Source organism: Neomonachus schauinslandi, chromosome 3 (assembly GCF_002201575.2).
Source record: "Neomonachus schauinslandi chromosome 3, ASM220157v2, whole genome shotgun sequence".
Classification (NCBI taxonomy): Eukaryota; Metazoa; Chordata; class Mammalia; order Carnivora; family Phocidae; genus Neomonachus; species Neomonachus schauinslandi.
The window spans coordinates 84,713,430-84,785,518 of record NC_058405.1 but is presented as its reverse complement, the minus strand read 5'-3'; the positions used below and the strand labels follow the sequence as shown (position 1 = coordinate 84,785,518).

Here is a 72,089-nt window from a genome sequence, read left to right as displayed (position 1 = left end):
CCTCCATACTCCACTCTCAGCAATGGACAGATCATCTAAGTAGAAAATCAACAAGGAAACAAGAGCTTTGAATGATACATTGGACCAGATGGACCTCATAGATATTTACAGAACATTCCACCCTAAAACAACAGAATACTCATTCTTCTCAAGCGCACATGGAATTTTCTCCAGAATAGACCACATACTGGGTCACAAATCAGGTCTCAACCGATACCAAAAGATTGAGATTATTCCCTGCATATTCTCAGACCAAAATGCTCTAAAACTGGAACTCAATCACAAGAAAAAATTTGGCAGAAATTCAAACACTTGGAAGCTAAAGACCACTCTGCTCAAGAATGTTTGGGTCAACCAAGAAATCAAAGAAGAACTTAAACAATTCATGGAAATCAATGAGAGTGAAAACACATCAGTCCAAAACCTATGGGATACTGCAAAGGCGGTCCTAAGGGGGAAATACATAGCCATCCAAGCCTCACTCAAAAAAATAGAAAAATCCCAAATTCACCAACTAACTCTACACCTTAAAGAACTAGAGAAAAAGCAACAAACGACGCCTAAGCCACGCACTAGAAGAGAAATAATTAAAATTAGAGCAGAAATCAATGAATTAGAAACCAGAAATACAGTAGATCAGATCAACGAAACTAGAAGTTGGTTCTTTGAAAGAATTAATAAGATTGATAAACCACTGGCCAGACTTATCCAAAAGAAGAGAGAAAGGACCCAAATTAATAAAATTATGAATGAAAGGGGAGAGATCACGACTAACACCAAGGAAATAGAAACAATTATTAGAAATTATTATCAACGGGCGCCTGGGTGGCTCAGTTGGTTAAGCGATTGCCTTCGGCTCAGGTCATGATCCTGGAGTCCCGGGATCGAGTCCCACATCGGGCTCCCTGCTCAGCAGGGGGTCTGCTTCTCCCTCTGCCCTCTTCCCTCTCGTGCTCTCTGTCTCTCATTCTCTCTCTCTCAAATAAATAAATAAAATCTTAAAAAAAAAAAAAATCTTATAAAAAAAAAAAAAGAAATTATTATCAACAACTATATGCCAATAAACCGAGCAATCTGGATGAAATGGAGGCCTTCCTGAAAACCTACAAGCTGCCAAGACTGAAACAGGAAGAAATTGACAACCTGAGTAGGCCAATAACCAGTAACGAGATTGAAGCAGTGATCAAAAACCTCCCCAAAAACAAGAGTCCAGGGCCTGATGGATTCCCTGGGGAATTCTACCAAACATTCAAAGAAGAAATAATACCTATTCTACTGAAGCTGTTTCAAAAAATAGAAACAGAAGGAAAACTGCCAAACTCATTCTATGAGGCCAGCATTACCTTAATCCCCAAACCAGGCAAGGACCCCATCAAAAAGGAGAATTTCAGACCGATATCCCTGATGAATATGGATTCCAAAATCCTCAACAAAATCCTAGCTAATAGGATCCAACAATACATTAAAAGGATCATCCACCACGACCAAGTGGGATTTAGCCCCGGGATGCAAGAGTGGTTCAACATTCGCAAATCAATCAATGTGATAGAACACATTAATAAGAGGAGGGAGAAGAACCATATGGTCCTCTCAATTGATGCAGAAAAAGCATTTGACAAAATACAACATCCTTTCCTGATTAAAACTCTTCAGAGTACAGGGATAGAGGGAACATTCCTCAAGGTCATAAAATCCATCTATGAAAAACCCACAGCGAATATCATCCTCAATGGGGAAAAGCTGAGAGCCTTTCCCTTAAGATCAGGAACACGTCAAGGGTGCCCACTCTCACCACTGTTGTTCAACATAGTACTAGAAGTCCTAGCAACAGCAATCAGACAACAAAAAGAAATAAAAGGTATTCAAATTGGCAAAGAAGAAGTCAAACTCTCTCTTTTCACAGACGACATGATACTTTATGTGGAAAACCCAAAAGACTCCACCCCCAAATTACTAGAACTCATCCAGCAACTCAGTAATGTGGCAGGATACAAAATCAATGCACAGAAATCAGTTGCTTTCTTATACACTAACAACGCAACTGTAGAAAGAGAAATTAGAGAAATGATTCGATTTACAATAGCACCAAAAACCATAAGATAACTCAGAATAAAGCTGACCAAAGAGGTAAAGGATCTATACTCTAGGAACTACAGAACACTCATGAAAGAAATTAAAGAAGACACAAAAAGATGGAAAAATATTCCATGCTCATGGATCGGAAGAATAAACATTGTTAAAATGTCTATGCTACCCAGAGCAATCTATACCTTCAATGCCATCCTGATCAAAATTCCAATGACATTTTTCAAAGTGCTGGAACAAACAATCTTAAAATTTGTATGGAATCAGAAAAGACCCCGAATCACCAAGGAGATGTTGAAAAAGAAAAACAAAGCTGGGGGCATCACGTTGCCCGATTTCAAGCTATATTACAAAGCTGTGATCACCAAGACAGCATGGTACTGGCACAAAAACAGACATACAGACCAATGGAACAGAATAGAGAACCCAGATATGGACCCTCAACTCTGTGGTCAAATAATCTTTGACAAAGCAGGAAAAAACATGCAATGGAAAAAAGACAGTCTCTTCAATAAATGGTGCTGGGAAAATTGGACAGCCACATGCAGAAGAATGAAACTCGACCGTTCTCTAACACCATTCACAAAGATAAACTCAAAGTGGATGAAAGACCTCAATGTGAGACAGGAATCCATCCAAATCCTAGAGGAGAACATAGGCAGTAACCTCTTTGACATCGGCCACAGCAACTTCTTTCAAGATACATCTCCAAAAGCTAGTGAAACAAAAGCAAAAATGAACTTTTGGGACTGCATCAAGATAAAAAGCTTCTGCACAGCAAAGGAAACAGTCAACAAAACAAAGAGGCAACCCACAGAATGGGAGAAGATATTTGCAAATGACACTACAGATAAAGGGCTGGTATCCAAAATCTATAAAGAACTTCTCAAACTCAACACCCAAAAAACAAATAATCAAGTCAAAAAGTGGGCAGAAGAGATGAACAGACACTTCTCTGAAGAAGACATACAAATGGCTAACAGACACATGAAAAAATGTTCATCATCATTAGCCATCAGGGAAATCCAAATCAAAACCACACTGAGATACCACCTTACACCAGTTAGAATGGCCAAAATGGACAGGGAAAGAAACAACAAATGTTGGAGAGGTTGTGGAGAAAGGGGAACCCTCTTACACTGTTGGTGGGAATGCAAGTTGGTACAGCCACTTTGGAAAACAGTGTGGAGGTGCCTCAAAAATTTAAAAATAGAGCTACCCTATGACCCAGCAATTGCACTCCTGGGTATTTACCCCAAAGACACAGATGTAGTGAAAAGAAAGGCCATTTGCACCCCAATGTTCATAGCAGCAATGTCCGCAATAGCCAAACTGTGGAAAGAGCCAAGATGCCCTTCAACAGATGAATGGATAAAGAAGATGTGATCCTATATACAATGGAATATTACTCAGCCATCAGAAAAGATGAATACCCAACTTTTACATCAACATGGATGGGACTGGAGGAGATTATGCTAAGTGAAATAAGTCAAGCAGAGAAAGTCAATTATGTGCTTTCACTTATTTGTGGAACATAAGGAATAGCATGGAGGACATTAGGAGAAGGAAGGGAAAAAAAGGGGGGGGGAATTGGAGGGAGAGATGAACCATGAGAGACTATGGACCTGAGAAACAAACAGGGTTCTAGAGGGGAGGAGGGAGGGGGAATTGGTTAGCCCGGTGATGGGTATTAAGGAGGGCACGTACTGCATGGAGCACTGGGTGTTTTACGAAAACAATGGATCGTGGATCACTACATCAAAAACTAATGATGTATTGTATGGTGACTAACATAATATAATAAAATTTAAAACTACAAAAAAAAGAGAAAAAATTAATTTTATCATTGGTTCAGTAATATGGAAGTATTTGATACTAAGTAAATAAAGATAAAATACACAAGTTTGTAATTACAAATGTACCTAGTAAAGCAAAAACACAGCATTCTTAAGTAGTAAAAGAAAAATCAATAGAACAATAAAAACAGAACTATTACTAAAAAAAAAAAACGGTGTAACATACACATAATGGAAATACAAGAAAAATAATAAAGGAAAGAAGAAATATTTGAAGTAATAATGACTGAGAATTTTCCAAAATAAATAACAACTAATTAATTTTCCAAATTAATGACCAAACTACTGATCTGGAGGCTCAGAGAACATCAAACAAGATAAATACCAAAAAAAATCTTTACCTAGACATGTCTTACTCAAATTGCTAAAAAGTAAAGACAAAGAGAAAATCTTGAAAGAGACAGGGAAAAAATACCTTACCTGTTGAGGAGAAAGGATACAAATTTTACCAGACCTCTCTTCAGAAACCATGGAAGCAAAAGGAGAGCGGTGTGAAAAATTTAAGGCATTAAAAAAAGAAAAGAAAACCCACCAACCTAGAATTCTGTACTAGAAAAATTATTTTTTTTAAAGATTTTATTTATTTATTTGAGAGAGAGAGAATGAGAGACAGAGAGCACAAGAGGGAAGAGGGCAGAGGGAGAAGCAGACCCCCTGCTGAGCAGGGAGCCCGATGCGGGACTCGATCCCGGGACTCCAGGATCATGACCTGAGCCGAAGGCAGTCGCTTAACCAACTGAGCCACCCAGGCGCCCCTAGAAAAATTATTTTTAAAAAGTGAAAGAAACGGGCTCCCTGCTCAGCAGGGGGTCTGCTTCTCCCTCTGCCCTCTTCCCTCTCGTGCTCTCTGTCTCTCATTCTCTCTCTCTCAAATAAATAAATAAAATCTTTAAAAAAAAAAGTGAAAGAAGGGTGCCTGGCTGGCTCAGTCAAAGAAGCATGGGTCCTGAGTTATCAGGGGTCATGAGTTTGAGCCCCACATTGGGTGGGGCTCAAATAAATAAAACTTTTAAAAAGAGTGAGAGGGATGCCTGCGTGGTTGAGTTGGTGAAGCGTCTGCCTTCAGCTCAGGTCATGATCCCAGGGTCCTGGGATCGAGTCCCACGTCGGGTTCCTTGCTCAGCGAGGAGCCTGCTTCTCCCTCTGCCTGCCACTCTCTCTGCTTGTGTTCTGTCTCTCTCTCTCTGTCTCAAATAAAGATAAACTCTTAACAAAAAAGGAATAAGTGAAGATAAAATAAAATATTTTATTTGTAGTATTCCTAATTGATATAATAGATAAGTTTGTTCAAAAAAATAGCAACAAAATATCCAGTGATGACAGTTTATAGAGAAGTGAAATAAATGACAGCAATGTTGTAAGGGGCAAGAGGAAGGATTTAGGAATCCTCAATTATAAAGTACTTGCACTACCTGTGAATTGGTATAGTGTTAATTGAAAAAAGACTTGAATCTGTTGTAAATGTATATTGCAAATTCAAATGCAACCATTACAAAAAGTAAACAAAGAAATATAATTGATATGCTAAGAAAGGGGAGAAAGTGGAATTCTATAAAATGCTCAATTAAAACCAAGGAAGGTAGAAAGAGTGGAACAACAACAAAAAAGAAACGAAGAACAGGGCAAGGAATAGAAAATGGTAACAAATATGGTAAGACAGTAATGCAACCATATCTATAATCACTTAAACATCAATGGTCTAACACATCAGTTAAAAGACAGAAACATCAGAGTGGATAAAAAGCCAGGCCCAACTGTATGCTGTCCACAAAAAGAAAACTCACTTTAAATATAGATAGATTTGAAAGAAAGGGGATGGAGACATTTGAGTGTTGAGAGAGAGAAGGAGGGAAAGCTGGAGTAATTATACTCATTTCACACAAAACAGTTCAGGAGTGCCTGGGTGGTGCAGTTCGTTAAGCATCCGACTCCTGGTTTTGGCTCAGGTCGTGATCTAATGTGGTGGGAATGAACCCCATGTCAGGCTCCACACTCAGCACAGAGTCTGCTGGAGATTCTCTCTCCCTCTCCCTTTGCCCCTCACACTCATGTGCTCGCTCTCTCTCTCTCAAATAAAAAAATAAATCTTTTTTAAAAAAACAGTTCAGAGCAAGGAAATAGTATCAGGAATAAAGAAGGGCATTACATAACAATAAAGGGACCAATTTTCCAAGAAGACAATGATCCTTACTGTGTATGTACCTAACAATAGAGCATCAAAATACATGAAGCAAAAACTGATACAACTGCAAAGAGCAACAGATGAGTTGACTACTATAGTTGGAAAGTTCAATACCCCTCTATTAGCAATTGATGGATCCAGCAGGCAGAAAATCAGTAGGGATGTAGTTGAACTGAACAGCACCACCAATCAAACTGCATCTAATTGACATCTATAGACGACTACATCCAACAAGAGCAGAATATATATTTTTCTCAAGCTTATACAGAATATCTACCAATATAGACATATTCTGGGCTGTAAAACACACCTTAACAAATTCAAAAGAATGGAAATCATACAAAGTATGCCATCAGACCACAACAGAATTAAATTAGAAATCAGTACCAGAAAAATAGCTATAAAACCCCAAAATACTTGGAAATTAAACAACATGCCTCTAAATAATTCATGAACCAAAGTAGTCTCAAGATAAATTTCAAACTAAATGAAAATAAACATGCAGCTCATCAAAAGTTGTGGGAGGAATGCAATGAAAGTAGTGGTTAGAAGGAAATGTATAGCATTGAATTCACATATTAGAAAAGAAAGAAGATTTAAAATCAATACTCTAAGTTTCCACCTCAGGAAACTAGAAAGGAAGAACACATTAAATCCAAAACAAGCAAAAGAAAATAAATAATAAAAATTAGAGCAGAGGGGTACCTGGCTGGCTCAGTTGGTAGAGCATCTGACTCTTCATCTCAGGGTTGTAAGTTTGAGTCCTGCGTTGGATGTAGAGATTACTTAAAAAAAAATTAGAGCAAATATTAAAGCAATTGAAATCGGGAAATCAATAGAGAAAATAAAACCAAGAACTTTGGAAAGATCAATAAAAATGATAAACCTCTAGTCATGTTGACCAATAAGCAGAAAAAAGAGATAAATTACTAATATCAGAAATAAAAGAGGAGCCATGAACATCAAAAGGATAATAAAGGAGTATCATGAACAATTCTATGCCTATAAACTTGATACCCTGGATGAAATGGACCAATTCCTTGAAACACACAGTCTACCAAACTCAAACAAGGAGAAATAGATAATCTAAAGAGGACTATATCTATGAAACAAATTGAATCAATAATAACCTTCAAAAACAGAAAGCACCAGGCCCAGATGGATTCACTGCTGAATTCTACCAAACATTAAGGAAGAAATTATACCAATTTCTTATAATCTCTTCTAAAAAATAGAAACAGAGGGAATGCTTTCTAACTCATTCTATGAGACCAGTATTACCCTAATATAAAAAAACAGAAAAAGTCATTATGAGAAAGGAAAATTATAAAACCAATATCTTTCATGCACATAGATGCAAAAATTCTTGACAAAATATTAATAAATTGATTCCAACCATGTATAAAAAGAACTATATTCCACAATCAAGTGGGAATGATTGCAGGTATATAAGGCTGGTTCAAGATTTGAAAATTAATTAATGTAATCCATCACATCAACATGCTAAATAAGAAAAATCATGATTATATCAATAGGAACATAAAAAGCATTTGACAAAATCCAGCACCCATTCATGATAAAAACTCTCAACACTGGAATAGAGGGAAAACTCCTCAGTTTGATAAAGGACATCCACAGCTAACATCATACTTATGGTAAGAAACTGAATGTCTTCCTGCTAAGATCAGGAATAAGGGAAAGATGTCTGTTCTCACCACTTCTGTCCAACATCATACTTGAAGTCCATGCTAATGCAATATGGTAAGAAAAGGAAATAAAGGGCATACAGGTTAGGAGGGAAGGAATAAAACCATCTTTGTTTGCAAATGACATGATTATCCATGTAGAAAATCCCAAACGACCAACCAAAAAACTCCTGGAATGAATAAGCAATTACAGTAAGGTTGCAAGATACAAGATTAATATGTAAGTCAGTTCTTTTCTTATATACTAGCAACGAGGGCGCCTGGGTGGCTCAGTTGGTTAAGCGACTGCCTTCAGCTCAGGTCATGATCCTGGAGTCCCAGGATCGAGTCCCACATCGGGCTCCCTGCTCAGCGGGGGTCTGCTTCTCCCTCTGACACTCTTCCCTCTCGTGCTCTCTGTCTCTCATTCTCTCTCTCTCAAATAAATAAATAAAATCTTTATACTAGCAACGAACAGTTGGAAATTGAAATTAAATACTCAATACCATTTACATTACCAAATGAAATATTAAGTATACATCTAATAAAATATGTACAAGATCTATATGAAGAATACTACAAAACTCTGATGAAAGAAATCAAAGTTCTAAATAAATGGAGAGAGAGACCATTACACGGATAGGAAGACCCAATATTTTCGATATGCCAGTTCTTCCCAATTTGATCTATAGATTCAGTTCCAATCAAAATCCTAGCAAGTTATTTTGTGGCTATCGACAAACTGATCCTAAAGTTTATTTGGAGATGCAAAAGACCTAGAATAGCCAACAAAATACTAAAGAACAAAGTTGGAGGACTGACACTACCCAACTTCAAGACCTACATAAAGCTACAATAATCAAGACTGTGTGGTATTGGTGAAAAAATAAACAAGTATTTTGATGAAAGAGAATAGAGAGCCCAGAAATAGATCCTCACAATATCCACTGACCTTTGACAAAGGAGCAAAAGGCAATATGATGGAGAAAGTCTTTCAACAAATGGTGCTGGAACATAAGAACAAAAAATTATTAATAAAATTTTTAAAAAGACCCCTCCACCTGGAAATTAAATAATCTTCTATTAAACTCCTTGAGCGGGGCAGCTGGGTGGCTCAGTCTGTTAAGCATCTGCCTTCAGCTCAGGTCATGATCCCAGGGTCCTGAGATCGAAACCCACGTCAGGCTCAATTTAAAAAATGTTCAAGGGAGGATCCTGGGTGGCTCAGTCGTTAAGCGTCTGCCTTCGGCTCAGGTCATGATCCCAGGGTCCTGGGATCGAGTCCCACATCGGGCTCCCTGCTTGGCAGGAGGTCTGCTTCTCCCTCTCCCACTCTCCCTGCTTGTGTTCCTGCTCTCCCTATCTCTCTCTCTGTCAAATAAATAAAATCTTAAAAAAAAATGTTCAAGGGTACAAATTTTCTTCTGATCACTACTTTAAATGAATTTAATGGATTATACTATTAGTTTTCATGATCAATTTTTTTTAGAAATTTCATAATTTTGGTTTGTATTTTCCCCTTTGCTCAAGGAGGGTTTTTTAATTTTTTATTGTTATGTTAATCACCATACATTACATCATTAGTTTTTGATGTAGTGTTCCATGATTCATTGTTTGTGCATAACACCCAGTGCTCCATGCAGAATGTGCCCTCTTTAATACCCATCACCAGGCTAACCCATCCTCCCACCCCCCCTCCCCTCTAGAACTCTCAGTTTGTTTTTCAGAGTCCATCTCTCTCATGGTTCGTCTCTCCCTCCGATTCCACCCCCCTTCATTCTTCCCCTCCTATCTTCTTCTTCTTTTTTTTTAACATATATTATATTATTTGTTTCAGAGGTACAGATCTGTGATTCAACAGTCTTGCACAATTCACAGCGCTCACCATAGCACATACCCTCCCCAATGCCTATCACCCAGGCACCCCAACCCTCCCACCCCCCACCACTCCAGCAACCCTCAGTTTGTTTCCTGAGATTAAGAATTTCTCATATCAGTGCAGTCATATGATGCATGTCTTTCTCTGATTTACTTATTTCACTCAGCATAACACCTTCCAGTTCCATCCACGTCATTGCAAATGGCAAGATTTCATTCCTTTTGATGGCTGCATAATATTCCATTGTATATATATACCACCTCTTCTTTATCCATTCATCTGTCGATGGACCTCTTGGCTCTTTCCACAGTTTAGCTATTGTGGACATTTCTGCTATAAACATCGGGGTGCACGTACCCCTTCAGATCCCTACATTTGTATCTTTGGAGTAAATACCCAGTAGTGCAATTGCTGGGTCATATGGTAGCTGTATTTTCAACTTTTTGAGGAACCTCCATACTGTTTTCCAGAGTGACTGCACCAGCTTGCATTCCCACCAACAGTGTAGGAGGGTTCCCCTTTCTCTGCATCCCCGCCAACATCTGTCATTTCCTGACTTGTTGATTTTAGCCAGTCTGATTGGTGTGAGGTGATATCTCATTGAGGTTTTGATTTGGATTTCCCTGATGCCGAGCGATGTTGAGCACTTTTTCATGTGTCTGTTGGCCATTTGGATATCTTCTTTGGAAAAATGTCTGTTCATGTCTTCTGCCCATTTCTTGATTGGATCATTTGTTCTTTGGGTGTTGAGTTTGATAAGTTCTTTATAGATTTTGTATACCAGTCCTTTATCTGATATGTCATTTGCAAATATCTTCTCCCATTCTCTCCATTGTCTTTTGGTTTTGTTGACTGTTTCTTTTGCTGTGCAAAAGCTTTTTATCCTGATGAAGTCCCAGTAGTTCACTTTTGCCCTTCCTTCCCTTGCCTTTGGCGATGTTTCTAGGAAGAAGTTGCTGTGGCTGAGGTCGAAGAGGTTGCTGCCTGTGTTCTCCTTTAGGATTTTGATGGATTCCTGTCTCACATTTAGGTCTTTCAACCGTTTTGAGTCTATTTTTGTGTGTGGTGTAAGGAAATGGTCCAGTTTCATTCTTCTGCATGTGGCTATCCAATTTTCCCAACACCATTTGTTGAAGAGACTGTCTTTTTTCCATTGGACATTCTTTCCTGCTTTGTCAAAGATTAGTTGACCACAGAGTTGAGGGTCCATTTCTGGGCTCTCTATTCTGTTCCATTGATCTATGTGTCTGTTTTCGTGCCAGTACCATGCTGTCTTGATGATGACAGCTTTGTAATAGAGCTGGAAGTCCGGAATTGTGATGCCGCCGGCTTTGCTTTTCTTTTTCAACATTCCTCTGGCTATCGGGGTCTTTTCTGGTTCCATACACATTTTAGGATTATTTGTTCCATTTCTTTGAAAAAAGTGGATGGTATTTTGATGGGGATTGTATTGAATGTGTAGATTGCTCTAGGTAGCATTAACATCTTCACAATATTTGTTCTTCCAATCCATGAGCATAGAACATTTTTCCATTTCTTTCTGTCTTTCTCAATTTCTTCCATGAGTATTTTATTGTTTTCTGAGTACAGACTCTTTGCCTCTTCGGTTAGATTTATTCCTAGGTATCTTATGGTTTTGGGTGCAATTGTAAATGGGATTGACTCCTTAATTTCTCTTTCTTCTGTCTTGTTGTGGGTGTATAGGAATGCCACTGATTTCTGAGCATTGATTTTATATCCTGCCATATCATCTGCAAAGAGTGAGAGGTTGACTTCTTCTTTGCTGATTTGGATGCCTTTTATTTCTTTTTGTTGTCTGATTGCTGTGGCTAGTGGCACAAGCCAAGCTACTCATGCTGTTTGACAAGGTCCAAGTATGGGGGACGATCCTGAAAACAGGAGACTCCACAGCTGGCTCCTGCTATTCTCCTTCATTTTGTTTATGGCAATCTTTATAATTGTGGGAATATTTCTGGGGTTTCATGATAAAGTGACTACTCATCTTAGTTATGCCTATCTAAGCAATCATAATGAAACTAATTCCACGAAGAATTAGTTTCTATAGAACAAAATAACAAGACGGTCACGCTCTGTCTAGCACCTGTCTCTTTGCGTACTGTTTTTTAGTTTTAGTGAAAGTCGATAAGCGGAAATCAATAAAGGTCATGTTAATCATTACAAAGGAAAAATGAAAGAAGGCTATGTCTGTAATCCAGAGAATGATCTAAGATTATCTCGATAAATTGTAAAAAAAAACATAATCACATGTTATGAAAGTATGGAAAAACAAAAATATCCTAGCATATAAAGTTCCTCCGAGGCTGTCAGGAGGAGATGCTTGCAACCTGATCCTGTGTCTGTGTCTCCTCATTCACCAACACCGTCCTTTCCTACAAGAGACCCACCCCGGCTGGAGCTGGACTCTGGCAGGCTAGGACTTCTAATACTATGTTGAATACAATGGTGACAGTGGACATCCCTGCCACGTTCCTGACCTTAGGGGGAAAGTTCTCAGTTTTTCCCCATTGAGAATAATATTCACTGTGTGTTTTTCTTAGATGGCTTTTATGATATTGAGGTGTGTACCCTCTATCCCTACACTCTGAAGAGTTTTGATCAAGAAAGGATGCTGTACTTTGTCAAAAGCTTTTTCTGCATCTATGGAGAAGATCATATGGTTCTTGTTCTTTCTTTTATTAATGTATTGTATCACATTCATTGATTTGCAGATGTTGAACCAACCTTGCAGCCCAGGGACAAATCCCACTTGGTCGTGGTGAATAATCCTTTGAATGTACTGTTGGATCCTATTGGCTAGTATTTTGGTGAGAATTTTTGCATCCATATTCATCAAGGATATTGGTTTTAAATTCTCCTTTTTGATGGGTCTGGTTTTGGGATCAAGGTAATGGTGGCCTCATAAAACGAGTTTGGAAGTTTTCCTTCCATTTCTATTTTTTGGAACAGTTTCAGAAGAATAGGTATTAATTCTTCTTCAAATGTTTGGTACAATTCCCCTGGGAAGCCATCTGGCCCTGGGCTTTTGTTTTTTGGGAGATTTTTGATGACTGCTTCAATTTCCTTAGTGGTTATAGGTCTGTTCAGGTTTTGTATTTCTTCCTGGTTCAGTTTTGGTAGTTGATACATCTCTAGGAATGCATCCATTTCTTCCAGGTTATCTAATTTGCTGGCATAGAGTTGCTCATAATATGTTCTTATAATTGTTTGTATTTCTTTGGTGTTGGTGGTGATCTCTCCTCTTTCATTCATGATTTTATTTATTTGGGTCCTTTCTGTTTTCTTTTTGATAAGTCTGGCCAGGGGTTTATCAATCTTCTTAATTCTTTCAAAGAACCAGCTCCTAGTTTCGTTGATCTGTTCTACTGTTCTTTTGGTTTCTGTTTCATTGATTTTTGCTCTGATCTTTATTATTTCTCTTCTCCTGCTGGGTTTAGGCTTTATTTGCTGTTCTTTCTCCAGCTCCTTTAGGTGTAGGGTTAGGTTGTGTATTTGAGACCTTTCTTGTTTCTTGAGAAAGGCTTGTATTGCTATATACTTTCCTCTTAAGACTGCCTTTGCTGTATCCCAAAGATTTTGAACAGTTGTGCTTTCATTTTCATTTGTTTCCATGAATTTTTTAAATTCTTCTTTAATTTCCTGGTTGACCCATTCATTCTTTAGTAGGATGCTCTTTAGCCTCCATGTATTTGAGTTCTTTCTGACTTTCCTCTTGTGATTGAGTTCTAGTTTCAAAGCATTGTGGTCTGAAAATAGGCAGGGAATGATCCAATCTTTTGGTACCGGTTGAGACCTGATTTGTGACCTAGGATGTGATCTATTCTGGAGAATGTTCCATGGGCACTAGAGAAGAATATTTATTCTGTTGCTTTGGGATGGAATGTTCTGAATATGTCTGTGAAATCTATTTGGTCCAGTGTGTCATTTAAAGTCTTTATTTCCTTGTTGATCTTTGCTTAGATGATCTGTCCATTCCAGTGAGGGGGCTGTTAAAGTCCCCCACTATTATTGTATTGTTGTCAATGTGTTTCTTTGCTTTTGTTATTAATTGCCTTATATAATTGGCTGCTCCCATGTTAGGGGCATAGATATTTACAATTGTTAGATCTTCTTGTTGGATAGACCCTTTAAGTAGGATATAGTGTCCTTCCTCATCTCTTATTACAGTCTTCGGTTTTAAATCTAATTTGTCTGATATAAAGTTTGCCACCCCAGCTTTCTTTTGGTGTCCATTAGCATGGTAAATCATTTTCCACCCCTTCACTTTCAATCTGGGGGTGTCTTTGGGTCTAAAATGAGTTTCTTGCAGACAACATATCGATGGGTCTTGTTTTTTTATCCAATCTGATAGCCTGTGTCTTTTGATTGGGGCATTGAGCCCATTTACATTCAGGGCAACTATTGAAAGATATGAATTTAGTGCCATTGTATTGCCTCTAAGGTGACTGTTACTCTATATTGTCTGTATTCCTTTCTGGTCTATGTTACTTTTAGGCTCTCTCTTTGCTTAGAGGACCCCTTTCAATATTTCTTGTAGGGCTGGTTTTGTGTTTTCAAATTCCTTTAGTTTTTGTTTGTCCTGGAAGCTTTTTATCTGTCCTTCTATTTTCAGTAACAGCCTAGCTGGATATAGGTTTCTTGGCTGCATATTTTTCTCATTTAGTGCTCTGAATATATCATGCCAGTCCTTTCTGGCCTGCCAGGTCTCTCTGGATAGGTTTGCTGCCAATCTAATGTTTCTACCATTGTAGGTTACATATCTCTTCTCCCAAGCTGCTTTCAGGATTTTCTCTTTGTCTATGAGACTCGTAAGTTTTACTATTAGATGTCGGGGTGTTGACCTATTTTTATTGATTTTGAGAGGGGTTCTCTGTGCCTCCTGCTTTTGATGCCTGTTTCCTTCCCCAAATTAGGGAAGTTCTCTGCTATAATTTGCTCCAATATACCTTCTGCCCCTCTCTCTTTCTTCTTCTTCTGGGATCCCAATTATTCTAATGTTGTTTCGTCTTATGGTATCGCTTATCTCTCGAATTCTGCCCTCATGATCCAGTAGTTGTTTATCTCTCTTTTTCTCAGCTTCTTTATTTTCCATCATTTGGTCTTCTATATCACTGATTCTCTCTTCTGCCTTATTTATCCTAGCAGTTAGAGCCTCCATTTTTGATTGCACATCATTAATAGCCTTTTGATTTTGACTTGGTTAGATTTTAGTTGTTTTATTTCTCCAGAAAGGGTTTCTCTAATAACTTCCATGCTTTTTTCAAGCCCAGCTAGTATCTTTAAAATCATCATTCTAAACTCTAGTTCTGACATCGTACTAATGTCTGTATTGAGTAGGTCCCTGGCAATTGGTACTGCCTCTTGTTCTTTTTGTTGAGGTGGTTTTTTCCATCCTGTCATTTTGTCCAGAGTAGAATAGATGAATGAGGGAACAAAATGCTAACAGGGTAACAATGTTCCCAGAAAATATACTCTAAACAAATCAGAAAAGATCTGAAACCAGAGGAAAAGAAAGGGAAAGAAAGAAAAAAGAAAAAGATAAAGATAAAAACGAACAAAAACAGAACAAAACAAAACAAAAAAAAACAGAATATGATCAAATATGATCAGGCTGGTGCATAGATCAGTGCCACACACTATATTTTGGGTGTATTTTGGTCTGTTAGAAGAAAGTGCCTCCCAAAATTTTAAAGAAAGAAAAAATTATATATGTAAAAAATAAGGGTTAATACGATGAAGGGATAGAATATGACTGTAAAGATGAAAATTATAAAAGATTTTATAAAAGGAATTGATAAAATAAAAAGTTGATTGAAAAAAGAAAGAAGAGGATTTAAAAAAAAGAAAAAAAAAGGAAGAGAATGTGATCAGGCAGGAGACTAGAACAAAACCATACACTAGAGATTTAGGGTATATATTGATCTGTTAGAAGAAACTGTATTTCAAAATTTTAAAGAGAGAACAACTTATATATATATGCCAAAAATAAGGGTAACTACTATGAAGGGATAGAGTGTCTCTAAAAATGAAAAATAAAAAATGTTTTTTAAAAAAAGGGATTGATAAGATGTTGGTTGAAAAAGGGAAAAGGAATAATTAAAAAAAAAAGTTAAAAAAAATTAACTTTGAAAGGCTAAAGAATCATGGTAAAAAAGCCATGGATTCTATGTGCAGTATTCCCCTAGCACTGGAGTTCTGCCGTTCTCATTGATTGGTAAACTTGGTCTTGGCTGGCTGCTCTTGCTGATCTTCTGGGGGGGGGAGCCTGTTGCTGTGGTTCCCAAATGTCTTTGCCGGAGCCGGAATTGACCCGCCCTTGCTGGTCGGGGCTAAGTAATCTGCTCGGGTTTGCTCTCGGGAGCTTTTGTTCCCTGCAAGTTTTCCGTACAGCTTTGGAGGACGAGAGTGAAAACGGTGGCCTCCCAATCTCCACCCCGGAGGAGCCGAGAACTCGGGGCCCCATTCCTCAGTGCACCCCCAGAGAAAAGCAGTCAGTCACTCCCATCTCCCCGGGCTCCAGCCGCACTCCGTGCTCACCCGGCCTGTGACCGAGCATTTCTAACTCTGGCACACGACCCCGTGTGGAGTCTCCAAATGCAGCAGATTCCTGCAGTGCGCTCCTCCTGGGGGAGGAAGGGGAGTCTCCCCAGATCTGCCGCTTGTTGGGTCCCCGCTGGAGGAGCCTAACCGTGCCGCGGATCATGGTTTATGGCAACCCCGAGCTGAGAGCCCGCGCCTGGGCTCCATCTCTGCAGCTGGCTTCCCCGATCTGATACCTGGGAGCTCTGCCACACTCAGGCACCCCCGGTCTTTCTGTGACCCTGAGGGTCCTGAGACCACACTGTCCCACGAGGGTTCCACCCCCCACTTAGCCACTGGAGCAACGTCCCTCAGCGGAGCCGATTTCTAAAAGTTCCGATTTTGTGCTCCGCGGCTCTATCACTTGCCAAAAGCGGCCAACAGAGGCCCCCTCCCCCGCCGTCTATCCTCCCAAATACCACCTCGGATTCACTTCTCCGCATGTCCTACCTTCCAGAAAGCGGTCGCTTTTCTGTTCAGAGAGTTGTTGCTATTCTTTTCTTCAATCTCCTGTTGAGTTCGTAGGTGTTCAGAATGGTTTGATCCCTATCCAGCTGAATTCCTGAGACCAGAAGAAATCCAGGTCTCCTACTCCTCCGCCATCTTCAGCCTTGAACATTTTTATCAATAAAATGAAAGAACTTAAATTCTCAGCTCAAAGAGAAATTAATGAGGCAAAGAATCAAGAAACAATAGATCCAGTTAGTAAATCAAAATCCTGGTTTCTTGGGGAAAAAATTAACAAAACAAACTGCTACTTACATTTACTCAAGGAAAAAAAAGGAGAAAGTATAAATATACAAAATAAGAAATACTAAATGGGGAAATAACCATTGAAACAGAAGATATTTTTAAAATCCTAAAGGACCATTATTGAAAACCTATATGAAGTGGATAACTTCCTATGAAAATACAGTTCATCAAAGCTGACCCCATTAGATGTAGACAGTTTAAACAGACTAATTTCCCTAGAAGTAGTAAAAATTATCAAGGAACTTTCACATTAAAAAAGAACCAAGTCCTCTGGGGCGCCTGGGTGGCTCAGTTGGTTAAGCGACTGCCTTCAGCTCAGGTCATGATCCTGGAGTCCCGGGATCGAGTCCCACATCAGGCTCCCTGCTCAGCGGGGAGTCTGCTTCTCCCTCTGACCCTCCTCCCTCTCATGCTGTCTCTCATTCTCTCTCCCACAAAAAAAAAAAAAAAAATTTAAAAAAAAAAAAGAACCAAGTCCTCAAGGTTTCACAGGGTTATTCTACCAAATCTTCAAGACTAGAAAGTCACAGCGCTTTACAAATTTTTCCAGAGGACTCAAAATGAAGGAACATTTCTTAACTCTTTTTTTTTCTTTTTTTTTTTTTTTTTTTTTAATTTTTTTTTAGATTTTTTTTATTTATTTGAGAGAGAACGAGAGAGAGAGCACATGAGAGGAGGGAGGGTCAGAGGGAGGAGCAGACTCCCTGCAGAGCAGGGAGCCCGATGCGGGACTCGATCCCGGGACTCCAGGACCATGACCTGAGCCGAAGGCAGTCGTCCAACCAACTGAGCCACCCAGGCGCCCTCTTAACTCTTTTTATAAAAGAGGAACACTACCAAAACCTGATTAAGACAGTAAAAAAGGATTATAAATATCATTCATGAATATCCATGAAAACATTCTAAATAAAATACTAGTGAATAGAAATCCAACATGACATTAAGAAAGTGATACAATGTAACCAAGTGGGATTTATTCCAGGAATACAAGGTTGATTACATATTAATAAATAAACACACCATATTTATAGACATAAGGAGAAAAATCACATTTATTTCCAAAGATACTGAAAAAGTCTTCGACAAAATTCATCACCCAAAATTCATTAAAGACACTCAAGAAAATAGAAACTGGTGGATACTTTCTTAATATGTAAATAGACACGTGTGCGTGTCTAAACACACACACACACACACACACACAAAACTTCTGTGCTACAACCAGCATTTCATTTAATGGGGAAGCACTAGGAACTTTCCACTAAGATCAGGAACAAAGCAAGTTTTCCCACCATCTCCACTGCTATTCAACATTATACTGGCGATACTAGCCAATAAGACAAGAGACTCAATTACAGACAAGAGATTTGTTAAAGAAAAGTAGAACTATCTCTATTTTGTAGAAGATATGAATGTACATAGAAACCCCTAGGGAATCAGTGATAAAACTACTTCAATAAATTAGCAGGCTATCAAATTAGCACATAGAAATCAATAGTCTTCCAGGTGCCTGGGTGGCTCAGTCGTTAAGCGTCTGCCTTCAGCTCAGGTCATGATCTCAGGGTCCTGGGATTGAGCCCCACTTTGGGCTCCTTGCTCAGCGGGGAGTCCACATCCCCCTCTCCATCTGCCTCTCCCCCCAGCTCATGTGCTCTCTCACTCTCTCTCTCTGGCAAATAAATAAATAAAATCTTTAAAAAATCAATAGCCTGCAACTTAAACAAACAATAAGCAGTATGAATATATAATACAGAAAATCCCACTTATATGATAAGAAAATAAATTACTTAGGAGTAAATATAGTAAAAAATATTTTAAAACTACATGAGGAAAATTTTAAAAATATAAAAATAGACTTGAACAAATGGGAAAACATTTCTTGTTCTTGAATATAATGACTCAGTATTGTAAAAATGTCAGGTTTCCCTAAATTACTTTATAAATTTAATGCAATCCCAAGAAAGACACTAACAAGTTTTTTTAAATGGAACTATACAAGTTGATGCTAAATTTCATATGGAAAAATAAACATTCAAGAACATTCAAGAATAGCAAGGAAAACACTAAAAGGAAATGATATAGGGTGACTAGCCCTATAAATCATTAAAGCATGCTATAAAATTTCTATAATTAGAAAAGTGTGGGGCCAACACATGAATAGACAGGCAAGTCTATCATAGTTCATCACGTCTAGCATGGAAAAACCAGAAATAATTTCAAATATGTATGAAGCTTTAGTGTATGATAAAGGTAGCAACACAAATCACTAGGGCAAAATGGACTTTTTAATAAATGATGTTGGAACAAATGGTTAGCCATTTGGGAAAAAGATAAGACGAGCTTTACCCCAAACCATATTCAAGAATAAACTCCAAATGATCAGGATCTAAATGTAAACTGAATCCTAAATAAGTATTAGGAGAATACTAGATGAATTTCTCTTTAGCCTGCATATGGGGAAAGGCTTTCTAACTATGATTCGAAATCCAGATTCACTAAATGCACTAAAAGATTGATAAATTTGATTAAAACAAAAAACTGTGGTTTTGCATGGCAAATATCACCATAAACAAAGTCATAAGACCATCAACACCCTGGGAGAAAATATTTGCAACATATATTACAGAGCTAGGACCAGTATGCCAATATATAAGTAACTTAAAAATTGAAGGGAAAGAAGAAGGAGGGGAAGAAAGAAGAAAAACTGGCAGAAGATGGGAAAGGGCAATTTAAAATTTATGTGAAAATGAAAAGATTTTTAACCTCACTCATAAGAGAAAAGCAAATTAAAGCTACACTAAAATACCATTTCTCACCTATCACATTGGCAAAATTTTAAAATTATAATACATTCTGATGGCGAGGCAGTGGATAAACAAGCATCTCATACATTGCTGGAGGGAATGTGAATCTGTACAACCATCATAAAGAGTGATTTGGGAGTAACCAACAAAACTACACTTGCCTTTACCTTTTGAATTAGCGATCCCAATTCTAGGAATTTTTCCTGAAGATATACTTCCAACAATGAGAAAATATATTGCCCAGTGTTTATTATTGAAGCATTGTTTGCAGTTGCAGAATATTTTCAGTAATCTAAATGCCAAATACAAGACTGTTATTCTGAAAGATGGGAGGGCCAGCAGATTTGATGTCTGGTGTGGACCCACTTGCTGGCTTGCAGGTGTCCCCTTCTCTGTATGCTCACATCGCCTTTCCCCTGTGCAAGCTCATGGAGAGAGGGAGAGAACACTTGTGTTTCTTGCTCTTCTTACAAGGGCACTGATCCCATTATGGGGACTCTACCCACATCTAAATCTAATCACCTTCAAAAAGCCCCACCTTCTAACACCATCACAGTGGGGGTTAGGACTTCAACATGTGCATTTTGAGAGGACACAAACATTCAGTCCATAGTAACAGTGGTTAAATGAACATGGTCCCTTCCCAAAATAGACTACCGTCAGTTGTTTAAAAAAAAAAAAAAAACACACACACACACACAGAGGAACATCTCCATGAATTGATAGGATTTTCCAAAATTTATTAAGTTAAAAAAAAAAAAAAGCAAGGGTGCCTGCCTGGCTAGGTCAATAGAGCATGTGACTCTTGATCTCAGGGTTGTGACTTCAAGCCTCACATTGGGTGTAGAGATTACTTAAATAAAAATTTTAAAAAGCAAAATGCAAAGGATGATCTACAATATACTACCTATTGTGTAAGAAAGAAGAAATAATAATAAAGAAGGAAAAATAATATACATGTATTTACTCATTTGAGGAGAAGGAAACACATGCAAGATAAACTATAAGCTTAGATGGATGGCTATTGGGCATGTCAGGGAATGGATGGAAAAGACAAAGGAAATTAGGGGGCCTGGGGAGTGAAAAAGACACTTCTCTGATGTTATTTTTGGTAAAGTCCAGACTTTTGGAGTCATGTTAGTGTTTCACATATCAAAAAAGGAAAATAAGTAAAATCTGCAAGGAGGGAGAAAATTTAATACAAATTGAAATTTAACACCACTAATAAAAAAACTCCAAATGAGCCAAACTGCGCATCCAATGAATAACATAACCATGCTGAAGGGGGATTACGGAACAATCCAAATTATGTTTGAACACAGTATTAGGATGTACACCCTCAGGCTAAAACCCCCAAATATCCCTGAACAAACACTTAACTCTAATTAATAGGCTTCTCTTCTACAGAGGCAAAAATTAACATCTCTGAAACTATGTACTTTCTAGGACTGAGAAGATAGGAAAATAAATTGTATAAGATGGGAATCAGTTTTCTCACTGTCCAAGAAGGGAGTTGTATATATGAAAGATAAACCCTGTGTGTTGAGCTGGAATTATAGGTATCAATGTGAATTCATGGGGAGATACATAGGTAGGAGGAAGGAAAGAAGAAGGAAGGAAGGAAGGAAGGAAGGAAGGAAGGAAGGAAAGAAGGGAGGGAGGGAGGGAGGGAGGGAAGGGAGGAAGGGGGGAGGGAGGGAGGGAGGAAGGGAGGGAGGAAGGAAAGGGGAGAGATAGATAATTAGATAATACTGAAATGGATATAGGTGTATAAGGGTGTGTATATGTATGTGTATATACACTCTATATATAATGCTATTTTTTTGTCAACATGTTGACATAGAAGATATAAAAACCCATGTCATACTTCTAGAGATTAAAACTACAATGTCTAAAATGAAAAATCTACTTTAGGGGCACCTGGGTGGCTCAGTCGTTAAGCGTCTGCCTTCGGCTCAGGTCATGATTCCAGGGTCCTGGGATCGAGCCCTGCGTCGGTCTCCCTGCTCCGCGGGAAGCCTGCTTCTCCCCCTCCCCCTCCCCCTGTTTGTGTTCCCTCTCTCGCTGTGTCTCCCTGTCAAATAAATAAAATCTTAAAAAAAAAAAATCTTTCTTTTGCTGGCTTTGTGTTTTATTTGCTCTTTCTTTTCTAGTTTCTTAAAGTGGAAGCTGAGTTCATTGACTTAAGATCTTTCTTCATTTCTATTATAGTTTAATGCTATACATTTCCCCCTAAGAACTGGATTGGCTACATGTCCCAATTATTGATATGCTGGGTTCTGTTCTATGTACTTTTATGTCATGGTCAGCCAGGTGTAGCTACAAAAGAAGACACAGGAGAGGTTCAGGAAAACGAGTTTATTTTACTCACAGGTCCTAGAAACATGAGGCATGGCACACCATGCCACACAGGGCCACCTGGGGAAGCCTCAGCATGGTCAGCGGGCAGATAGCAGGAGTTGAGTGGGGGGAGGCTGGGGCTAGAACCTTTACTGGAGTGTCTGTGGGACAGGTGAGGCAAGGCAGGATAAATACTTTAGGGTTGGCTAATTTGAATTTCAGCAGGCTCTGAACTAGAGGGATGGTCCCTAGTTGCCCGTACCTGGCTTTGGAATGATTAATATTACCTCTTAGGGTATCTGGGCCAGATAGAGGAGGGATGGCTCTGGATTGGTTAGTTTGCTGATCAAAGGACATGCTCCTGGCTGGACCCTTTGCCGTCTCAAGAACTGGCTAGCCCTAGGAGAGCCAGTCTCTTCCCAGCCAGAAAGGTTAAGATACCAAACATTGTAATATGCAGAAATAAAAAAATATAAACAACATGGTTTTCATTTTCACTCAATTCAAAAATACTAAATTCCCTTTTGAGGTTTTTAATTTAGAATTGCACTACTTGGTCTTCAAATATTTGGGGGTTTCCCAGAGATCTTTCTTTTATTGATTTTTTAATTTAATTCCATTGTGATCACAAAACATAGTATGACTTGAATCCTTTTGAATTTATTGGGACCTGCTATATGGCCCAGAATGGAATCTGTCTTAGCAAATGATCTGTCTGAACTTGGAAAGAATGTGTATTCTGCTGTTAGTGGATGGTATTCTAGAACGTCAATTAGGTCAAGTTGGTGGATAGTGTTGTCTTCTGTATCTTGACTGATTTTTGGTCTTTTTACTCTATCGATTATTGAGAGAAAGATACTAAAACCTCTGAATATAATTGTAAATTTGTCTTATTCCTTCTTGCAGGTCTACCAACTTTTGCTTCATGTATTTTTAAACTGTTATTTGGTACACAAATATTTAGAGTTATTCCCTCTTTATGAATTGACCTCTTTATAAAATAACATCATTATAAAATGATGCTCTTTATCTGGGGTAATAGTCTATGATCTGAAATCTACTTCACCCAATATTAGTATAGCTACTCCAGCTTTCTTTTAACCTATTCGCATCCTAATATTTCATCTTGTAGGCAGCATAATTTGGTTCTTGTTCTCAGAATTTGACAATCTCTGCCTTTTAATTGAGGATGTTCAGACAATTTCCTATTTATTATCTATTTTTTCCATCTACCTCTTATTTCCTTTTTCACCTTTTTTAGGGTTCAGTATTTTTCATGATTCCATCTCCTATGTTGGCTTATTAGCCATAATTCTTTGCTGTGCTATTTTAGTGGTTGCTTCAGAAGTTGCTTTAACTTACCACAGACTACTTCCAAGTAATATTGTTCCACTTTATATATAATACAAGAACTTTACAAAAGTATATTTCCACCCTCTTGGCTTTTGTGCTATTGTTATACATTTTTTTTAAAGATTTTATTTATTTATTTGAGAGAGAGAGAATGAGAGACAGAGAGCATGAGAGGGAGGAGGGTCAGAGGGAGAAGCAGACTCCCTGCTGAGCAGGGAGCCCGATGCGGGACTCGATCCCGGGACTCCAGGATCATGACCTGAGCCGAAGGCAGTCGCTTAACCAACTGAGCCACCCAGGCGCCCTACAATTTATTTTTATAAACTCCACAATACAACATTGTTGCTTTAAAGTTATTTTTTATTGTGCTGAAATATATATAACATAAAAGTTACCATTCTACCCACTTTTTTTTTTTTTTTTTAAGATTTTACTTATTTATTTGAGAGAGAGAGAATGAGTGGTGAGGAGGGGCAGAGGAGAGGGAGAAGTAGACTCCCCGCTGAGCAGGGAGCCCGAGGCAGGGCTTGATCCCAGGACCCTGAGATCATGACATGAGCCGAAGGCAAATGCTTAACCGACTGAGCCACTCAGTCCTGAACCACTTTTAAGTGCACAGTTCAGTGGCATTAATTATAGTCACCTTGTTGCACAATAATGACCACTATCTCTCCAGAACTCTGCAATAAATTCTTTACAAAAAGAGATGTAAAGAATAAGAAAATCGGGGCGCCTGGGTGGCTCAGTCGTTTAGCGTCTGCCTTCAGCTCAGGTCGTGATCCCAGGGTCCTGGGATCGAGCCCCGCGTTGGGCTCCTTGCTCTGCGGAAAGCCTGCTTCTCCCTCTCCCACTCCCCCTGCTTGTGTTCCCTCTCTCGCTGTGTCTCTGTGTGTCAAATAAATAAAATCTTTAAAAAATAAAAGAATAAGAAAATCTTTTCTATTCACCAATGCCATTTGCAGTGCTCTTCCTTCTTTTGCATAGATACAGATTTCAAACTAGGATTATTTTCCTTTCTTTGGAAGAACTTCCTTAAACACGACCTGTAGTGGTTTGCTAGTGATGAATTCTTTCTGCTGCCATCTTTATCTGTGTTCCCTGTACATAACGTTGTCCTCTCTGGCTCCTTTTTAAGATTTTCTTTTTATCACTGGTTTTAAGCAATTTGATTTTGACGTACCCTGGGTGTTATTTCCTTTGTATTTCCTGTGCTTGGAGTTTATTTTCTTTCTTGTTACTGAGGGCTTACAGTTTGCATCAAGTTTAGAAAAATCTCAGCCATTATATCTTCAACCCTTTTTTTCTGTCTTCCCTTCTTCCCTTTTCTGCTTCCAGGATTCCAAATTGATGCACCTGAAGTCGCCCCCACAGCTCATGGATGCCCTGCTCATTTTATTTCAGTCTTTTTTCTGTTTCATTTTGGACATTTAAGTTGATGTGTTTTCAAGTTCACTAATCTTTCCTCCCACAGTATCTGATCTCCAATAACCAGACTGTTTTAGCTGTCAGTTGCTGTTGGGAGAGGCTGAGAATTTTTTAAACCATCTAGAAATGGCTCCTTTTTAAAACAGTTCTGTCCTCCGTTTGCATTTTACTACTTAAGCAGCAAGAAGAAATCAGGTGGCACCTTGAACACTGCTTGCAAATCTTGCAAACCTAGATCACAAAGCTCATTAGAACGTTCTGCTCTCCACAGAACCACAGACAATAGCGCCACTAAGTTTTCTGCCACTGTGTGAGAGATCCCCCTTCCACTAGTTTCCGACACTGTGTCCCTCACTTCCTTTTGAGCACTCACTGGCATAGTCCAGATAGCTACTAATAGTCTGTTGAAGGCAGTTCAGGTGCCTCTCCTCCAAATCTCAGCAGCCACCGCCCACTTCTAGGTTCAAAGCCACACCCACTACTCCCAGGTATTGGTTAGAGCAGCATCCCGCCCTAAGTACCACCCTTGGTATTTGTTCTGTTGCTGTGTTACCAATATGCAGCCAGGACCACTGTTTGTCTCCAGAACCTAGCAATCAATTCTACTTTTTAAAAAAAGGACATGTAAATAATAGGAAAGTTTTTTAATTTAAAATTCAGTGACCTAAAATGACATTTACTCTCATTGTTTCTGTGCCTCTGGAATCCAGGAGTCCAGGGCCTCAGCTGGGTCCTCTGGCTCAAGGTTTCTCACAGGTTGTAATCAGGGCTAGGTCAGGGCGGCAGCCAGCGCAAGGCTCAACTGGGGGATGACCCGTTTCCAAGCTCACTCATGGGGCCGTTGGCAGGATTCAGTCCCTCCCAGGCTGTTGGGCGAGCCACCTGCCAAGTGAGATTCTCCACAGGGCAGCTTCCTTCGTCAAAGCAAGCAAATGAGTGTGAGAGAAGAGTACGGAAACAAGATAGAAGTCAAATTGTAACCTGATCTTAGAAGGGATAGCCATCTCTTTTGATAGATTTTATCCATTAGAAGCAAGTCTGTATTTCTAGCTCACCTTTAAGGGAGGAGATTATACCAGGGCCTGAATGCCGAAGATGGGATAGTGGGGAGCCATTTCAGACGCTGCCCAAGACACCCATAAAATAGATTTTTCATTTTAGACATTGTAGTTTTAATCTCTAGAAGTCTGACGTGGGTTTTTATTATCTTCTATGTCAAACATGTTGAATTTTTCTGGCTTTGTGAGCATCTGAAACACAGCTACAACTTTCAATGGCCTGTGTACTAATTGTATCATCTGGGCTATTTCTGGGTCCATTTTATTTCCCTTTTCATTATGGGTTGTATTTTACTGGCTCTTTGCTTGCCTGGTAATTTTTTTTCTTTTCCTTTTTAAGAGAGAGAGCATGCATGAGCGGGCGGAGGGGGGAGGAGGGGCAGAGGGAGAGGGAAAGATTCTTAAGTAGACTCCACACCCAGCATGGAGCCCGATACAGGTCTCGATCTCACGACCCTGAGATCATGACCTGAGCCGAAATCAAGAGTTGGATGCTTCATCGACTGAGCCACCAGGCTCCCCAGCTGCCTGGTAATCTCTGATTGGAAGTCAGACATCAGGAATTTTACCTTATTGGTTGCTGGATATTTCTGTATTGCAGCAATTAGCTTTGTTCTGGGACACAGTAAGTTACGGGCAGTTTGATCCTTTTGGGTGGTGCTTTTAAACTTTGACAGGACTGAGGCAGCATTACTTTAGTTCTCACTTCACACACTGCTGAGGCAGAACCTTGCTGCATGTTCTACTAGATGCCCTGTGAATTAGGGGGTTTCTCGCTCTGGCTGACAGGAACAGAAACAACCAGGCCCTGGGTGGGCTCCCCTAATCCTCTCATGTGGCTCCTTCTATGCCCGTGCTGACCAGTGCTCGGTGTGAGACTCAGGCAACCCTAAGCAAATCTCTGCAGTTCTTTGTGCAGCTCTCCTCTTTGGTACTTTATCCTGCCAATCCCATTTGCCATGGCTGTGAGGGCTCGCTCAGAACAAAGGCAGGAGGAAGGGATAGTGGGGTGGATGTTTACCACTAGGTGATTCACTCAATAAGCAGGCAGGGGTCATAGGTCTCCTTTGAAGTCCACAAATTTTAAAGAAGTGTTTAAAGATTTTTTTTAACTTCTCTTACGTCTATAAATTCTTTTCAGAACCCAATTTGGGGGTGCCTGGGTGGCTCAGTCAGTTAAGCGTCTGCCTTCGGCTCAGGTCATGATCCCAGGGTCCTGGGATCAAGTCTCGTATCAGGCTCCCTGCTCAGCGGGGAGTCTGCTTCTCCCTCTCTCTCTCCCCCCGCTGTGTGCACGTTCTCGTGCTCTCTAATAAATAAAACCTTTAAAAGAAAAATAAGAACCCAATTCATAGTCACTGGGCACCTACTATACACCAGCTCCTAAGGTACAAACCAGAACTCAGACTAATAGGGTACAAATACAAAAAATGAAGAAAACCAGCAACATACAGGATATAGCACAGCAGAGGCAAAAAATGGGAATATGGAAGATCTGTGTCTGGCCTTGTCACGGGTAAACAAAGGTGGCATCTGCGAGTCTTGTCCAAGTCATATGTGGAAGGGTGGTTCTCTGCAGTTAGCAGTTTTCCAGAACACAAAAGATGGAGGATTTAACAGTCCCCGTTTTTCAGAATCACAGGGCTTGGGTGAAAGTCCACATTATCAGTAGACAGGTTATAGAACAAGAAAATGGTGAGCACCAAGGCAGGAATTTGAAAATACAAGTTATCTGATACTGTTTGAGTATCTCAAGCATAAAGGTGTGACAGGAGATAAGAATCTGCAAATAACACCGGTTGTGATCGAGTCTGAGACATTTCTGTGCCAGCCCATCAGGGTGAGTAATGAGCAGGTCTACGGGCCTCAGCACGTACATGCCTGAGCACAGGCCTCAGCTCTGGCTGCTCGGGGCCATTTCTGGGGTTTGCATGGACAGAGCGGCTAGCCGCTGGTGAAACTATGAGTGTTTATCTCCAGAAGTCAGCTCAGGGAAGTGGAATTCGGGCAAGGTGGCTCTTACTTCAAAGCACTCCTGACCAAATAGGCACTGTCTTCCCAGGCCTGGTCTGCAGGTGCTTCAAAGAACAGACGTACAGGTGTGTCTGCTGACACAGGAAACAGAATGCTGAGCCACGGGGGGCAGGGACTCCAAATTTAAAGGCCTTATTTATTTAGCACAGACTTTCAACACTCCCCAGGTGTGAGCGCTGTGGCCTATTAGGATAAGCCTCCTCCTCAAAATAACAAGTTTTTCTTCGTGACCCATGTATGCCTTGTGTGTCTCTTTTTTATGAAACAATCCTGCCTTTTCTGTCTTTCCCTCTTTTCTTTCATACCAGGAACAAGAGAGAAAAAGACATTTCTCAGAATAACGGAACTAGCCATTAAAGACCCAAGGGCAACACACTGCTATCTGAAGAGGAACCCAGCCTCCCAACAATATCAAAAATGAATATGGGGGAGAAATAAGGTCACTCTCTCAGAGAAGCCCAACTGTAGGAGCTGTGTGTGTGGGGACTTCCTAGGCGTGTGATGGCCTTCAGGTGACCTAAAGGACCTGCACACAGAGGCGCCTAGCGTGGAAGGCACAGAGGCTAAACAGTGAACAGGCAGCTCTAGCCCGTCCCTGTCTCTGGCCCTTGGCCGTGTCCGTGCCTCAACACCAAGTAGCAAGTCTTCTTTATCTTGGGGTGTGTCTCCCCAGTAGAGCTCCTCGGGGATGGGCCCCATCTTACTCCTCGGTGCCTGCTACGAAAGGGGCTTCGATGGAGGTTTGTCACCTAGACGTAGCCCATGCCTGTGACAAGGCAGAAGAATACCTGTAATCAAGAGTGGTCAAATGCTCCATTTCTGTTTATTCAGAACATTAAGATAAATACATCTTAAATATTACAAATATTTATACACAGGAATGACCACTGCCCATGACTGAAAAGGGGTCTGAAAAAAAAAACCCCAAAAATAGTCTCCCAACTTTTTTGAAGCCCTGGACAACCCATGAAGACAGAACTGAGCTCTCGATGCATTTTCTTCAACACAGTTAACAAACATTGCATCTAGAACAGTTTGGCCAATGCTAGAGGAAAGAATGAGGATGTGGAAAGTCCCTATCCAATGTTGGTGCTGAGCACCCAGCTTTCACCCACATGACCCTACAGACGTCATTTCCTGAAGCGCTTGAAAAGCGGGTGCACGTGCTTCGTGGAAGCCTTGCTCCGAGCCGAGTGGTACTCCATGTACACAGTGTCGTCAGCCCCAGACATGGAGCTCATGGTGCCAAAGCGCCGAGATACCTGCAGCAGCACCCAGCCCATGGTTAGTTTCCAAGGGAAAAAACACTCCTTTTAAAACATTTATAATCGTAATAAGTTTTATAAAGTTTTTAAGTTTAGTAAATACTAATTTAAGAACATTTATTGACCACTTACTGTGTCTCAGGCATTGTCTGAAGCAGTTTACATGTATTTACATGTGATAACTCATCCAATCCTCACAATTATTACAATTCCCATCCTACAGATGAGGAAACTGAGGCACAGAGAGATTAAGTAACTTGTCCAAGATCACACAGCTCTTAAAGAGATGGGACTTGAACCCAGGCAGCTGGCTTCAGATTCCCTATTCTTTTTTTTTTTTTTTCTTTCAGATTCCCTATTCTTAGCCATAAGGCTACTCTGCCTCTCTTAATGACAATTTATAAACAGAATTTTTCAACAGCGAGGGCAGCATCCCCCAACACCTCGAGACTTCACCATTAGGCTCTGAATCAAGTGGAAATCCAGAAAGCCCTGGGCTTGAATCTTGGCTCTACCTCTCACCGGGTGGCTTTGGACAAATACTGAATGTCTGAGCCTCAATGAACTCATCTGTAAAATGGGGATAGCCTCATCTGTCTTGACATAAGTGGTGTGAACAGAAATCGCACAGGCAAGGGTCTGACCCAGAGTCTGGCACACTACTTGCACCAGATTATAAGCCAAGTATGCAGATAGGCACCGAGCAATGCCATCAACAGCCTGACCTTAGGTGGCTCACTGGTTGGTGGGAATGGCCTTAGCACACAGAGGCAAGAAATTTCCCTGAAGCATCCATCCATGGAGAGTGCCCAGAGGGGGATCCAGCCCCCACATTTGGGGGCAGAATGGCCTCAGGCTGGAGGGAGAACAGCACCTCCCCAGGGGACGCTGCTTTTCTTTCCTTGTCCCAACCGTTGCTCACCTTTTGGCTCTAATATCAATTTAATTTGTTTTAAGTACCTGACAAAACTGTAGTTTTCTCTGGAAGGGCTGGTAAGGACTCCCCATAATGGTACTTTCATTAATTATACCATATTATATTGGCCTAGCACATGGTAGTGAATATTCAGTATCTGCAGAATAAATGGAAAGTTCACTATTTTCAGAGAACTCTAAATGTTTCAAGATAATATAGTCAAACTACCATGTGAGCTGATCCTCAGACCCACCTTACAGGCTGGAAGGCCCAACTCTATTACTGAAGAGGGGGCCAGAGCTGAAGTGACCTGCCCGAGGCCCCGGACGGTGGGCCCAGGCACAAGAGCCCGTCCCGCAGCCCCCCGCTGTAAGCCTGGGGCCGCCTGTGCCATCCCAGGCCCCATCGGCAAGGCGCTACCAAAACCCGAACCAGACCGTGAGGTGAACGGCGCAGGAGGCCAGCTACAGTGGCCGTGGACTTGGCGACGTGAAACAATATGTGAGGAAGGAAGGAGGCGCACCAAAGGGCTAACGGGGGCTGTTTCTGTTACTCTCTCCTCTGCGGCCCCCTGGGCTTTCCAAGTCGTCACAGATGTCACACGTCTAAGACGCCACACAGACACACACAACTAAGTACGCACGCGCACAAGACTTCTGTCCTTCGGGAGGACGGACAGCTGCAGCCTTGCCCACCCACTCACCTGGCTGGATCTGGAGGCAAACTCCCCTGCCACCACCTCCTCCTCAGCATCCAGGTCGGTAGCCGCCAGGACTTTCTGTAAGAGCTGCTGCTGCTCTTCCCTCGTGGAAAATGCCAGCTCTTCATCCTCCAGGCCAGCAAGCTTTGTGATCACCTGCAGAGCCCAATGCCGCAGGCCCCATGTCCCCTTCTGTTTGCCCTCCCCCAGGCCCAGCTGAGCAGGCGCCCAACCACAGAGAGCTCCTCCCCGGCATTTCAGAGACCAGCTTGGGAGCCCCCTGCAACGTGGGGCTCAACTAGTGACTGCAGGGCACGAGAGGCGAAGGGGATTCCAGAGAAAGCTACTCCCCCAACAGCAGATACAGGATCGCTTACAGAAGATCACTGGGGGCCTCAGTGGCTCTAAAATGTCCCTTCTGGCAGTTTTCCAGCCTGCGCCACATAAAGGAAGGGACCAAAGACAGGCACGGCCTGCTGCCCGAGGGCACGGTCTTCAGCCTCCCGGGCTCGGCGGCCAGGGCTTCCAGCGGGAGGGAGCACTTAGAAACGAGAGCCTGTCCACGTGGATTTACAAGATTTTTTCTAAGACAGAGGTTTGGTTTTCCTTTCTTTGGGGGTAACTTACTACACAGCCTACCTATCCCTCAGGAAAGCCTGGGCTGATGGTGTAGAGAAATCTTTTTGCCCCCCTTTAATTCTTCTCATCATTTTAATTGAAAGAAAAGTCCCAGAAGTAGGGACGTGGCTGAGCCCTTCAAATGGCCGCAGACCCGGAGCACAGATACCGGGCATTTCTGCCCTGGCCCGACCACCCCTCTGGGAACTCCGGCGTCAGGATTCTGGGAACTCTGACCTGGCTGCTCTTCAGCGGGCAGTGCTGAAGGCAAGGCCAGGAAGGCAAAGACTGCTCCACCCAACACAGACCATCACACGCCCACGTGCCTTTCTGCCCGGCTCTCCTTTCAAAGAACCCAGAACACTCCCTCATTTGGTGCTTGTCTCCTCCTTGACTCTCCCACGGATCAGGAGGTATGAATGCTGCCATCACCGCATACTTTTTACAGATACATAAACAGGCCATCATGCAAATCCTTCAAAATGCGGTCAAGTATCCTGTCCTCCAGCTCAGCATGACAAGTCGGAAACTGTCACTGCTTCTGGCTAAGGAAGGAGGGGCTGGACAGCCCTGACCTCTTGTCTGTGGCTAATAAAGGGAATTCACCAACTTGTAACAAGACACAATCAAAAGCACCTGAAAAGGCAGCCTGTAGTCTTTTGTAAACCAAGAACCTGGGAACCTGCATGTTCTAGGGGCACCCTTTTAGTTCTCTGCTTCCAGCACCCCCATCCACTCCCACAAATGAAAATCTTTAGGGGCACGAAAGCCTGACCTGAACAGGAAAGAGAGCAAACGCCCCAGCCGACGGAGGCCAGCCACAGCTTCGGCAGCCCCAGAGCTGTCCGACTGCCCGTCCGTCGCACGTGGACAGCTCTGGCGCGAGGCCCACTGAGGCCCAGGCTCGCAGCTGACTAAAGGAAGGGCTCACCCTGGGGGGGTGCCCCATCACAGCCTTCCTCGCTCACATTACAAATCAGGTCTGTGGGCAATGGGAAGTCCTAAGGCTTGCGCTGACAGCCACTGCTTGTGCAGGAAAGTAACCCAAGGGGCTCAGAGTAGCATAGGGATGGCCACAGCTCCAGGGCATCTCAAGTCCTGCGAGGCTAGCACATTTTCCCACCAACAACTAACACTCTTTTGGCAAGACAACTATAAAATGTTAACAAGTACAGAACCCAAGCCCCTTGCTTCAGAGGCCCTGTTCTTTGACCAGTCACTGTGGGAAGCTTGGTGCTGCACAATATTTTCCCTCAAAGTCCCCGGCAACTCATGCCGAAAAGAAGGGAATCTGAGGCAGGGCTTCCAATGCCCTAATGTTCTGTGCCTGTCTGAGCTCTGTCCCACACTGGGGCCCACAGAAGTTCCTACTTCTCTTAGAGGCGTGGGTACCAAAAAACCCCTGGTTCTATCCTGACCGGAGATCAATGAATACATACCTTAAAGCTATAACCCTGATCTACCAAAAACCTCTGCCGCTTGGTTGAGTAAGCCATTTCCTGTGTGTCCTGGGACACCAACGAGTAGAAGAAGGCATTGTACTCCTCGGCAACCATCCCTTAAGAGAGGAAAGGAGAAAGGACAACATTAGCTGTTACAGTGCCAGGAACTGAGGGTCCAGGGCTCAAAAGTAAGTATAGCTGACCCCTGAACAACACGACAGTTAGGGGTACCAACACCCCGCACAGCTGAAAATCCACATGTAACTTCTGACTCCCCCAACACTTAACTCCTTATAGCCTCCTATGGACTGGAAGGCTTACCAATAACATGAACAGCTGACTAACACCTACTCTGTATATGTATTACATAGTATTTTTAACATAAAGTAAGATAGAGAAAACATTATTAAGAAAATTATAAAGAAGAGAAAATACACCTACAGTATTGAACTACAGTTATCAAAAAAATCCCTCACAGTTCAAACCCGTGCTATTCAAGGGCGAGCTTTGCAGTCAGGGGGCTAATGGCCCTGACTTTGCTTGGGCACTTCATCAAAATTAAAAACATTTGTGCTTTTTTTTTTTTAAAGATTTATTTATTTATTTGACAGCGAGCAACACAAGGGGGAACACAAGCAGGGGGAGTGGGAGAGGGAAAAGTAGGCTTCCTGGCCCAGCAGGGAGCCCGATGCGGGGCTCGATCCCAGGACCCTGGGATCATGACCCGAGCCCAAGGCAGACGCCTAATGACTGAACCACCCAGGCGCCCAAAACGTTTGTGCTTTAAAGGACACCCCCCCCATGAAAGTAAAAAGACAACCCACAGAATGGGAAAAGATATTTACAAAGCATGTATCTGATAAGGGATTTGTATCTGAACTATATAAATAACTATTACAAATCAATAATGAAAAGACAAATGACCCAATTATTAAAAGGGCAAAGAATCTGAACAGACATTTCTCCAAAGAAAATCTACAAATGGCCAACATCCCATGAAAAGCACTCGACATCATTAGTCATCAGGGAAATGCAAACCAAAATCACAGTGAGGTACCACCTGGCACTCCCTAGGATAGCCAGAATCAAAAAAGATAATTACAGTAATTATCAAGGATGTAGAGAAACTGGATTCCTCATACACTGCTGGTAACAGTGTAAAATGGTGCGGCCATTTTGGAAGATAGTCTGGCAGCTAATTAAAATGTTAAAAAGAGAGTTACCATAGCTGACCCAACAATCTCCTTCCCCCTAGATATATACCCAACAGAACTGAAAGCATATGTCCACACAAAATTTGCACATGAATTTCATAGCAGCAGTATTCCAAAGAACCAAAAAGTGGAAATGACGCAAATGCCCATCAACAGAAGAACAAATAAACAAGATGTGGCATGTCTGCTCAATGGAGGATCATTCGGCAATAAAAAGAAGGAAGTGCCGGGGCGCCTGGGTGGCTCAGCCGGTTAAGCGTCTGCCTTCAGCTCAGGTCATGATCCCAGGGTCCTGGGATCAAGCCCCACATCGGGCTCCCTGCTCCACGGGAAGTCTGCTTCTCCCTCTCCTCCCCGCTTGTGCTCTCTCACTCTCTCTCTCTCTCTCAAATAAATAAAATAAAACCTTAAAAAAAAAAAAAAAAGAAGGAAGTACTACTACATGCTACTATGGAGGACCCTTTGGAAAACACGCTAGTCAAAGAAGGCAGCTGCAGAGGGCCCAGACTGCATGATTCTGTATGTATGCAATGTCTAGAATGGGCATGTTTATCAAGGTAAAAATAAGAGTCCCTAGTTAGGGCTAGAAGGCAAGGAGAAAGGAGTGACTGCCAGTGGGAAAGGGTTTCTTTTCTGGAGTGATGAGAATATTCTAAACACAGCCTATGGTGATGGTGACGTGACACACTTTGCAATTATATTAAAAACCACTGTGGGCACCTGGGTGGCTCAGTCAGTTAAGGGTTCAATTTGGCTCAGGTCATGATCTGGGGGTGATGAGATCGAGCCCCAAGTTGGGCTCTGCACTGGGTGTGGAGCCTGCTTAAGATTCTCTCTCTCCCTCTCCCTCTGCCCCTCCCCACCCCACTGTGCACACACGTGAGCTCTAAAAAAAAAAAAAAAAGAAAAAAAAAAAAAGGAAAACCACTGAACTGTACCCTTCCAATGGACCAACTATATGGTATATGAATTCTATCTCAATAAAGTTACCAAAAAAAAAAAAAAAAGGCTCAGAGAGAAAACCTAGGACAGAATTATCACAGAAACTGGGACAGAGATACTGCAGCCTATAAAAGCTGATCCTTCTGGACAATCTGCAGATTTTTGCTTCACAGTTCAATTGTCAGCAGGTTCCATATCTGTGTACTGCCTCTGAGTTCAACTATTTCTTAGTCTTACAAGAGCTCAGAGATGCAAAGAAAGCAGCCAAATACCTTATATCAAATAGTATTTTTTTTAAAAACAGAATTCTACTCAAATTCAAAGTGGTTTTCAAGTTAGATTTGTTTCTTTTCTGGGAGGTGGTGAGTAAGGCATAAGTTACGAATTATGTTCACATATGCTAGGCAGATTCTATTCCTGTCAGCTTATAAAAGCCGCCACTGTAACAGCAGCCTCCTATATTCTGTTACATAAGGCTTACTCCTCACAACAGCCCTGCAAGGCAGGATGTACTCCCACTCTGGATGGAAAAGCAAGGCTCAGAGGGGCAAACTACCTGCCCAAGGTCCCAAGATTGGCCCAGTGCCCATGTGCATGCTCTTTCTACTAATATGCCCTGCCTCCATATTAAATACAGTTAGCTCCCTCTTACACATATTCTAACACGGTATGACTCCAACCTACGCCCACTAACCCTGTTTCCGGACACCCTACCAGTCCGGCTGTCTCCTAAGAAAGGAAAGCGAACACCCCGAGGACAAGGCCTGTGCCCCTGTCTTAGGGCCTCCCTGGTCCCAGGAGGGGGGCCGTGGCCATCTCTAAGCAGCAGCGCCAGTGCCTGTCACACCCACTGTTGGGGTGTGGGCCCTTCGACCACAGTTATGAGGCACAGACTCCGACGTCCTGCATCCTCATGCGCTGAGCATGCGACAGCCCGGCTGCAAGCTGCCACCCAGGACGGGGCTCTTCCCAGGTGCTGTGTGAGGCAGCCAGCTATGGCTGCCCAAGCTGCTCCTACCAAGCCCTCCCCTTACTCTGGACTCAAGGTCCAGGCTCCAGGTCCTAGACATCACTGGTGGCCCAGCTCTGCTTTCTCCCACTACGTCTACACCATGCACACCGCACTCCTGGCTCCTCTTACAATCTACCATTGCAAGCACTCAGCTGAGCGGATATCCATGTGAACCAGGCAGCTGCCAGGGAAAATATGCACACAGTAACCCTAAGGCATGGTGGCGCGAGTCAAGCTACTCATGCTGTTTGACAAGGTCCAAGTATGGGGGACGATCCTGAAAACAGGAGACTCCACAGCTGGCTCCTACTATTCTCTTTCATTTTGTTTATGGCAATCTTTATAATTGTGGGAATATTTCTGGGGTTTCATGATAAAGTGACTACTCATCTTAGTTATGCCTATCTAAGCAATCATAATGAAACTAATTCCACAAAGAATTAGTTTCTATAGAACAAAATAACAAGACGGTCACGCTCTGTCTAGCACCCTTCTCTTTGCGTACTGTTTTTTAGTTTTAGCGAAAGTCAGTAAGCGGAAATCAATAAAGGTCATGTTAATCATTACAAAGGAAAAATGAAAGAAGGCTATGTCTGTAATCCAGAGAATGATCTAAGATTATCTCGATAAACTGTAAAAAAAAACATAATCACATGTTACGAAAGTATGGAAAAACAAAAATATCCTAACATATAAATAAAGTTCCTACGAGGCTGTCAGGAGGAGATGCTTGCAACCTGATCCTGTGTCTGTGTCTCCTCATTCGCCGACGCCGTCCTTTGCTACGAGAGACCCACCCTGGCTGGAGCAGGACTCCGGCAGAATGGAGATAATACGAACCAGGCAGATCTTGGTCCTTGCTCTGGGATCCCTCCCTGCAGTCTACTAGGCCCAGGGGCGCGACCTCGCCACCGTGAACACACAGGCAGCTTAGGCCTACCCTCTTCCCAACCAACGTGGTTCAAAAGGAGAGACTTCCTGGAGCAGAAGGGGTAAGACCACCTTTACCTTTTTTGGCTCGGAGCACTCGCCCCAGCCTCTGGGCCTCCTGCCGCCGGGAGCCACCATGAGATGAGATCTGAATGAGAACATTTGCTTCTGGCAGATCAAACGATGTGTCGCCCACCTACAGAAATGAAACAGCTGTGAGTCTGGGAAGGTTTTTTATTTGGGACAGAAAGAAAAAAAAAAATCAATTGGCCCTGAACTTAAATAAGCTCTCTAGATAATTGAGAAAGATAATCACCATCCTCTTCTCTCTCTACCAGATGCAGGCAGGCCTCTAGGACCTACTGTGAATTCTCTGGAGAGCTGTCCTCAAGGAGCCGTCAGGACCCACAGTCCCCACCCGCTGTCTCAGCAACATTGGCAGTACGGGCTGCTGGGGCCCAGCGACGAGAGGGTCCTAGCAACCGACACTCTCCGTAAATGATCCCTCTTCTTTTTTTGCTACAGAAACATGTCTGAACAAAACCATCCACACTCTCAAATGGAGGCCACTGAAACCACCAGCACGTGCGGGACACATGACCTGGTAAGGGCCACTGTCCACACTGGGCTGGATCTGGCTCTGGGTAACGGCCTCTGCTTGAGGGTTCCAACCACCGAGGTTCCCAAGCACACATCAAAGTTTGGCACTTACTGACCCAGCCATGATCACTTTATTAGTAAATCTCATTTATTTTGAGCTTTGGGTCTGTTCTAATCTGAATGACCGCTCTACACTATTGGGCCACAGCTTCTAAGAGCATCACCCAGCTGGGCCTTCATGAGTTTGCGTCGTGCTTACCTTGACCACCCACCATCGAGGCACACGAGGAGCCCAGAGAAAGGCTGCCTGAAGCCCACAGCAATCTCTAACTCCACAAAGAGAACCTCATCTGAATGCCTACTTTGGCCACAATAGGTAATGAAAATTTCCTCCTTAGATAAATAAAATATAATTTAAAATTCCCATATCCTCAAAGGAAGTGGGAAAAATCTCAGTCAAGCAGAGACTTTATAGATCATCCACAGTACATTAAACCCTGCATCTGCTCCTTCTGCTACCCATCAGGAAGCACTCTCTGTCTCCAGACACAGAAACACTGGAATGAAAACTGACATGTCACGTCCCTTCAACAAACATGAATTCACTGTCTAGAAATCCCCCAGTGTCCCCCTAACCCGGGGGGTGCTGGTACCTCACCACCACCCTGCATGCCACACAGACCTTGGATATGAAGATGGTGTTGATTTTGGGGTTGTGCTTGAAATTCTGGAGAATCTGCATCCTCTCTCCTTGGGATGTAGGACCATAGATATAGGGTCTAAAGAAGAATGAAGCTGCATTAGGAAGGCCACAGAATCACCCCCTCAATTATCCTGAAAGCACATTAGAGGGAAAGGGAGCTCCTGCAAGGTTTCTCTCTTCCAGGAAGCCCTCCGTCATGCAAGAGTATCAGGAGAAGGCCCATAAAAATGAGTGGCTACAGACCCTCCGCCAACGTTCTGGTCACCACTCTCTTCAGGATTCCTTTACTTTTTCCTTTTTTCTTTGTTTATACTTTTTCCTGAGTCAACATCCCTCGATCTAAGCTTCATGTCGACACAAGTAGTGCTAACACAGAATCCAGGTGGGACTGTGGGCTAGTAAGGACGTTGCTGGTGATTCCTGAGAAGCTCTTTCTAGCTGTAGGGCCGTAGCTGGGATGCTGGCCCAGTCAGCCTTGCCTTCCTGGCCCCCGGCCCATACAGTCTGACCCCAGCTCCACCACAGTGCTCACTCGGCCTGCCACTCCTGATGCCAACTTGCTCCCACCTTCGGAGCCCAGCTCAAAGATGGTGCCCCACCAAAGCAGCGCAACTCTAGCCCCTGATCCCTGGGCTGAGGGTGACCGGGCACCCTTTTCTATTTGCTCTGACCTCTGAGTCTGACTACCTGCTCCTCTGTCTCACCTGGTTCCTGGCCCTGGGGCCACAGAACCAGACCTTTAGATCCTAAGAAGCTCCTGAGAGCTTCTAGAGGAAGAGAAAAAAACAAACAAACAAACCGAGCACCTTCTGCACTCCGGCTTGGGGAAGAGAAGCCGCCTGGTGGCAACTCCAACTTTTCAATTCTTACTTGTTCAGCCTAATGGCATATTCCTTCAGGGCAAACACGTTGTCAGCAAAGACAATAATCTTGTCATTCCTCCTTTCATGAAACTTGATCAGAAACTGGCAAGCTCTGAATTTGTTGGGGTTCATGGTGTACAGCAAGATTCGTTTCTTGGTTTTAATTGCCACATACTCCCGGTAAAACTCAGGAGACATTGGGCACCAGACCTGTGACACAGTAAGAACCACGGGTCAGTTTGCAAGTTGAAATATCACATGATTAGAAACATTTGAAGACCATTCACTTAGCAGTACTAGCTTTAAAATAAATCAAAAAGGGGTGCATGAGTGGCTCAGTCGGTTAAGCGTTGGACTCTTGATTTTGTCTCAAGTTGTGCGATCGAGCCCCATGTCAGGCTCCAAGCTGGGCATGGAGTCTGCTTAAGATTCGCTCTCCCGGGGCGCCTGGGTGGCTCAGTCGTTAAGTGTCTGCCTTCGGCTCAGGTCATGATCCCAGGGTCCTGGGATCGAGCCCCGCATCAGGCTCCCTGCTCCACGGGAAGCCTGCTTCTCCCTCTCCCACTCCCGCTGCTTGTGTTCCCTCTCTCGCTGTATCTCTCTCTGTCAAATAAATGAAATCTTTAAAAAAAAAAAGATTCTCTCTCCCTCTCCCTCTGCCCCTCCCCATCTCCTCCTTTCTAAAAAATAAAAAAAATAAAAAATAAATAAAAAAATATATATATATATATAAACCAAATCAAGTACCTAATGGTGAACCAGGACACTCTCATATTTCTCTCTTAACACACAGATTTTTTAAATGTATCGATATCCAGGGAATTACTTTTACACAAGCTCCAGGTAAGGGAAATCAGGTTCTCAACCAGTGGTCCAAGTAATCCCTCCTGTTTAGACCACCCCTTCACACACAAGTCTACACACAGCACTGGTATGGAGAACCACACACACAAACTTCCTACCTTTGTTGTTGAGTCAGCCTAGCAATGACATCCTAGGAGTAATGAACTCACCTAGCACCTAGATCCTGGTTTGTAAATTTCATTCTCTACTAAAAGGGCACCCTGGAGAAATGGCTGATTCCAGGACCAGGGTGGGTAGGGAAAGTACCAGCTAAGTCTAAAATATCCTGCTGTGCCAGAAAGCAAGGAAGTGCTCAAAGAATGATGGGGACATGTCAAACGGATACAGAAGCCAGCTGGAAGGGGGTCCCGTTGGTTGCATCGGAGACAATTTGATCATTCGAGTAAGAATGACAGTAACACTCCTGAGGGCCTCCTCTGTGCTGGGCCCTGTGCATGGGCTCCCAGCACGGTAAAGGAAGCTCAGACAAATACACTGAAGTGCCATGGGTTTTAAAGGTCTCAAGGCTGTGAACACACAAAAAGGACCCTCTGGAAATTTGTACTGAACAGGCCATAAAGCCTATCCTGACAGGCTCAGAATTCTGACCAGTGCCACTTCTGTGTGATCATCACAGGCCCTTTCTTCACGCTGCAACCAACGTGGAATTAGCTGCCATCATTACATGCCGAAACGGGGCTGAGCTCAAATTCCTAGGTTTTGCTGCTGCTGCTGCTGCTGCCGCTGTATTTTCTGGTTCCTCTCAGGCCACGTCCTATCCACGTCCACATTGGAATTTCTCGTTCTTTACCAAAAAAGCAATTCTTTTTTCAAGTAAAATCTTTAAAATTATGCATTTCACAGAACATGAATGGTCCATAAACGTATGAAACAATACTCAACGTCATTAGTAAACAGGAAAATACATATTGAGATCATAAAGGAATACCATTTTCATACTTACCACATCAGCAAAAATTAAACAAAAATAAAACTATTATGTGTTGGAGAAGATGTGGAAAAACCTCGCTCACCCTTGATGAGAAGGTCAACTGATACAAAACAGAGTTTTCTAGGATGCCTAGTAAAGTGAACATCCACATAGCCTTTGACCCAGAAATGTTATTCCTAGGTGTATCTGCTAGAGCAGTGGACTTCACAGTTGAATCATTTTACATCACAAACTAAACATTCATATGTACGAACGATTTTATTAAATAACATATATCCTTAATATGTATTATGCTTTCTGGCAGAATCTATTCTATACTGGTCATGACCCAATAAAGTAATGTCACCAACTACTACGGAATCACAGTCCACAGTGTGAACAACACTGCTTTAGAAAAGATTATCCAAGGCCCCAAAAAACAGGTATAAAAATATTTGCAGCAACACTGTCATAACAGCAAAAAAAAAACTAAGCTCCAAATTTACAGAAACAAAATAAATCAGTGGCTCACTAGGGCTGGGAGCAGAAGCAAGGATTCATGGCAAATGGGCATGAGGGAAATCTGTGGTGGTGGGAAGTTCAATTCTAAAACTGGAGTGTGAGGATGGCTACAGAACTCTTTACACTTACTAAGATCACAGAATTTCTAAATCACAGTATTTACTTACAACAGGTGAATGTTAAGAAACATGAACTTATACCTCAGTAAAGCTATTGAAAAGACAAGTTAGCAACCTAAATGTCTGTCAACATTAGAGATTTTATTTTTACTTGCTGTGTAATATTCCATTATATATCAAATTGTGGTGTATTTGTACAATGGAATACTACAGCACAATTCAAAAAAATGAACTACAGCTACTTGCATCTTCAAAAAAGTAATACATTCTGCAAGAAATAAAAGCACTAACAGACATATATAACCAGGTTCTATTTATATACACACACTTTTTTTTTCTAAGATTTTATTTATTTGAGAGAGAGAGTAAGCAAGCACAAGCAGGGGAGCAGTAGAGGGAGAGGGAGAAGCAGACTCCCCAATGAGTAGGGAGCCCAATGTGGGGCTCCACACCAGGACTCCAGAATCACAACGTGAGCCAAAGGCAGACGCTTAACTGACTGAGCCACCCAGGCATCCCTGAAGACTTTTTTTTAAGGCAAAGCTAAACAAAATAGGGGAGGGAAATATACACAGGAGATAAAATAATAAAGGGAAGCAAGAGAGTGACAAACCCAAGTTCCACAACAGTGGAACTTCTCCCCCTGGCAGGGGGAGAAGAGAAGCAACTGGAGAGGAATAGGGGGCCTCACAGATTTCTGCAACACTCTGCTTTGTAAAATGGGTGCTGATTATGAAGATGCAACTACAGGGTAGGGAAGTTTTCAGCAGAGCAAGTCCACCTGCACAGGTTCTTCACACTCACCTTTACCCGAGAGGCCCCCTTCTGCCCTTTCACCCCAGCCAGTGAGTGACAGTCACTTCAAGGTGCCAGAAAGGATTTTTGTTGTTGTTCCTTGTAAGGAGACTTACCTTTGAACATGTACTTTAAGCATTTACCCGTGCAGGTATTCACTGCAGAATAAGATCGGGACAGTGTGTTTCCCAGTGTGTTCAGAAATAAAATGATCTAGGCCACAGGTGCCTTCTGGGGGCATCAAATCCAAGAGGCTTGCACACTGGGGTGGCCTGGATAGTTGCCCACGCAGGACAATCCAAGAATCCCTCAAGAGTGAGGGTGGGTGAGAACAGCCTGAGGTGCTCCCTCCCAGAGAAGAGGAGCATGGATTTTGGAGTCAAACCAGCCTGGATTAGCATCCCAACTTGTGCACTTACTCACTGTGTGCCCCTGGAACGTTGATTCTGCTTCCCAAGTCTGCGGAGTGGGAAGAACACTGCCCACCACACCAGGGTGGGAGTGGGGGGCCTGAAGCAACAGGATGAGGTGGCGGCACTTTTGTGCAAGTCCTGACCTGTGTATCTGCCCATGGGGAGGTGACCTGATTCCTTTCCCCTGAACCCCGGGGGAGTCCCTCCCTTGGAGACAGTGCTGGGAAGGAGCCGGCTACCTCAGCACACTGGACTTTGGCTATGTAGCCGTTGTTCTGCAGCTCCATCCAGTTGGCTTCGTAGAGCTTGGGCCCAATCAGAAAATTTAAATCGACGATTTTGTCATCTTCCCGGACGAGGGTTGCAGTCAAACCCAGCTTGCAGTGGGCCTGCACGATGGTGAGCACCCGTCGGAACATCTTGGCTAGGGAGACAATCAGTGCATTCACACCGTCATTTTTTTAAATGCTCAAGGACTACACACAGCCTTGTGACTTCACACTGGCCTGGGACACTATGGAGGCTAACCCCCACATTTCTGAATCACAGGAATCTGGCTCTAGACAAGAGTGACTAGGCAAGAACGCTTAATCACCACTTTCAGACCCGTCCAAAAGAGGGAAGAAAAAGAGAACAAAAGGGAGAAATGGCTTTAGGGAAGCTCCAAGTTAGGGAACCCCAGGATCCTTCCTTGCAACAGCTAAGCTACCAGCAGGAGCACAAATGGCAATTTGAAACATAACCTACAACACTTAAAATACCATTGAGCTCTAAACGATGCAAGGAATTTGCTCGCCCTGAAACTTATATCCAGGTTACAGGAATATGGCTGGGTAACTGGGGGATCAGAGGATAGGAGCTGGATCTGCCCGGCTTCCCACCATCTTCCCAGAAACCAAGGAAACAAAAGGGAGACATGAAACCCCAGGCACACCCTGACCCTGGAAACTCCCTTCTCCAATTAGATTCATCTGGTCAACCAGCAACCCCGTCTTTCTCTCTTTGGAATGTTACAATTCTTTCTGATTTATCAAATTAAATAAACACATAAGTGGGCACGAGACATTAATTTCAAAACACCCAACTGTGGGTTTCCATGGGCTCATCTTTTAAAAATCCTAATACTCTGAAAGAAGGTTAAAATGTTTGAGTCATGCTTATCTTCTAATATAATTAAAGGTAAAGCTAGTTAATACTGCAGAACCAGACGTTAACAATCTGAGGAAAGATTGCACCAGAACATAAGCCAAAAACCTAAGAACAGCAAAACAGCAGAATACTGTCTAACCCCCAAGTACCAGGACTTCCAAGCCTAACATGGTTTGCACATACACTTGGAAGACGAAGACCAGAAGCACGGTTATGTCCGAGGACTGTGCCGCTCCAGAAAAGGGTAGCCAAGGACCCCAGACCAGGCTCCTCATGTCAGAAGGGCATGCGAGCCAAGGCAATGGAGACACCAACCTAATGCAGGAGCCGGGAAGGCTGCACCGGATAGCCCAGAGATTCTATCAACCCAAGGGAAGCACGAGTCTCGACCCCGCCTGGACACTCTGCAGCCAGAAAGTCCTTCCTATGGCATCTGCCCTGCAAACGGGTCACGTCCCACTACCACATTCTCTAACAGCCCTATGGCTGTCAGGAGGAAGAACTCACATACAATATAGTGCATGGCTTGACAAATTTTACACAGGTATGTGCCTGTGGAATCACCCAGGTCAAGGTAAGTGCTCTTAACACCTGGAAGTCTCTCCTCTGACCCCTCCTGTCAATACCAGCACTCTCCCTCAACGGAACCAGATCCGACTTCAGTCATCCAAACTTTCTATAAATACAATCACAATACACACTTTGTGGGTATGACTTATTTCACTGTATGTTATGTCACAGTTGTCACTTGACATTTATTTGTGTGACTTTTTTGTCCCTCCCACTTCATCTCTAGTCCAAGCACAATGCCTGTGAGCTCTTAATGAATACTTGCTAAAATAATGAAGTTGGCACAGTGTCCTGCATGCAGTAAGCACTTAATATATGCAAGTCCTGCAGTGCAAATTTCTTATTAATATAGTGACCCAATAGGACCCTTCTTGGAAGATGTATAAAACCACCACAGCAACCTTTACCTTTTGAGATAGATCTCAAAGATTTATCATTCTACCTAATCCAACATGGCAGATGTTTAACAATCAAGAAACTTACTGTGATTTCTTAGAATTCCCTTATTTAACATTGGCTCTCTGGCCCAGTGAGTGTGGCCAGGCCAAGGGGTGCACAAGACAGAACTCAGAATTCTTTACAGCTGTTTGGTTTTACTCTCCTATCCAGCCAGAGACAAACTGACCCAGTGAACCAGGGAAAAAGATACACACAGACACCCACGGCGAGCGTAAAATTTTGTGGTGGTACACCTCTGTAACCTCATCACCAGGCAACCAATCCCAAGCCTGGCAGCCACCCTCTAAAACCTGGCACATAGGCTAAAGAGGAACATCAACATAAACTAAATACACACACAAGCAGAAAGCCTCAAGTTTTCCCAAGCTTCAAACACAGCCTCCAACTAAACCGCTACATGGCAATTCCAAATTCATCTGTAGGATGTGATTCTCTAGGTCACCAATTTCTAATCCAATCAGATGCAATACCCCCCACTCCTTAATTTTTTTTTCTTTTAGTTTTTAAATTAGCACACAGTAAAACTGGTGGGTGGGTGGGATTGGTTCCATAAATTTTAACACATGTATAGATTCATGTAACCACTCCCATAATCAGGATACAGACCAATGCATTACCCCAAACGCTCCCTTGTGCTCTCCCTGTACTGTCACACCCTCCTCAACCCCTGGCACCCACTGATCTGCTCTCCATCACTATCCTTTTGTCTTTTTAAAGGCACCATACACTATATAACCTTCTGAGATGGGTTGATTTCACTCAACACGTACCTCTGGAGATTTATTTAAGTTGTTGCACACAGCAACCGTGTGTTCCGTTTCATGGCTGAGTAGTGTTCCAGGGGAGGGATGGACCCATTTGTCTATCTGGTCACCCACTGCCAGGCATTTCGGTTACTTCCAGGTTTTGGAGACTCTGACTAGAGCCACTATAAACATTCAGGAGCAGCTTTTTGTGTAAACCTGAGTTTTCATTCTCTAGGATGAATGCCCAGGGGTGGGCCTGCTGAGTCATATGGCAATTTTCTAAGAAACTGCCCAACTTTTCCACAGTGACCATACATTTTGCGATTCCCCTGGTGACACATGCTAGCTGCTCTGTCCTCTCGTCAGTACTCATTACTGTCACTAGTTTCCATTGTAGCCACTGTGATGGGTGTGTAGCGGCATCTCATCTCCTGGTATTAATTTGCATTTCCCTCAGGGCTAATGATGCGGAACATCTCTTCCGATGCTTCTTGGCATCTGTACATTCTCTTCGGTGAAATGTCTATTCTTGTCTTTTGCCCATTTACTAACATCTTTGCCACTACCAGAATGTCCAACTGGCAATCAAATGAATGTGTTTAAAGCCTAACCTTCCTCTATGGCTTTCAACATCTCAATTAATGGCCACTCCTTCCTTCCAATTACTAAAGCCAAAAAATTTACAGTTGTCCTTCATTTCTCTTTCTCTCAGATCCCACATCCAGCCGGTCAGCTTCACCCTCACAATACATCCAGAAGTAGATTACCTTTATTCTTACTCTTGCTGGTACCCACCCCACCGCTTCTACCCTTGCCTCCTCCAGTCTACTCTCAGCACAGCAGCGAGGGTGGTATTTTTATAGCCATAAATCAGATCATGTCACCCTCTGCTCAGATCCCTCAAATGGCTTCCCACCCACTCCCAGTACAAGCCAAAGGCCATACAGTGACCTATGAGGTCCTATGGCATTTGGCCCACACTCTATCCTGCCTGCCCCTCTCTAACCTTGGCTTTGACTGTTCTCGTCTATGTCCCTCCCACCACACGGGCACCTTGCTGTGCTGGACCATGCCAAGTACTCTCCCACCTCAGGACTAACACCCTGTTCCTTCAACCTGAAAGACCCCTGATCCCTACCTGGCTTGCTGTGAACATCTCTAGGTATATTCAGACATCCAGGAGTGCTGGAGGGGCTCTCATTGCACCGAAAAAAAAGGATGCTAGGGCCATTTTGGACATATTTCAAATATATGAAAATGCCTCTGATTTCATTTCATTCAGAGAAATCTCTAATTTACACTTCTTAATTTATCAGGGCTCCCCCTTCATTTGTTTTATCAAAAAAGATTTGCCTAGACTACTACTCAGCAATAAAAGGGAAGACCCTATCAATACATGTTATAATATCGATAAATCATCATGCGAAGTAAAAGCAGGCACATGTAAGAAAATATGTATTATATGATTCTGTTAATAAGATGTTTCCAGAAAAGGCAAATCTACAGAGACAGGAAGCACTTCAATGGCCCCTGGGGCTGGGGGTGAAAGCACTGACTATAAATGAGTATGAGGGAGAGGTTCTAAAACTGGATCATGGTGATAGCTGCACAAGCTCACAAATTAACTAAAAATCTTGAATTGTACACTTACAATGGGTGGATTTTATCAGTGGATATTATATCAATATAGCTGTTACTTAAAAAAAAAAGACTGCAACACTTGGAGAAGTAGGGCTTCTATAATATATTAAGAATCAACACTTTGGGCTTCAAATAAAACAAACACCACTACGGCAAGGACTTCAGTGCTCCTGGTCCAGTTTTCATGGCACCACAAACCAGTGGGTTAAGGGTAAGCGGAGCTGCAACAGTAAGATGGAGGAAGAAGGGAAATACCATCTTCTGAATGACTATGCTGGGCCCATGATTAAGGAAGCTGTGAAGGGATACACCCATTCACCACCCACCCTCATCCCCACCCCCACATGCTTATGACTTACTTTAAACCTCTACCCAGCAAGCCTTTCTACCAAGATGGATGTACTACACAGCAGTCCTTCCCTCAACCCAACAAGTGGAAATCAATTTCTGTCTCTGAAATGAGAGGGCAACTCAGCTCTCAGCCTGCTTACCTGGTATGGTATGGACTTCATCCAGGATCATGAGGCCCCACTCCTGAGTTTTGAGCCACTCCATGACTCGCTCAGCCTCCCAGGACCTTTTGGTGGTGTGGCCCAGCATGGAGTAGGTGCTAATGGCAATGGAGCAGCCTATGGGCTTGTCCTTGGCGTCGGAGGTGAAGCGGCAGATCTGGCTGTCGTCGATGGCGGACCACATCTTGAACTGGGCTTTCCACTGCTCCACAGACACAGCTGAGTTGCCCAGCACCAGACAGCGCTTTCTCACAGTGCATGCAGCTGTCACGCCAACCAGGGACTTCCCAGCACCTGTGCAAAACCAAAGGGCAATGAAAACCAGGCCAGGTTGCAATGGACACAGACAGACAGAATGACTCATCACCACACGAATCTGGGTGAATCCTCACAGCTGATGTTGTGAGGCACTTATTGCTCCAGAGCCCCTGTTTTCTTCTTTATAAAAAGGAGACATGCGGGCGCCTGGGTGGCTCAGTCGGTTAAGTGGCTGCCTTCAGCTCAGGTCATGATCCTGGAGTCCCGGGATTGAGTCCCGCATCAGGCTCCCTGCTCAGTGGGGAGTCTGCTTCTCCCTCTGACCCTCCCCTCTCTCATGCTCTCTGTCTCATTCTCTCTCTCAAATAAATAAATAAAATCTTTAAAAAAAAAAAAAGGAGACATGCTCAGCTCATGCCAAACACGAGAATTAAGAGACAAGCCCCAGGCCCTCCTGTACCATTTTCCATGAATTCTGTTCAAACGTTGAAATCTCCAAACAAACCAGAGGTGAGAGACATTCCCATTGTTTGCCATTTTGAACGTGAGAAAATGAAAGCTGAGGACAACTTGCCCAAGCCATGGGGAGGTGGCGCTGCTGGGGCACACGGACCACACAGAGGGCTCGGTACACGGCGGCTGGGCCGAGAGCTCAGGATTATGGGAAAGGCGGACCCTACTGGCACAGACAAAAGCGAAATTCCAGGGCTTCCAAGTTTACTATCACCCATCATTTGAAGATCAAGATAAAAATCAAGCTCTTCCTTTTAAACAGCAATTCCTCTTTCACCGGGCATGCGCATCAAAATCACCCAGGGTGATTTAAAAAAAAAAGAAAGAACCTGAAGGCACAGGCCTCTCCCGTGGAGATTCTAACCTCCTTAAGTCTGAAGTAGGGCCCCCAGGTGAATCTGTTGTGACCTGTGGCCAAGAATGCTGGCCAGGACCTGACATGACTTAGGACAAATGACATCAGACAGGTGCCAGGGGGGCTGTACGGCCTTTCTTGGACGTGTACACTGTAATAAGCCATCCAGGAACAAGCAAGCAAAGTTTCTGTGCTAGGAAGTCCCCATATACACACAACTCACAAGACTGACTGCAAAGAACGAGACCCTAGCCCCAGTGTGTAAAATAGCACCTTCCCCTCCTCACTGTCTAACCACTCACCCTGCCTCTTCTCCAGTGCCCAAGATCTGACACTTGACTTAGTTGATCTGTTTACCCTCTCTCTACCACCAAAACAAGCTCCGTGAGGTCAGAAGTGTTGTTCTATCTACCAATGCATCCCCAGTGCTGAGCTCAGAGCCCTGCACACAGCAGGCACTCAAATGTTTAAGTCATGAATGAGGGAATCATCTGACCTTCGCTGCTCACAGGTATAATTTAGAGAAAGGCACACAAAAGAGAGTGAGGGGAAGCTGTCAGACCGAGACGGAGGAGCCTGACCCACCTTCTTCACTCAGGTGTCACTTACCACAAGGAAGAACAATGACCCCAGAACGGGCACGTCCGTTCCCAAACATCTTCCGCAAGCTCTTCTCCTGATAAGGTCTAAGGACAGCTGTGGGTTTCAGGTCAATGTTGATATCAGGGTTAACAGAATCATTCCGGAAGTCATATTCTGCCAACAGAGGGTACTCCAGGTGGATGCAACGTTTCTGGAGTTCCTCAATCATTTCCTGGGGAGTGAGCATGAAAGAGGTTTTATAATCTTAAGTCCAAAGCGTGCTCATAAACTGTACATAATCCAAGGGGCCATTTCCTACATCTCCCTTGGACTTGTGAAGGACTGCCACACCAGCCTGAGGGATAGGACATGCAGGACTAACTCCATTAGGAGGAATGATGCTACAGCCCACAGACACCAAAATAGAGAAAGCATACAGGAACAGACGGGGACCCCCTCTCCCACATACTGCAGAGTCCACGCAGGGCTGGGCCAGCTTAAGCAGGGGTGCATGCACTAACCTGCTTGACTTCAAAAGACACTGTTTGGGTCTCTTCTTCTTCTTCTTCATCCTTGTCCATTTGTTCATAAAAGTCAAACAGGTCCGTGGGGATGTCAGATTTACCCTGTGGGTCTGTCACCCGGGAAGTAGAAGGCCCACCACTGCCTTCAGCAGTCTTGGCAATCTGTAAAAGAAAGGCAGGATCTGGAGCTCTATATGATGAGCCCTCCTGCTACCAGACGAGAGCCAAAGTTGCAAGGGGAACTGCAGCTGTAAGAAGACTGTAGGGTCCCAAGGTTGCAAATGCTGAACTAACAGCCCCTGAGAGAGCTGACATCCCAAATGCTCCCACCCCCAAGGGTGACCCAGGAGGCCACCTACAGCAGACTTGCTGGTGAAGGTCTCTGTGATGAGCTCTGTAGCCTCCCCCTCAGAGTTCCGCAGGCGGCATTCCCGGATCACTGGATCCTGGAGAAGATGCTGGATGACATCAGGGTGGGAACTTTCAACGAAGTACCTGCAAGAGGGGATGAAGGAGGGGACTACTGACCGGTACACCATTTCCAGAAGGTTCTGTTGCTCATTTGATCAGATGGTCTGGAAAGAGTGCCTTTGTACCTCTCTCTGCTCTTACTCTCCCACAGCCTTGGCCAAATCTGAGCTATGAGCTACGGGCCAAGATATGGCAAATGAGGAGCAAAACCCTGCTTTAAGTCAAATAAGGAGGGGTCTGAGTCCCAGCTCCACTGCCAGGGAGAACACAGTGGCCAGTGAACGAAATCTCCAGTCTGGGTCACTTCACTTTGCTTATTCCTTTTATCCCCTTACTCAGGGGAGTAGGTGCTAGTGCAGACAGTCCACAAACGTGAGCTCCTTGCCCCCTTCTGTGCACAGGGTGAAAATGCCTCGGGCCAGCCTGTCACAGAATCCCTTACCTGTTGTGCTTCAGGACCAGCTTGACTTTTCCATAGCTGACAGTACACAACTGCAAGGAGTGACATCAAACAGGCACGATTAGCAATGCGCGGCTCACTCAGGACACATTCATTACTGGGCACGGCTTACTACTTACCAAGTGAAGAGCTCATTTTACTTTAGGAAAGCCCAACATGCAACGCTAAAGAGGTCAGGTCTGCCTAAATTGAGCTTTTTCTTATTAATCTCTACTTTTGAAAGTAAAACCTTGCTCTTGCCTGGCTCTGATACACATCCCTTGATTTATAAAATGCTATGTAAAATCTTTCTTTCCCTTTCCCCTTTCTTCTCCATTCCCACAGGCCCCATCCTAACCCAACGGTTCATCCAGCCACACCAGCATTATTACAGCCCCCAGCACAAAGCTGGCACAGAGTAAGGGCTCCGTAATGGTTGCCTAAATTAAATGGAAAGCCTCCCGGCCTGCTCACCAATGGTCCTATTTCCCCAACTAGAATCTAAGTTTCTTTTTTTTTTTTTTTTTTTTAAAGATTTTTTTTTTTTTTATTCATGAGAGACAGAGCGAGAGAGAAAGGCAGAGGGAGAAACAGGCTCCCAAGGAGCAGGGAGCCCGACGCGGGACTCGATCCCAGGACCCTGAGATCATGACCTGAGCCGAAGGCAGACGCTTAACCATCTGAGCCACCCAGGCGCCCAGAATCTAAGTTTCTTGATGGAAGAGAATACAGCTAAAATCTTCCAGGTGCCCAACAATCTTTAGGATGGAACGCAGCAGAGGTTGTGTGGCGGCCATGGAAATTCGCCACTCAGATCTCGGGCCGCAGCCTGCCCCTGCTGCTGCCCTCTGAATCTAGCACTGCACTGTACCAACACCTACATTCCTGCAGGCAGCTCCCGGCCAAGACTAAGCACAGCTAGTGCACTGATGCAGGGTTCATTCCAGCAACGTGCAGGACTTCTCCCTGGGCACCTTTCCACATCACAAGAAGAGAGAACTCTCACCAGGACTCCTGTCAGCTTCTCTGAGATTGGATGCTCTACTGTACTGGATGCCTGTGGCACTCACCTGCCACTCCAGATTTGGCGGTCTGAATCCAACTCCCTTTAGATCAGCCAAGGGCAACAAACTCACTGTCCATCTCTTCTGAATGGCATTCACCTCTCAGGACAAACCCAAGCATGTTCAACTGCTCTTCATATGGAACCCTAGCCACCTCAACACTTGGAAGTTCTTTTTGACATTCCCAAACAGAAATTGTTGGGATTGGTCCCATGCAGGTATTCAGAGATTGGTCCCATGCAGGTATTCAGCCCTAGACAGTTTACCAGTTATATTAGTCTACTCAGCTGCCATACAGACCACCAGAGACTGGGAGATTTAACAACAGAAACATTTCTACAAGTCCACAAACAAGAAGCCAGTGATTAGTTTCTAATTAAGGCTCTCTTCCTGGCTCCCTTTTCACCATGTGCTCCTATGACCTCTTCCTTGTGACACACGAAGAGAAAGAGAGCATGTGAGCTTTCTGGCTGACTCTTCTTAAAAGGATGCTAATCCTACTGGATCAGGGCCCCACTCTTGTGACCTCATTTAAACTTAATTATTTCCTCATTCCAAATACAATCACATTAGGGGTTACGGCTTCAGCATATGAATTTTGGAGGGGACCAAAATTCAGTCCAAAACACCATTACCTTTCGGCTGCATTCCCAAATAACCCTGGCCAAAAGGGCTGAATTAGTATCCCCAGTGCACTAGTATCCATTGTCTCAGAGCAGCTCATGGGACGTGTGGCCTCAGCAAGAACACCACGCTGGATCCAGAAGAGCAGGAGCTGGGGTAATCAGTTATGCGAGCTCCCCACATGAGATCTGAATGGCATTTTCATGACTGCCACAGGCTGACAGAGTGTAGCATCTGTCTCCACTATTACTACGTTAACAAGGAAGGCAAAAGAGCTGGCCTTAGCCCCCACTTGCCTTAATAAACTGAATAATTCCATCAGGGACTCCCGTCTTGCTGAGCTTCCTGAGGTACTCAGTGATGTCACTGGTTTGCAATCCAACACTGACAGCTGCATACAGGGAGTAGGCAGTTAGTTTGTACTCATGCACGTGGGTTGGTCGGCACACTGGCTCTGCGATGGCCACCAGGAAGTCTTGAGCATATTTGTAAACTGGAGAGAAGGCTTCTAAGAAGATGTGGCCATCAGGAGCCTAAGAAACACCAAATGGACACAACAGACAAAGAAATTAATGAGCTGTAAAGACTATTAGACTCTTTCCCAGATCATTATCCAGAAAAGAGAAGCTGCCCAAAAAGTCTTTAACACCCGGGATGTTTTTGTAAGCACTCCTTTGGCCAACCGTGAGACCTGTTACTTTAATCAGATACAAGGAATGGAGAGACAAGGACAGGTTTCCAAAGTCAGGAGCTGCTTCCCACTATTCTTCACAGGGAAAGCCCACCTTATTGGCTATCCTCAAAGTACCTTTTGGCCAGGTTTCAAATGAAGGTAGAGTATTAATTACTTCAAGTTGAGCAAAAGAGCCGCCTAGCAAATACATAACTTCCATTAATTTTTTAAATGGAGAATTAAAATAATACACAGTAAATGGCATTTATTCGATAAATAAAAAAGTATTTCCATGCAGGCGGTAGAAATGGAGGGAAGGTGAGTAAGAGGAAGGGCTGGAGATGAAGGCAGCCCAAGTCTAGCCAGCACATGTGTGCCACACCTGCTCATTCCTATCTTGGGCTGCTCAACCAGTATGTATGAAAGCTCTCTTCCGGCCAGCTCCGGAGAGTGGTACCCTGCATTTCTATTTTGGGCCCACAAACTCTCGGTCCTGCCCTAGCTGAGGGTATGCTTACCACCCAGAGAGGCCTCGAGGTGTGGTCGTCCTTCAGCGGCATCTGCAGCCTGTAGTCCTTGGCTCCATATTCATCCACTTTGGTGCCGGACTCATCCACCTGCTTCCCGGCCGCCGAGGGGACCGCTTCCTGAGAGTCGTTCCCAGGGACGTCGTCTTCATCTTCTTCTTCATCCTCGTAGTGCCGCTTCTTTGACTTCTTCTTATCTGCAGATACGGATACAGAAGTGAGCCCAGCAGGAGGAACCTAGGGCTCCCTCCTAGCGGCATTTCGAGGAAGGCTGGCAGCAGCCGTATTTCACAAACGCCGCACACTCCTAGCCAAGAGCCACCTGCGTGCCGCTGGCATGCACTCCCTCAAATGCTTCCCACCCGGCCCACGACACAGAGCGACCAAAGGTCAAGGATCGCCCCTGGCCCAGCGGCCTGTCGCGACAGCATGTACAGGCCACGCGCGAGACACTGTGGGATCGGCAGCCGCTGAGAAACCCGGAGCAGCTACGACACAGGACAATGGGGACGGCGAACGCAGGCAGGCCCCAGCGCGCCCGACCCACGTCTCACCGCGGTCCCCCCGGTCTCTTTTGCCCATGGCAGCGACAGCACCAAACAGCCGGTGCCACGGGTCTCCGTGGCGGCTGCTCCCAGGGGGACTTCCGCTTCACACCGGAAGCTATTTCGGCAAGCACACAGGAAGTCCCGCCTCTGAGCTCCCGGTCGCACGGTGGGTGAGCGAACGTTGCGTCTGCGTTTCGTCCGTTGTGTGCTCCTGCCGGAGCCCGTTTTTCGCTCCCATTCCTTCCTGTAGTCAGTCAATGAAATATTTATTGAGCATGTTTATGGAAGTCCAGGCACTGTTTTTAGCCGCTGGGGTAGGACAGTGGACAAAGTAAGGCCCTGGCCGCCTGGAACTTAAATTCTGAAAGAGATGTGGGCCGTGAACAGATAACGGCGTTAAGAGCTCCAAGAAGAAATAAAACAGGGCCCAGAGTGACAAGCAGTGCCATTCTAAATAGAGTGACCTCAGAGTGCCTCTCTCTGGGGTAACTGGGTAATGGACATTGGGGAAGGTATGTGTTGTAATGAGCACTGGGTATTACATAAGACTGATGAATCACCTGTACCCCTGAAACAAATACTACATTATGTTAATTGAATCTAAATTTTTAAAAATGAAAAAAATAAATCAGGAGAGTTCCCAGGAAAAAAAAAAAAAAGAATGCCTCTCTCGAGTGGCATTATTCGAGCAAAAGCTCTGAAAAAGCGAGGCAGTGTCCTATGTAAATCCCAAGGGAGAAGCAGTGTGAGCCCAGGACTCCACCACACAGGTTTGACCTCTAACAGGAAGCTGAGAGGGGAGCAGTGTGGCTGCAAGAAGTGGGGGAGAAGACTCAGTACCCAGTACTGTACATGTAGTTTAGTGGTTCTCAAAGCAAGGTCCCCTGGCTGCATCAACATCAGACGGAAACGTTCAAACTGAATAGAGGCACAAATGCAAAGTATCAGACCCCACCCCAGACCTATTGAATCAAAACTCTAGGGACACAACAGTCTTGTCCTCCACAAGATGCTGATGGTCAGGTTTGAGAACCACTGATGTAGAGCTTTGTAGGCTCTTGCAAAAACTTTGAATTTTATTATGAAATAGGAAACTGTTAGAGATTTTTGAGCAGAGAAATGACAATTTGATTCAATATTAAAAAGTCAATCTACACTAGCTGCTGTGTTGAAGATAGCCTTTACAAGGTCAAGGGCAGCGATTGCAGCACTCCAGTTGAGAAATGCTGGCTTTACCAGGGTGGTAGGGGTAAAGGTGATGAACAGTGGTTCCAGTCTGAATGTATTTTGAAGGTAGAGTGGGAGTTGCTGACTGACAGTATATGCAAAGTGAGAGAGAGGAGTAAAGGATAACTCTTAAGATTTTTGGCTTTGGCAACTGTAAAAATGATGTACCTTAAAGAAGGTACAGGTTTGAAGGGTGGTTCTAAACATACTGAATTGTGAGTGGCTGTATTAGTCCACTTGAGTGCCATAATAAAATGTCACAGACTGTGTGACTTAACAGAAATTTATTTTCCCACAACTCTGGAGGTTGGAAGTCCAAGATCAATGTCCTGCTCTCTTCCTGGCTTGCAGATTACCACCTTCTTGCTTTCTTGCTGTGTCCTCACTGTGGGGTTGAGGAAAGGGCAAGAACTCTGGTGTCTCTTCCTCTTCACATAAGGACCCCAGCTCTTCCAGATTAGGGCCCCACCCTTATGACTTCGTTTAAATTTTATCACTTCCTTACAGGTTCTGTCTCCAAATACAGTTCACAATTTCAGTTAGGGCTTCAACATATGGGTTTGGGGGAGAATACAATTCTTTCTGTCCATAGCAGTGTGCTAATAGACAATTAAATAAAATGTCAAGAAGGCAGTTGGATGTAAGCCTGAAGCTCAGGGACCTAGAAATAAAGTTTGGGAATTGTCAACATATGTATGGTACTAAAGCTATAGAACTGATGGAGGCTGCCTAGGGAATGAATGTAGGTAAAGAAAAGTTTGGGATACATTTCACAGTGAAGAAGCTGGAAGGTGGAGAACTGAGGCAACACTAGTCAAGGAGCAGAGAGGTAGCGAAATAAGGAGACCTGGAAGTCCTGCTTTCATTTGACAGCATTTCAGGGTAGAGGAAGTGATCAGCTGTATTAGATGCTGCTGATCAGCTGAGCAAATTGAAGACTGAGATTCAGCCATAGAATTTGCAATGTAGAGATCAGTTCTCTGCTAAATGGCTTTCAGTAAATTGAAGAGTTTTTTGGTCCCTGCTCTAAATGAATTTCACTCAAGAAGTGGAGGAACCATAGCTTTAAAACTGGATTTTCCACTTTTCTATTTTCCATCTGATTCAAGTACTACATGCCATCTAAAAATCTTGGAAAACAGAGAAAAGCATTGCGAAGACTATTTAAATCGTACATAATACCACCCCTAGCTATTTACATTTCGGTTTATTTTCTTCCAGGCTTTTTTTTTTCTGCAAGTAGGTGTTTTTACACCGTGAAGATGTTATTTGGACATACGATTTTATAATCCTAACAAGCTTTTTTCACCCTTTGTTAGAATGAGTGTTTAATGACTTTAATTTTTCATGGTATCACAATATCATGATTTATTTAGCCAAGCCCTAGTTTGGGGGCATTGGAGTAGTGACAATTTATCCTATTATATAAGTAGTTCTGTGATGAGTATCAATGGATATAAATCTTTAACTGTATCTTAGATTATTTTCCCAAGTCAAGTTCTGAGAAATAGAAATACTGGGTTAAATATACGGCCTTTTTTAAAGTTCTTACTGCCAAACTTGCTTAATTTTAGTGAAGGAAGTGATGAGGAAGAATGGCTAATCTAACATTTTCATAGTTAAAATATTTTGTGAACTAATATTTCACAAGAATACTCAATGGGGAAAGCATAACCTCTTCAATAAATGGTGTTGGAGAAACTGGACAATAACATGCAAATGAATGAAATTGGACCCCTATCTTACACTACTCACAAAAATCAACTCTAAGTGGATTAAAGGCTTAAATATTAGATCTGAGACCATATATAACTCCTAAAAGAAAACATAGGGGAAAAACTCCTTGACATTGTTCTTGGCAACAATTTTTGGATGTGATACCAAAAGCACAAGCTACAAAGGCAAAAATAAATAAATGGGACTACAATAAACTAAAAAGTTTCTGCATAGCAAAAGAAACGATCACAAAATGAGAAGGCAATTTTTGAAATGGGAGGAAATATTTTCAAACTATATATTTGATAAATGGTTACTATCCCAAAATAGATTTTAAAAACTCAATAGCATAAACTCAACCCTATAGCATAAAAATAAACAATCCAATTTAAAAATAGGCAGAAGAACTGAATATTTTTCCGAAGAAGTCATACAAATGGTCAACTGACATATGAAAAGATGCTCAACATCACTAATCATCAAGGAAATGCAAGTTAAAACCCCAAAGAGCTATCACCCCACACCTGTTAGAATGGCTATAAGATATAACAGATGTTAGCAAGGATGTGGAGAAAAGGGAATTCTGCTGCACTGTTGGTGGGAACATAAATTGGAGCAGCCACTATGGAAAACAGTATGGAGGTACCTCAAAAAATAAAAAATAGAACTACCATATGATTCAGCAATCTCACTTCTGGGTATTATTCTAAGGAAATGAAAACAGGGTCTCAAAGAAATATCTGCACTCCCATGTTTACTGCAGGATTATTCACTATAGCCAAGACATGAAAACAACCTAAGTGTTTGTCAATGTATGAATATATAAAGAAGATGTGGTGCATGTATATATACAATGAAATAGCCATGAGAAAGAGGAAAATCCTGACATTTATGACAAAATGGATGGACTGTGAGGGCATTATGCTAAGGGAAGTCAGATGGAGAAAGACAAATACTGTATGATGTCACTTATAAGTGAAATCTAAAAAATATCTGGACTCATAGAAACAGAGTAGTGGTGGTTACCAGGGGCAGAGGGGGTGAAGGACATAGGGAGTTGCTGGTCAAGTAATAATATTTCCAGTTAGAAAATAAATTAGTTCTAGGGAGCTAATCTATAGGATAGTGATTATGGTTGATAATACTGTATTATAGGCTTGAAAGTTGCTAAGACGGTAGATCTTAATGTTCTCACCAAAATAAAGAAATGGAAGCCATGTGATATAATGGATAATGCTTTGGCGGTAATCATATTGCAATATATAAATGTATCAGGTCAACAGATCGTATTTCTCAAGCTTACATAATGTTATATGTTAATTATATCTCAATTAAGCTGGGGGGGTATTTTGTAATATGAAAGAACACCTACATTTATCACAGAAGTTTAAAAATTACATATAAGCACAAATAATAACCACTCATAACTCCACCACTTGAGTGACATATATATCCTCCTGATATTTTTTCTATTTTTTTAAAAGATTTTATTTATTTATTTGACAAAGAGACACAGCCAGAGAGGGAACACAAGCAGGGGGAGTGGGAGAGGGAGAAACAGTCTTCCCGCTGAGCAGGGAGCCCGATGCGGGGCTCGATCCCAGGACCCTGGGATCATGACCTGAGCCGAAGGCAGATGCTTAACGACTGAGCCACCCAGGTGCCCTTTTTCTAACTATTTTTAAGTAAAAAGTGGGATCATACTATACATCTCATGTAACTTGCTTTCTTTTAGTCAGTAATAATACATGGTGAAGCGTTCCACTGTATGGATATACTAGTTTATTTGCTCAATCCCTGTGATGGTTCATTTTGTGTGTCAACCTGGCTAGATTATGGTGTCCAGTTGTTTGGTCAAACACCAGCTTAGATGTTGTTAATTAAGTTAGTTTTTAAATATAATTAACATTTACAAGCAGTAGACTTTAAGTAAAGCAGAATATCTTCAATAACGTGGGTGGGCCGCATCCATTCAGTGAAGGCCCCAAGAGAAAAACAGGTTTCCCAAGGAAAAAGGAATTCTGCAACACAGAAGTTTTGCCTCTCTGGAGAACCCTAATACAGATTTTGGTAAAGGGAAGTGAGGTGCTGCTGTAACAAATACCTAAATATGGGACCTAGAGGGTGTTATGCTAAGCACAATAAGACAGAAAAAGACAAACCCCTTATGATTTTACTTATATGCAGAATCTGAAAAACAAAACAAATGAACCAAGAAAAACAGAAACAGACCCATAAATACAGAGAACTAGTGATTGACAGAGCAGAGTGGGTGGGGGTGGGCGGGCAACATAGTTGAAGGGGATTAAGAGGTACAAATTTCCAGCTATAAAAAAATAAGTCCCAGGAATGAAAAGTCAACAGGGAATATAGTCAGTAACACTGTAATAACTCTGTATGCTGACAGATGGTAACTACACTTATCATGGTGAGCGTTTCATAATGTATAGAATTGTTGAATCACTATGTTGTACACCTGAAACTAATATATTTTCTGTCAACTATATTTCAATTTTAAATATTTTTAAATAAAAATGTGGGAGTGGCTTTAGAATTGGGTAATGGGTAAAGGATGGGGGAATTTTGAGATGCAGGATAGAAAAAGCCTAGATTGCCTATTGATAGAAATATAGACGTTAAATGTGATTCTGGTGAGGTTCAGAGGGAAATGAGGAAGATGAATCGGAAACTACAGGAAAGGTGATCCTTGTTACAAAGCTGCAGAGAACTTGGCTGCATTGCGTTCTTTTGGGTGGAAGGTAGAACTTATAAGCAATGAAGTTGGATATTTAGCAAAGGTTGAAGGTGTGGCCTGCTAATAGTAAAATGTGAGAGGAAAAAGATAAATTGAAGAAGGAATTGTGAAGCAAAAAGGAACTAGAATTTGAAGATTTGAAAAATTCTCAGCCTATCGGTATCGCAAATAATGAGAAAGTATGCTCTGGAGAAAACACAAAGGCTGTGGCTGGACAACCATTTGCTAAAGACATTAGGCTTGTGATCCATGGACCCAGTAAACTATCTCAGCAGAAATGCTGATGGCTTGGAAGGGGATAGAAATGGGATGAAAAACAGGCTGTCAGACTTTTGTGATTCTGTAGGCAGGAAAAGAACAGATAGAACTATTTGGCTGTAGACCTGTTATCCTTCAAGAAGAGGGAAGAATGATTTGAGGGCAGCTCAGAGGCCCCCCAGAGGGGACAGGCCCAGGATGCAAGTCTGCTGAGTCTTCGGGTCATTCCTTGGTTGTGAGGGGCAAAGTCACCACGCCAGCAGGCTCCTCAGAACACAGCATGGAGATTGTGAAGATTCTTCTCAAGTCTCAAAATCTAGTGGAACTTGCCCTGCTAGGTTTCATACTTGCTTGGGAACCATGCCCCTCTTTTCCTCCTGCCCTGTCCCTTCTGGAATGGAAACGTTCATGTTCTGGAAGCAGATCACTAGTCTGGTTTCAGAGGTTCCCAGATGGAAAGGAATCTTGCTCCAGCATGACTCTTACACCAGGTCTTCCCCATAACTGATTTGCATGACTTAAATGAGAGTTGAGTTGGTGGTGTGTGGATGAAATACTGGCCTTAGAGGTGATGCTAGAATGATGAAGACATTGGGAGATGTTGTGATTGGCTGTATTTTCCATGTGGGAAGGATATAAATTCTTAGGAGCCACAGGGTGAGACTGTAATGGGTTTGTTTCACCCCAAGAAGATATTTTGAGGTCCTAATCTCCAGTACCTCGGAATGTGACCTTGATGGAAATAGGGTCTTTACAGAGGTAATCAAGTTAAAATAAGGGCACTAGGGTGGGCCCTTATCCATTATGACTGGTGTCCTTATAAAAAAGGGAAACAGAGGGACACCACCACATGAAGATACCACTTACATTGCCATAAGCCAAGGAATGCTTTGGGGCTACCAGAAGCTAGAAGAGGCAAGGAAGGATTCCCTTACAGGTTTCAGTGGGAGCATGGTCCTGCTGACACCTTGATGCCAGACTTCTAGCCTCCAGAGCAGAGACAATAAATTTGTTATAAGCCACCCACTTTGTAATACTTTGTTATAATAGCCCTTATTGTTGGGACATATACAGCCTCAATTTTGAGCTTTTATAGATAAACCTTAGCACATCTGCAATCATTTCCACAGGATTAATTCTTAGAGAATTGCTGGCTGAGAGGATATACCAGATTCTGAGGCTTTTGACTTGTCACTAAGTTGCCCTCTATATGAAGGTATTAATTTAAACGATCTCTAATACTGTGGGAGCATCCATTCCTTACACTCTGATAGTAGGCTTTGTTTTTGTTTTTAATCACTGTTAATTTCTGATTTGGATAACTGAAGTGTCCGTTAAAAGACATGCCAGAGCGAGACGCCTGGATGGCTTAGTCGGTTAAGCGTCTGCCTTTGGCTCAGGTCATGATCTCAGGGTCCTGGGATCGAGTCCCACATTGGGCTCCTTGCTCAGCAGGGGGTCTGCTTCTCCCTCTGCCTACTGCTTCCCCTGCTATGCTTTCTCTCTCTGACAAAAAAAAAAATTAAAAAAAAAAAAAAAAGACATGCCAGAGTATGTTGGGTAGGATTACAGACATATCCTGGGAAGATTTAGTTGCAATGTTTCCCAGGTCAGTCTGTGCTTGGTCTCCTAGAAAGTGATCAACTCAGGCAAACTGAGAACACAGTGTGTCCAAGAACAGATCGGGACAAATCAATCACAGTGGAAATAAATATCAGCTTTATTAACACTCAAAGTGCCATTCATTTATATTCATTCCAAAGTCCAGAAGGTTACTCAGAGTAAGCCTTTGCACCACAATCTTTCAAAAAATGAACATGTAAGAAAAAGCAATTTTCATTGTGCTAATTATTGCAGGCCTTCATGCACGATAAATCTAAACAAAGATGTGAGCCAACAATATACAAATTTCCATATAAACAAAGTCATTGATCACTAACAAAATATAAACATGGTTTCTTTCACATTAGATTAAAAAAAAAAAGCTATTTACCAGCAAGAAAAAATAAGTACAAAAAATTGTAAAACTCAGAAATTTTATACATTTTTACAAGCACAATTTTGAATGAACAACACAAAGTCAAAATGTGCATGAAATGTGGCACATACCACACTGTATCTGGCTTCTGGTAGGTTTTTCTAATCATACCGGCTCCTTGTAACATAATACGCTTAGTGACATTCAACTTCAACAGTGGACTTTATTCCTAATACAAATAATTTTTACGTGGTACCGCATATTAAAAACAAGGTTTTCCTTAAGTACAATAACATTGTCAGATTGGAAATTAAATTTCCAATTCTTTTTCTGCCAGTTACTTAAAATACACAGTACAGTCTAAAGACACAACAATGTATGTTCAAACATTTCTAAACCAGTTTATAGTCAATTACAGAGGATATGTCACAATATGTCAATGTACTGTTTTATAAATGTGGTCTGACTTTGCCCAGTAAGAGAAAAACTAAAAGTTGAAATCTTTAGGGTAGAATATAGGAAATATTCAAAAACAACAGGACAGGCCAACAGCAATTGGAGATATAAAAAATCTTGACATCTCTTCAAGACAATTTAGTTTCTCACATTTTTTCATAGCTTTGAGAATTCAAAGGCCATTTTAATGGACAGTGTGTTTTTGCTACTGCCTATTTTTCCTCTTAATTTGCATTTCACAGAATTCTCAAAAGAGAATTCAATGCCCTTCCTTGCAAGAGTATTTTAGTTGATATCTAAGTAAATTTGCATCCAATTCTGGAAATACAAACGCATTTTAAATGGTTAAAAACAAAATTAAAAAAATATTTTTGATCAGCCAGCTGAAAATATATTCATATAGTAAATAATCTCTCAGAAAGCTTTATATATATTTAATTATTCTAACTAAACAGTACCCTTATAAAACAAGTTCATAAAAATGTAGAAATGAAATGAAAGTAAGAAATTACTGGGATATATACATGTGCCTACAGACAGACAAAGACATCTCCACACACACCCCCTGATACGCAGAGTTACAGGCATACTTTCAACTTAGTCATGGATTTTAGAATACATATAAAATCAGAAAGTGATGTTGAACTCCTGAGTTCTTCAACAAAGATAGAACCATAGATAAGTATACTTTGTAAAAGCAAGAAGGTCCATTTAAGTCAGTAATAGCAGTGCAGTTACTGATGGCTACATCTTGAAAGAAGTTAAAACAAAGACACAGACAGTAGTTCAATGCACGCATTCATGATACTCATACATCCATCAACAATTATTGGTCAGAGTAGTAAATCAGTGTACAAATTAAACATTTCCAAAAATGTGCAAAAGTCAACTTTGATAGGAAAAAAACACCTTTGTACATAATTATAAACTGCCCAGCATTCAACTGAGATTAAAAACGTTTACAGAGAGAAACTAATAGATTAAATATAGACAATTTAATGACTACATTAAAAAATGTACATTAGATCAAAGGATAAATTTACAAATTGATAATCATAGTTTGCAACAATTAGAAGTCTATTCTCAAATTTATCCAAGTTTACTTTTATTTACAATGATATCTGAATAAAAAGAACCATGTGAAATGTAAGAGATGTCAGACATTAAAAGTATTTTTGGTATTAACTCTTATAATATTTCAGAATGCAGGGTAGCAAATTTTAAAACCAATAGCAATAGGAAAAATGTAAACTTTTTACTTACTAATTAAGATTGTATTACAAACAATTGTTTGTTTTTAAAGTATTCTTATCCGTAGACACTGTACTTGCACTTGAACAGGGTATATTGCAAGGGTTTGGCCCACTTTCCTTTGCCCATAAGCCTTTCCAACTCAGATGTTTCCACTAGTCCTTTCTTTTTATTCCAAGTGGAAAAAGTCTTTGGAAAAATGAGAATATGTCAAATCCATTTTGGAGCCTAAGAATCTAATAGAGCTTAAGATGTGACTCTGTTACTTATCTCTCCCCTCCAAGTAATGCTTATGCTAAAATTACCACTAGTTACATGGTTTTTTTAATTCTAAAAATATATAAATAAATGAACACAAAAGTGCTTTTCAGTATATTCATAAACTTTACTGTTCTCAACTGGCATGAAGGGACTCAGAAATCCTTATCTGGGGACAAATTCTGCATGTATACTGGAGAGCAGGCTCTTCCTTACGTTCCAAAATGTCTATGGCACAAAGCAGACATCAGCCCATAACCTACTTTTCTTCACAGCTTTCCTAAAATGCCCCTCAAGTCAAACACAAGTTCATAAATGTTAAGACACTAGGAAGAAAGTATGCCACCAACCTGAGGCATCATATGTCAACGTATATGTATATGCATCTATGGTCAAATGACAGTAAGATTGGCACATGTACAAGCTCAAATTTGTAATGTTTATGTAGTTCTGAAATAGTTGAAGTAAGTTCTGTATGTCTAAATGCAAACACTGAGCACCTGTCTTTTTACTTGAAGGATAGATTGAGATACAAATTCTACAAGTATCTGCTTTAACATGTTTATACCATTAGCTTACAGGTGGGCAGAAGTAACAGTGATAATCATTTTGGCTATGTGTGCAGGGAATATAAAAGCTTTGGTTTAAAGTGATTCCGATAATACAGATTGTAAATACAAACAAGGAGTCATCAGGCATAGGGAATAACAGTACTCACTGACTCAATGCCTTTGCTGTTATTAACAAAAATATCATATTACAATCAGTTAAAATGCATACTTATGAAAAATATGGAAGAGTTACATATGAGACTGTATATAGGCAACAAATAAAAATTTATTCTCTTTAACTATGACTCCTCCCTCAACTTTCTGAAACTGAACCATGTCTGCTCTCACTATCACCAAGAAGATTCTCTAGACTCCCCTGAAAGCTCATCACCATCTACAGCTCTGAAAGGTGAGTATGGAGAGATGGCTGGCCCTGGTACTTCCCATACCTATTATGGCATCCTGTCCAGGCTGTGGCAGAAGTCAAAGCAAAGCTAAAGACAACTATGAAGTAGGAACAGTGGCTTCACAGCACGCCTTCCCTAGCCAACCAAAAAGAGGTATAAGACAATTTCCTTTTGAACACTTGGTAAGCTAAGGAAGCCTGTTTTCATAAAGTCTGGAAGAATTTCTATTCCAAAGAGCTCATGAAGAACTATGCAAAATCAATTATTTTCTATTTCAGAATTATATATAAGCTATTATACACACATACAAATTCAATTTTAATCTACTTTTACCAACCAAGAGCTTGGCAATTTACAATAAATACCTTTATTAAACAATCACTTGTACTAGCTACTTGTGGAAAATGTGCTGGCGTTCCTACCTGAAGACGATTACACTTACCCATCATTAGTAGGTCATACACATTTCAGTTGTTCTTCTAAGAACAGAGACTAATCTAATTGAACATTCATACCTTTCCTTCTTTCCCACCCTTGCCCCAACCCCCAAACACACACACACACACACACTTTCTCTCTCTCTTCACAGAAAAGTAAGCTAGAGCTTTAGTCAAAATGCTAGTTAAAAAGTAAGGATCAGAACTGCTATCCCTGGATTCCTTGCACATTGCCCTAAGTCTCATTGCCTTAACATTTGTAAACCATTTAAATTTCCTCTTTAGGGCAAAATTAACCATTCTAGCTCTGCTATGAAAATCATAACTGAACCATGATATACAAAGAATTTGGACAGTGCCAATGTGATTGAAAGTCAAGTTACCAAACTGGAAAACAATTTGCTATGTCTCTTTAGAATTAGAATACCTCTTTCTATCCTTATTGTAGGCATTCATGTCTAGTGGAGACCGCAGTGTGTCTATCACAGACTAATGCTAATGTTTCTCTTTGAACATATATATATGTAAAATATGGACATATATATACACACACACACACACACATATATGTAAAATAAAAAGAGGTAGAAAAGGGTAGGAGGAGGAAGCAGGCATTAAGAAAGGTTTATGGGCCAATATACAGTCCTAAGGCCAAATGAACTCTTGAAGCCTACTGATTTTGGAAAAACCTTCATTGCGGTGGGTAACTTGAATTATTATTGATATAAAATAAAATTAAGGCATAAAGAGAAAAAGGCACTACCAAAAATGAACAATTAAATTGCTTTTCATTAACTTAATCTTAAAATTCAAATAAATATGAGCATTATATTTGTAAAAAAGCCAAACTTAATATAACAATAAGGTCTCAAGAAACTGTCCTGATCCTAGCACATGTAACACTGTTGACAGAATTCAACTTCTATCAAATGTTTTGGGCTTTTTAACAATTTTGATTTTAAAAATTGTTTTCCCTTTAAAAGAAAAAGCAAGAAAAAACCCTCACTATGTTATGGGATATATGCCCCTCACCACTAGAATTGAGTAGGGGCTGGACTTTTATATAAGAGGGAGTCCTGAGACAGAGGCCGTCTGACCTATGGGGCCCCTCCAATTTGGGGATACTTTTAATCCCTGTTAATAGGATTTTAGTTTATAACAGCCAATGATTGCCCAAATTGATTTCCCCTCATTTCATAAAAAACAGTAACATTTTAAAACATCACTGAACTTTCAGAGTTAGGGTATGCCATAAAATAAGTCTATCTGTTTGCCCAGGTTCCTCCTAGACTGTGACCTACTTAGGGATAAGTTAATCTAGTACCTGACATAATAAGCCACAATTATTGAATAAGCAAGTGAAAAAGATTCACCCTCTTTAAAAGAAATTGATAGATTCCTCTATTTGACTGACACCAGGTGATTCTGTATCAAGCTATTGGTCTCTAGACCTCAAATGAAACCACTGGCACAGAGCTCTGCTGTGGCTCAGAGTTTGCATCTGACAAACACCCTGGCTTTTGCACCCAAGCCTGGTCATCCCTATAAACTATCCAGATTTGATTTTCTTAGTGATTTCACATATCTTATAGCCACTCCATCTCAGAAGTACTACAGACCAGACCTGACATATGTAAGAACTAAAGTAGCAGAGAGCTCTTGTAAAAAAAAATAATTCCACCTTTTTAATGTACTTTCTATTGGGAATAAAATAAAGGCTCTCTCAAACTGAAAGCCAATTCAATTTACTCTGAAATAAGTTTTAACTTTTCTTTTACATTTCAGCCTGTGCATTAACATTTCAATCTCTTATATAAATTATGTAAGGTTGACTGCCTTTGAGAACTTTCTAAGGCAATCGTCTTTAACCATTTTCAAGTTAGAAACATGTTTTGTAAAAGAGAAAAATGGAAAAATTTTCAAGATAGTCACACTGAAAATTTCAAAGTCTGTATACTTTTAAATACATTTTAAAGAATTACCAACCATGAAAATTTCCATTAGTCTTTATGATATTTTTCAACCCTTTTATTCAATACAGTTTGTTTGCAATGTAAAAGATCTTATATTTGGTCCAAGCCTAAGTCATGCCATTCTGAATCTCTCAAGGCCTAAGTAGAAAGCTATTTCCTGAAAAGCACATATAAGACTGCTAGTGAATCTTCTCCAGCACCAAAAAGTCTGCCACTATCAAAGCAGAATGCATTTTAAAGGCACAAAGTCAGCAGTCTGGCCATTTTCCAGCCTCAGCAAAGAAACATTACAGTATAGAAGAATCAGTTGTGCATTTAAAAAACAAAATACATTTAGAGTCATTTTTAAAAGTTCAAATTTCATTTGTTGATCCATACCATTAGAAAGAAAAAAATTGGAGTGTCATATTTAACTGCCCCTAATAGCGGGGTTTCCTTTCAAAGATTTTTTTTTAATTTACTTTTGGTCTTTCATACCTCATCCCACTTCAAGCTTTTTTCTTCTAGTAGTTCTTATATATATTAACTTTTATTGTCATTTTGGTACCTTTACAACTTGTTTGAAATAAATTCACATCACATTTTATATAATAATTCTGTAAACTATTAGTCTACTTTTAAGTCTACATAAAGAACAATACTTTCCCATATTTTTCTTATAAAACAAAGGTCTCCTGCAGCAGTGTTAAAGTAATAGTTTCTTTTCAGGTGATTTTATCTTCCATAGCATTTAGAGAAGAAAAAAGAGACTGGAAAAAGCAAACGATTTTGCTTTGGGTTTCACAGCCCCCCCAAGATTTCTCTCTAAAAAGCATTTGTCTCATATTCTGCACTGCTGGTTACCCTGGCAGACCAAAAATGAGCTAAAAGGAAATCAAAACCACACAAGACAAAGGAATGAAGGAAAAGCCCACTGGTCCAGATACCATGATCTTACTCAAGCAGAAGAGATGCCTTCACTCATAAAAGACAAAGAAATTATAATAGATCCACATCCTTGGGGACTATGTTTATAGCACAAGATTTGGCAGTTGATTTTCAAGGGGGAGGGGGCCACTAATTAATATTCTTCCTTGCAAGCTGCTTCCTTTGATCATAAAGGTATGGGAGAAGCTTTGACAACCATATTTGTGCTTTGGCTTTTTCTCAGACTAGCTAGTGGAATTTCAAATATTCCTAGAGAAAATGCCAGATAGGACCTTGATACAGGAAACCAAGATCTACCTAACTTCAGAAACAAAGTATTTTAAAAGAGTTCCTAGAAGAGCATACCTTTTAGCAGAAAATAAAATACCAGAGTCCCTTATGAATCCCATGAAAGGCTTCACATTTAGGGCCTCCAGAAAGACTAATATTTCCTAACCTTTAAAAATAAAGTACTTAGCACTTGCTTTAATATGCTGAAACAAACTGCAAGTAGCTAAATTACTGCTATTATTCATATTTTTCAGTAGCAGAAGTCAGAGATAGTGGGAGTTTCCCAGCTGCCTCTTTCCACTGGATGTCCTTGCTCTTGGTGGATATGTTATACTAGAAATACCTGGCAGTTTTAAACCTTCCTATAAAGTAGTTAATAATTTGTTTTGATATGCTTTTCTTTTCCCACAATTATGAACTGACTTTTGAGGAAAGAATATATACAGATGGCTGGGTTTAATAGGCTCCATGTTTAAATTCATTTTGTTTCTACAATAGAAGTTATTGATTTGGGTGTAATACACAGCTGGTAAGGAAAGGATTGTTATTTGATGTTTGTTGAGATCCTTCACCCTTGACTTGAAGTAGTGGTATGTGCTCCTGTAAAACCCTTATTCTGCATTGCATCACTTTCTCTCTGAAATTTACTTTTTGCAAGGAATCTACTCTGTAAATGGCTATTTTCAGTTTATAACTGAGGCTGGTCTTTGCATCAGGTTCTCAACTTCAGCACTTTCAACATTTTGGTCAGGATAATTCTTTGTTGGCAGAGGAGGATGCTGTATTTGTATAGTGTAGTTTTTTTGGCAGCATCCCTGGCCTCAAGACTACCCAATGCCACTAGCATCCTTCTAGTTGTGACATGAAAAACTGTCTCCAGGCATTGCCAAATGCAAAGCAAAATTATCCCCACCCAACACTGGAGAACCACTATTTTACACAGTAGCTATTTTTTGAGGTGCTTTAGTATTCTGTGATCCCAAGAACAAGGATTTTTATCTCATGACACTAGCTTTAACATGTGGATAACCCAAGTTAAATTCTTAGTTCCCAAAGAATATCTATGGGGAATCAGGAGTTAGAAACAGGAAGATATAGTATACATGATTTTGATTATTTCTCTTTTCCCTTAATTTTGGAACTTCCTCCCTCCAATAAGGACCATAGTTTAAAATATACTAAACAACCTTTAGTTCTTCTTTTCATTATTTCTATTAACTGGCAAATGTGGATTCTTCTGCCCACACACTGAATTAGAGCAATCTCTTTTTGCCTTTTAATTTGGATTTGCTCACTGACTTCCCATATCTGCTTTACTCTAAAATAGTATTTTTTTTTTTTTTTTTAAGCAGAAAGCTATCCCTCAAGGTTTACAGATTCCAGTAACATGGATCTATTATAGTGTATTTGCTTATTATACTGGTTAGGATTAACAAATAAACATACCTCTTAGAGATTCATATTTTCTATCAAGATTCCTACTGAGCAAAAAGCTTGGTAGACAGAGGTTAGATCTAAAGAATACAGATCTAAGAAGGAACCTATATTCTTTAAGTTGAGTACCTACCCTAAACTCAAGTTTAGGGCTCAACCTCACAAATGAGGACCTATTTTAAATACTAATCACTAAAAACTACAAATCATACATCATTTTCTTCTCCTTGTTTTCCGTGTCTCCCCATCACCACCAATCTGTCAGTGACATGGGGAAAGACTCTACAATCCTTAGGTATTCTAAATGATTTGTTTGTACTAAAAAGAGCAACTATGTACTAAAGTGCTTTATCTCTCTGAACCACATCAGTACATTATAAAAAATTAAAAAAAAAAAAGGAGTTTCAAGTTCTTGTAAGGGAAAAAAAAGATTAAATATAAAAAATTTAGGTTACTATTATTAAACAATTTAACCAAGAATCAAGAGAAATACTTTCCCTCTTGTCTTTTTTTCTCCCCATCTCTCTTTTTTATAAAAAAGAAAAGTGCAGTCAGAGAGAAGGTGAATGAATTGATGGGAGCTGGGTAGAGGCACAGGAGAGGTTACTGGCTGCTAGTGATAATGCACAAACATGTGCCTTAACAGTTCATCAGCTGAAGGTCTCAGTTTGGCCTCTATAAAGATCCGTTTGAGGAAATCTCGAGTATAGTCTGAGACATGAGGTGGCAGCTTTGGGTTTGTTGGCTGAGTGGCGATTTTAAAGATGGCAGCCATAGCTTCAAATTCCGCCCAAGGAGGCTTTTCAGTTAGCATTTCCACCACAGTACAGCCCACACTCCTAGGGGGAAAAAAATTACAAAAATAGTATCATCATGAAGGAAAGCCACTTAACTACAACATGAGAAACAGAACTGAAGTCCATTTACATTTAAATACAACTTGATTTTAAGTTTAAAGTTTCATTAAAAGGTTGTAATTATATAAAGCTATAATTTAAACATAAAAATTAATGAAAATAAACCACAATTTAAGGACTAACTCAAATGGTTAGGCAAAGAACATTATTCATCTTATAATTTTTGCTTTATATATAATTCTCTAACTTGACATTAAATATAATCTTTTGTCTTTATCTTACAAAGAACACAAACACTAGAAATCCCGTTTGCCTTTAGGTGCCTAAAATGAATATCTATTAAACACATTTCTGGGTGGGAAGTAGGCCATTTTATGTTCTAACTTAAAGTTATTAAGCAATTAAAGATTAACTGAATTACATGATACTAACAAAGATTAATAACTCTTAAAGTTCTTCAGGGAAATAAAACAAAGATAGTTTTCTAATGCTGAAATTTGCTTCAGATGAAATCCTTCCTAAAGAAAGGAAGACAGGTTCAAGAACTCCATTTATTTAGCAATCATTAAACTACAAAGAGGCAAAATTAAAAATAAAAGTAATCCTTGTAATCCTGACATCCTATTTCAAAAGTACAAAAGATCATTTAAATCTGGCTCAGTAATTTCCACTTTGGGTGGAATTATGTAAGGTGTTTTTAGGCAAACCTAGCATCAAAACCTACCAGATGTCTGCTTTTCTGCCATAGCCTTCTCCACTAATTACTTCGGGGCTCATCCAGTATGGTGTGCCTGTGACAG

General features: G+C 41.7%; 2 protein-coding genes across 2 annotated transcripts in view; both read right to left on the bottom strand.

Moving 5' to 3' along the window:
* Positions 1 to 28,855: 28,855 nt before the first annotated feature.
* Positions 28,856 to 54,650, bottom strand: ERCC3 (ERCC excision repair 3, TFIIH core complex helicase subunit). Its single transcript, XM_021695861.2, has 15 exons — positions 54,541 to 54,650; positions 53,978 to 54,183; positions 53,083 to 53,319; positions 51,102 to 51,151; positions 50,548 to 50,683; positions 50,186 to 50,350; positions 49,692 to 49,896; positions 47,936 to 48,250; positions 43,119 to 43,303; positions 39,264 to 39,466; positions 38,373 to 38,469; positions 37,169 to 37,286; positions 32,990 to 33,108; positions 30,936 to 31,088; positions 28,856 to 29,313 (listed from the first exon to the last, which is right to left on the bottom strand). The coding sequence occupies exons 1-15, from the start codon at positions 54,566 to 54,568 to the stop codon at positions 29,182 to 29,184; spliced, it is 2,349 nt and encodes a 782-aa protein (XP_021551536.1). The 5' UTR covers positions 54,569 to 54,650; the 3' UTR covers positions 28,856 to 29,181.
* Positions 54,651 to 70,718: 16,068 nt separating this feature from the next.
* Positions 70,719 to 72,089, bottom strand: part of MAP3K2 (mitogen-activated protein kinase kinase kinase 2) — an 85,246-nt gene continuing 83,875 nt past the window's right edge. The window contains exons 16-17 of the mRNA XM_044913246.1: positions 72,014 to 72,089; positions 70,719 to 71,271 (exon numbers count right to left, since the gene is read on the bottom strand). The exon at positions 72,014 to 72,089 is cut by the window's right edge and continues 102 nt beyond it. Coding sequence (XP_044769181.1) covers positions 71,046 to 71,271; positions 72,014 to 72,089 — 302 coding nt within the window. The 3' untranslated portion in view covers positions 70,719 to 71,045. The remainder of the gene's footprint in view (positions 71,272 to 72,013) is intronic.

Excerpts from the sequence above, each read along its gene's own strand:
- ERCC3 (XM_021695861.2), bottom strand. The coding sequence starts at position 54,568 with ATGGGCAAAAGAGACCGGGGGGACCGCG. Across the intron at positions 43,304-47,935 it reads TGAAGTCCATACCATACCAG|CCAAGATGTTCCGACGGGTG; the intron begins GTAAGCAGGCTG and ends TTGTCTCCCTAG. Across the intron at positions 33,109-37,168 it reads AGTGCTCCGAGCCAAAAAAG|GGATGGTTGCCGAGGAGTAC; the intron begins GTAAAGGTGGTC and ends TCCTCTCTTAAG.